General features: G+C 41.2%; 1 protein-coding gene across 1 annotated transcript; it reads left to right on the forward strand.

Annotated features, from left to right (window-relative positions):
• Positions 1 to 3,080: 3,080 nt before the first annotated feature.
• FEM1C (fem-1 homolog C) lies at positions 3,081 to 20,052 on the forward strand. Its single transcript, XM_021525003.3, has 3 exons — positions 3,081 to 3,213; positions 3,734 to 4,461; positions 13,925 to 20,052. Exons 2-3 carry the CDS (start codon positions 3,918 to 3,920, stop codon positions 15,232 to 15,234), a joined length of 1,854 nt encoding a protein of 617 aa, XP_021380678.1. The 5' UTR covers positions 3,081 to 3,213; positions 3,734 to 3,917; the 3' UTR covers positions 15,235 to 20,052.
• The last annotated feature ends 52,037 nt before the right edge of the window (positions 20,053 to 72,089 follow it).

Consider the following 72,089-nt stretch of genomic DNA (forward strand, 5'->3'; position numbering starts at 1 on the left):
AGTTAGGTCTTTTAATGCATCTCCAAAAATCAATACCACCACTTCCTTAAAAATGTTAATGGCTTTACTCTAATTTCCCATCAGTTTCTTCTGGTCTTTATTCTTCTGAGGCTTGCAGACAAAACAACCAGCAGCCTGTGCATCATAGTGCCAGCACCAAGTACAAAGGGACAAAGGGCCACCCTGACTCTGATACATTAATTTTGTACATAAAATTACAAATTGAACTTTTTCTCTCTCTCTCCCCCTTTTTCTTCCCTTTTTTTTTTCCTTTTTGGAAGTGCTTACAAGCCTTCTCTGTTTTTGGTTTTGTTTTTGTTTGGTTTTGGTTTTGGGTTTTTTTGTTGCTGTTGTTTTTTTGTTTTTGTTTTCGATTTTGTTTTTTTCTGCATGTGGCTCCTTTCTGAGGCTTCCAGGTAACACACTCGGTTGTGACAGAATTTACATTTTTCTTAGGAGTTTTCTCTCTGTTATCATAGAAACACAATAAATGTCACAGCCTAAGCCTGTAGCAAGCCATGTACAATCTCAGTCGAGAAAAGCAAATTTTGTTCCAGACAGCAACATTGTCCAGAGCCAGATCCTCCTCTATGCTGCAAATATTGGTCTTTTAATCCATTTTTAAAAAAAATTTGTGAAGCATATATGTAGAGAATCACAAAATAATTAGGGGTGGAAGTGATCTCTGGAAACTGAAATGAACAGGGCTTATGCCTTTATTAATATTCAGCTGTGTATTAAAAAGATCACCTGGGCAGGGGGGTCAACACAGAGCTCGCCCCGCTGTTGTAGCTTTTTCCAGGTAGCTGCAGGGGGAGAAGGCATGCAGAGTCTGTCCTTGAAGTCTTCATGGCACACTGGTAGCCGAAAGGTGAAGAGGTGTGCAGTCTGTATCTCAAATCCCGAAGAGTGAGGAGACATGTGGAGCCTGTGGCTGAAGTCTACTAGCAGCTGTCCCCTCTCCTTCCTTCTGGTAACACCAGGGAGAGCTGCTTGAGACTATGGTGACGGGTCAAACATCGACTAGGGATGTGGTTCCCTTTTCCCCAACCCGTGCACCCATCCAGCCCCCTCCACTGTGCCCAGCCTTCCATTTAGGGGTGTTTTCATCCCCAAAACCCCCTCCCATGATTCCACTGGTCTCCCTATTTTGCATCCTAGTCTTAGAATGGCAGTGTGGGTGGAGGGTGTAGGTGATCCTCAGGAGCAATTAGCTAATTAACATTTCAATATTAGTACTTAGCTCAAGCCAGCAGCGTCCTAGTATTGCCATGGGAACCAGGAGGGCTCTTTTGTTCATAACAGAGACCATCCAGTCCAATCACCCCACCAAAGCAGGGTCATCTCCAGCGGGTTACACAGGAATGCATCCAGGTGAGTTTTGAATTTCTCCAGAGCAGGAGACTCCAGAACCTCTTTGGGCAGCCTGTTCCAGTGCTCTGCTCTCATCAGTGTAAAGTTCTTCCTCATGTTGAGGTGGAGCTTCTCATGTTGTAGTTTATGGCCATTACTCCTCATACTACAGAGAAGCACTACTGAAAAGAATCTGGCGCCAGACTTTGGGATATTTGTATGCATTAATGAGGTCCCCTCTCAGTCTTTCCTGAACTACACAAGCCCAGCTCCCGCAGTCACTCCTCGCACGAGAGATGCTCCTGATCCCAAATCATCATTGTGGTCTCCACCGACTCGCTCCGCAGCTCCTTGTCTCCCTTGTGCTGCGGAGCACAGGACAGGACCCAGCAGTGCCAGTATAAGGCAGAGATGTGTACAAAGCCTACAGCGTGTCTATGAAGTGCATTCCCAAAGTACCTCTGTGGGAGCCTGTGGGACCCTGTGGGACCCTGTGGGGATCCTGTGGGGTCCTGAGAGACCCTGTGGGAGGCTGTGGGACCCTGTGGGGATCCTGTGGGATCCTGAGAGAGCCTGTGGGACCCTGTGGAACCCTGTGGGAGCCTGTGGGACCCTGTGGGGATCCTGTGGGATCCTGAGAGACCTTGTGGGATCCTGTGGGAGCCTGTGGGGATCCTGTGGGATCCTGTGGGGATCCTGAGAGAGCCTGTGGGATCCTGTGGGACCCTGTGGGACCCCGTGGGGATTCTGTGGGACCTTGTGGGGATCCTGAGAGAGCCTGTGGGATGCTGTGGGAGCCTGTGGGACCCTGTGGGAGCCTGTGGGATCCTGAGAGACCCTGTGGGATCCTGTGGGAGCCTGTAGGACCCTGTGGAACCCTGTGGGACCCCGTGGGGATCCTGTGGGACCCTGTGGGATCCTGTGGGAGCCTGTGGGACCCTGTGGGACCTTGTGGGAGCCTGTGGAAGCCTGTGGGACATTGTGGGATCCTGTGGGACCCTGTGGGGATCCTGTGGGAGCCTGTGGGACCCTGTGGGAGCCTGTGGGAGCCTGTAGGACCCTGTGGAACCCTGTGGGACCCCGTGGGGATCCTGTGGGACCCTGTGGGATCCTGTGGGAGCCTGTGGGACCCTGTGGGAGCCTGTGGGAGCCTGTAGGACCCTGTGGAACCCCGTGGGGATCCTGTGGGACCCTGTGGGATCCTGTGGGAGCCTGTGGGACCCTGTGGGACCTTGTGGAAGCCTGTGGGAGCCTGTGGGACCTTGTGGGATCCTGTGGGGATCCTGAGAGAGCCTGTGGAAGCCTGTGGGAGCCTGAGGGACCCTGTGGGACCCTGTGGGACCCTGTGGGATCCTGTGGGACCCTGAGGGACCCTGTGGGATCCTGTGGGACCCTGTGGGACCTTGTGGAAGCCTGTGGGAGCCTGTGGGACCCTGAGGGACCCTGTGGGACCTTGTGGAAGCCTGTGGGAGCCTGTGGGACCCTGTGGGACCCTGAGCGACCCTGTGGGAGCCTGTGGGACCCTGTGGGATCCTGTGGGACCCTGCGGGACCCTGAGGGACCCTGAGGGACCCCGCGGACCGTCACCGCCCTCGCGCGCCCCGGACCGCTCCGCGGCTGCCGGCGCCCCCTAGCGGCCGGCTGTGCCGCGCGGCGCCCTCGAGCGGCGGCGCAGTCCCGCCCCGGGGCGCGGGGCGTGGCTCTGATTGGCCGCGGCGGGGCCGCCCCGCCCCCTGCGCAGGGCCGGCCCTGGCGGCGGGGCCCGGCTGTCATGGAGGCGCCGGACGGAGCGCGGGCAGCGGCGGCGGGCGCGTCCCTCTGAGGGCGGCGGCGGGAGACGGCCCGGAGCGCCCCGGGAAGGTAGCGCGCAGCCTGGCGGGCCTTTCCGGCCGGCTCTGAGCACGGCGGCCGCGGGGGTTTGGTGCCGTGCGGGAAAGGAGGGAGGGGGATGGGTGCAGCGGGTCCTGTCGTGAGGCGAGCGGAGGGCTCGGGCTCTCCCCGCCGGCCGGGGCTTGGCCGGAACGCGGCCGTCGTTTCCCCGCCCGGCTGCCTTGGAGGTGCGTCTCTGGGGTCTTCTGGCGGGAGCCGGGGTCTCTGCTTGGGATCCGCCCCGGAGCGAGTCGGGGTGCAGCTGCCGGAGGAATGAGGGACAAGAGGATCCTTCTGTGTGTGGTGTGGATACCGCGCTGGTAGGAGCAGTCCCCTCCTCCCCGCAGCTTTCCTCAGGGGCCACCGCGCGGCTCGGGAGAGTCCCACGGAATGCTGCTGGACACCGGCGCGCCGCAACAGCCACTTGTTTGGGTGTAGCTGTAGGAAAATACAATGCGCTTGCTTGTTTGCGAAGTAGGAGGTGAAAACATCGAGAATTCTCCTTTTGCAGATTTGTGATAAGCATAGCCTGCGCTTCGTCAGGACCCTCTCCGGAGTCTCCATGTTTTCCTATCTGCATGAAACCGATCTGAGAAGAAGCTGGGGACATTCTGTTTGGGCTAAGCACTTCCAATAAACTCTTGCCTGGAAAATTCAGGTGTGTATCCATCAAGAAGCAGAGAGCTACAGGCTAAATGGATCTAAAGACAGCAGTCTTCAACGCAGCTCGTGATGGCAAGCTGCGGCTCCTTTCCAAGCTACTGGCAAGCAAAACAAGGGAAGAGGTGGCCCAACTGGTGTCAGAAAAAACAAATGGTGCCACACCACTTCTGATGGCAGCTCGCTATGGTCACCTCGACATGGTGGAATACTTGTTGGACCATTGCTCTGCCTCTATAGAGGTTGGTGGCTCGGTGAATTTTGACGGTGAGACCATCGAGGGAGCTCCGCCGTTGTGGGCAGCATCAGCTGCTGGCCACTTGAAGGTTGTTCAGTGTCTGTTGGATCATGGTGCGTCTGTCAACAACACAACGCTGACAAATTCAACGCCTCTTAGAGCCGCCTGTTTTGATGGTCACCTGGAAATAGTAAAATACCTTGTGGAGCACAAAGCAGACCTGGAAGTATCAAACCGTCATGGGCATACGTGCTTGATGATCTCATGTTACAAAGGCCACAAAGAAATAGCTCAGTATTTACTTGAAAAAGGAGCTGATGTGAACAGAAAAAGTGTTAAAGGTAAGTTCATTTTTTCACTTTCATTGTGGTAAATAGAGGTAAAGTTACTAATTTACTTCTTAAAGAGCCTGGCATAAAAAAACCCCTTTCTGTTCTTGTAAAACGTAATATATAAAGCGCTTATAGCTATGCTTTTACTTTTTATTTTACTGGTTTTTAACGTGGATTATAAAATTTTTGTTTAAATTGATACATTTTACTCTTAAATCCCTAATTCTTAAAATACTTAGTCATACGAAGTGTCACATTTATGAATGTATTAAAAGCTAATAAACTTGCTGAGAACCACTCTGTGTAGTAGGCTGGTCTAGCAACATACTCAAAAACATGAACATGTGTTCTTGGTTTTTGTAGTAGATCTTACCAAATCAAGTATGCTGTACATAAAACTGATCTGTGCCAGTAAGGGTGGTCTAATGAAGTACGCATAAAGGAGGAAAATTACTTTCTGTATTAGAAAATTAATAATCACTTTGCTCTTCACCTACTCTCTCCAAATTACTGAGTAATTTTATACCTTTTTCAGTGTTAATAAACAAAAATATATAGTAGGATTAAAGAAATGAAGATGCAGGTGACTGCGATCTCAGCAGAAGGACTTTCAGCAACACCCAGATCTGAAACACTTTTGCCCCTGTTTACAATTCTTCTAGTGTTACCATGCAAAGTAAATTTCTGTCTTTTTTTTCCTGTGATCATAATTAGTTGACTATATAAATTTTCTATTATAAATTAGACTTGTATGTTAGCCTTAAAAGCACAGCAGTTACTGCAATTTACAGCTATTTTTTTATCTCACTGAGCTAGGATTATGTTTCAACAGGTTTTGAACTTTTAAATATATATCAATATATATAAAAACAAATATGGTAACAGATCTTTTTGTAGCATAATACTACTGCCTTTTTCAGGCTAGTTACATTTGTAACTGTGTACTGTACCTTTCAGTTATTTGTGTTAAAATATCCTTTGTGTCTAGATTGCTGTATGATACTGGTAAATACCAAATGTGAGAGTAATCTTTAGAAAAGCTGCTTGGTTAAAGATGCCTTTTCTCAGCAAATCATGCAAATATGTGGGTTTAGTGTAAAGAAAGCTAAACTACAGATTTGTCATGGAGGTGGGCAGAGCAAAATAAATCTTCCTTTGTAAGTGTTTGAGGTTGCTTATGAGTTATCATGGACTTGTGGTAGGATAAAAATGTCAATTTTCTAAATAACATTCTGGGAATAGCAAGCTAAATATAAAGTGTGTGAAAACTTGGGGTTTAGTTTTAAACCTGTCTCTTTATATGATAGGTGTGAACCAAGCAATGCTCTTAAATATTTGAATTAATAGGGAAAAAGATGTAATTCTGCAGCTCTTTTTTTCCCTCATTTTGTGTTGGTGCGTAGGCTTTACCTTACTTATCCTTTTTATTCACTTTACTAGTGAATTAGCATTATTTGTTTTCGTTTAAATGACTGAGGATTTTCTCAGTGCTGTCAGTTATTATCTTAATTCCTTTCTACTTACTTTAGTTTCTGTGTGACTTGCATCTAGGCACACAAGCAAAGGTTATTAAAGTAGATAAATGACCCTTAATTAAAGAAGTTGGATTGGATAGGGTTCAGGTCATTAAAACTCATTTTATACTTCAAGCTGTCATGTGGGCAACTGGATGTGTGTACGTAATAGCTATCTGTTGGTAATTTGTGGAAATCCCCTCTGGTAGGACAGGAACATATATTTTGGTATCTTTAAGAAGTCTTATCTCTGAAGTTACTGAATAAGCATTGGTGAGGTAAAGCAAGCAAGCAAGAAAGTACTATAAACCCTGAAAGTTGTCTGTGGGAAAGCAGGAGAACTGAGGAAATTGGTAACAGTAAGTATTGTAACAGTGCTGAGGGTCAGCAGGTAACCTGCTCAGTTTTGTTTTGCAGAAATGCTATTGATTTTAAAATTAGTCCAACAGTGTTAATTCTACATTGTCATCCTCCCCCTCAAAGAATCTTGTGTATTACTTTCAGTTTCTACTCCTCCCTGCTATGTACTAAATAGCTGACAGTGTGTCCTGTGCTTATAACAGGAAGATAACAGAGCATCTGAGTGTTCTGCTCCTTAAAATTGAAATGCTCCTTATAAGAGCAGAACTATGTAACTTCAGTAGAGTTGCTATTGTGGGAGATTTCTGTAGATCCTTTTTCAGGTATTATTCTTAGAGCTTGTGTGAGGGTGGGGGGCAGAATTATTTGATCTATGTCTTGTTTTCACTGGATTTTCATATTGCAAAATAGAACTTAATACACATATTAAACCTCATGAATTTATAGATATGAAAATGTTTCAAAGTGTTTAACAGTTCCAGGGAAAAATCTTAATACTTTAATAGGAAAAAATAGGTACATTCACATGCATCTAAATTTATGAAAGAGTAGGTGAAAACATGTGGTGAAATCTTGCTTCTAAAATGCAGAATCCCAGAGCTGTGTTTTAGACATGGAAATTCAGAGTTCAGAGGTTCAGAAAAAGCTATGAAAGTATGGAAGTACAGCCAGGAAATTTAGATGTTCATAAAGATTTTGGAGCGTGTCAGGTGTCGCATGGTAGATGGTGCTGAAGAAGGATGTTTGGGTAGATGAGTCCTCAACTGTGAAAGATGGCCAATGGTTCTGAATTTAAAATATGAGCCTTTGATGGTATTTGTTTCTGCTGTTTTGCAAAGCTGAGCTTTCTCACAGCTCCACTGAACTTCTATGTAGGAGTTAGGCCACAGAACTGTAAGCAAAGGATATTTTAAAATATATTTTAGTTTATGTGAACAGTGTAAGTGATGGGGACAAACTGAAAGGTGGGCTAAGAAGGGTGGATAGGTTTTATTATTTTGTAATTGTGGAAAAGGTTTTATTATTTTGTAATTGTGGAAAACAGCGAAGATATCTGTAGATAGGAAGCAGCCTAAGCAATACTTCACAAAACAAATTATTTACCACTGTCTCTGATTCATGTCTTTCACCAGTGTTCTACTGTCATGGCTTAATGCCAGCCAGCAGCCAAGCCCCAGGCAGCCACTTGCTCTCTTCCCCATCAGTGAGACCAGGAACTGAATACTTGTGCCTTGAGACATAGACAGTTTAATAGGGAAAACAAAAACAATGCACACTAGCAAAGCAAAACAAGGAATTAATTCACCATTTCCCAGGAGTAGGCAGGTGTTCAGCCGTCTCCAGGAGGGCAGGGCCCTGGAATAACACTTACTTGTGAAGACAGACACCATCACTCCAAATGGTCCACCTTTTCTCTTCCCCTCAGCTTCATGTACTGACCGTGATGTCACATGGTCTGGAAATCCCTTTGGTCAGTTGGGGTCACCTGTCCCAGCTGTGTCTTCTCCCAGTCTCCATGTACCACCAACTTCTTTGCCAGCATGGAAGTACAAACAGCAGAAAAGATCTTGATTCTGTGTAAGCCCTGCAGAGCAACAACAAAAACATCTCTGTGTTATCAGCCCTGTGTTCAGCACAAATCCAAAACACAGCCTCATATCGAACACTATGAAGAAAATTAACTCTATCCCAGCTGAAACCAGCAGAACTCCTCATTTAAGAAGCTGAAAATTAAAAACCAAGCTTAATGAGCTTCACTTGCAGTCAATGATCTTTCAGATGGCAAGTTTTTATGCTGTTCCTAAAAGTAGGAAGAATGTGGATAATGTTAGGGTAGTAGAAACACATTTTTTTTCAGAAGGTGGAATCCTAGAACTAAAATCTCAAATGAAGCACAAATTTGTCTCTGTGCAAGATGAGGAGCATTTCTGTGTCAGCTGCATGCCATTTTCTGTTCTGCTGCATTATGAAGCCTGCCAGTGATTTGTTGTTAGGGTGGTGCTACCTTACTATTACCTTCAGAACAGACCACTGCATTCTCAAATACAGCATTTCGCTGATGTGTTTCTGTGCACAGTGTTCATTTGGTGATGTGTAGACAGGGAAATGCTTACTCTTTTAATACAAGTGTCAGTCATTTTAAGGATTCCAGATTCCAGATTTGGGATCTTTGGGACTGTCTTTGTTTGATTTTTTTATTTAAAGTACAATATTTCATGTAAGTTCCCCAATAGAAATATTTTTCATTCAGGCTGATTGTAAAGAAATCTTATACTTCTCCTTTGTTTCCAGACAGGACAATTAATATCTTGCTTTTTGAAAATTTGCAGTGCATATTTTAACAGTTTGTGTTATACTTTATTCTCCTCTGCCAGATTTGCAGAAAGGAAGGGGAAAAAATCCATTATTGCATCAATTAGTGACACAGATTACAGATAAAGTATGTATATGCTGGTAGCTAGGATGGGCCTAATGCGAGGGAATTGTAACCTTTGTTCAAAATACATGCTTGAAAGGCAGGTATTTTATGTGAACATTGCTGGTAAGTCTTTCCATTGCTCAGTGGTCTGGTAAAGCACTCTTCAGAGTGCTTTCTGTGATTTTGTTAGGGGCTTTCACCATCTCTGCCTGCCTTCTGTAGTTAACAGACTCATCAGCTATCTTAGGGACTGGTTTTTCCCCTACAGAATATTAAAAAAATCGGAATTTTGTTTCTAAGAAAAGCTGGATTAGGCATTCTATTAGCTGTGTCTTGAGATATGCACAGGAGTGTTTGTTTGCATTAAAAAAGAAAAAAAGAATACCGTGATTCCTTTATTCCATTGACACAGTACTTGACAGTTTCGTACAATAATATGGTAAACAAGGTTTGTTGAATTTCTTTCCTCATTTTGGGAAGTATAGAAGCATACAAGCCTCTGTCTCTATGGGTATTGTATCAAGGGCTGGTGCTATTTCAGTATTGTTGTTTATAAGGGGTACTGGAAGGTGTAACACTCAAACCTGCTGGTAGTAGAAAAAAAATCATTTACAGACATAGCAGACCCAGAAGTAGGGGGATTATGGAGAGTCATGCTATTTCCTTTATCCTAAGAGTGGTCTAGTGTTAAAAATTATTAATTTTCTTCGGCTGTAAACATTAGGGAGTCTTTACAGGTTTGTTTTCCTCTGAGGCTGTTTGTCTTCCCTGGTTGCCAAGGTTCATAGAAGCATTGAGGGGGCAGGGAGAGGGTGAAAAAAATCCCAAAACAAAGGTTTTGTTTCTCCTTGTTGTTGTTGCCTTTTTTGTTATTTTTTTTCATTCTCCCTGTTTATAAACACTTGCTCTAAAAATGTGCTTTTTTTTTTTTTTTTTTTTTTGGGAAGGGGTTACTTTTTTTCCTTGTTTGGTAGGTGTTACATTGTACAGGGCTCTGAAAATATCTGTAGATATTTTTTGTGTGACTGTGTGCAGAAACAACTTCTGGAGGAATGTCTGTAAGTTAAATAAGGAAGATAAAGATACAGTTTAAGTTTAATTCTAACTAAAAAGTTATTGTTTAAATCAAATCATTCACAACATGCTGTTATTGATGTAATAATTGATAATCTTGCTAATACCAGTTTTCATGAAATATTTCAGTGAGCAAGACAGCAATTATTCCCTTATATCCTATGGAAATTAGATGAAAATAAATCATTGAGATTAGCAGTTCTTTGCATTTATTAGTTAGTTTCTTGAAGGAAAGACATTTTGTTTTTATTTCCTATGCATACTAAATGTTAGGATGTATAACAGTTTTCTTGTGCACTGTCCATGTTTGTATCTATCAGGCAATACTTTTCTTTTAAATCAGTAAATACTCTTGGAAGATGGAATTGTTTCAAGTGCTGTGGTAGAAAACGAAACTAATGCTACATGAAAAATTTTACTTTATAAAAATGTTCAATTCATTTGTAAGGCTGCAAAAATATATACAGGTGGTTAATTTTACACATTGGTCAGTCATTTAAATAAAATACTTTTATTTCTTTTGTTTTTAATGATCTTTGATAGAAATTCAGGTTGGTGTTAAGTTTTAATGTAAGTCTTACAGCGTGGAAATTTTATAAAGCATTTTGGAAGTATTAGGAAGTGGATGCACTTAATTGGTTGCAAATCAAGTGCAAAATCTGTGTCATGGCTTCATTTTATTTCATTCCCTTGTCACAAGCTATCAGTCTGTTTTGGGAATTACTTGCTTCTGACATAGAAAGGCCTGTCCTCCTTAAGAATTTGAATACCCATTCCTGCTCCAGTAAGCTTTTGGAAACACTGGGTAGTTAGTTTTTTGATATGTGAAGTGCTTCTGAAATGTTCAGAACTCCTTTTAAAGGAGTCCTGTTAACAAAAGAGTGAAGTGTGAAGATACAATGCCAACTAGCCATAGCTTTTTTCATACTTCTGTACTTGGAAGGACTGGAGTTAGGGTTATTCTGTTTCTTTTTGCCATTTTTAATGAGGTAGTTATTAAGTAATATGAATAGTAAAGCTTTATACAGATAGAAGCAGTTTGTAAGCACTATAAGCAATATAATATGGTGACACTTAGTATTTAGCAGAGCAGTCTCAGGACTACCGGAATCATCTGTAGTCCAGTTTTTTGTCTGTGCAAGGAGGAACCTTTCATGTTACGGTAATAATAGCTGTCTTTGATATGTGATTTAATTCCTGCTGGTCATTTTCCAATTTAAAATTGATTTTAAAAAAATAGATGAAACCTACTTTTCAATAATTACTGCCATCTTTAAAAGATTACTTTATTTGACCAAACCCATCATATGTGCTTCTTCAAAAATTACTTGTCAAAGAGAATGACTTTCAAATTACTTTTGCTCTTTTTGACCTTTTTCCTTCTTAATACAGTAATAGATATAACACTGTTTTTTAAATTTGTTACTGAATAAATAATACAAAAATTGAATTAACTTCTGAATTGTGTTCAGCCACTGTTTATCACTACAGATGATATGTTCACTATAGTGACAATATAGATATTGTAATGTTTTGAAATTGATGAGTTAATTCGCAGAATAGCGGTTGATTTACTGTGCTTATTTGAATTCTTCAATTCCTGATCAATTTGTGGCCAATATGTAGCCTTTAATTTGCACATTAAGGCCAGTTGCATGTTTTCTTTCAAATTCTTCCTCTAATATAGCAATTGATACTTGCTAGGTATAGATGGCTGGCAGTGTTATTTCTTAAGGCTGGAGCTTATGTTCGGGTTTTTTTTTAAGTTGGCAACTCTCAACAATCTTTTTACTCCTAGGCACTTTTCTATGGAAACTTGTGTTTCTTATGAAGTATTCTTCCCACTGCTGTATCTGTACAATCCAATCCAACTTCGGTGAGGTGCAGCCACTGCATAAAAATTAGCGGTGATGGCCTTGCAATATTAGTTTATACATGGCATAATTTAAGTGGTAGTTATTTTAATTCTAAGGGCTACTGCAGTATAAACAACTGGAAAATTACACTACTTCTGATAAGCTGTTGAACTGAAAACAGTAATTGTAATACCAATAAAAAATCTAAATTGTTTCAAATTTAGAGTATCCAGTTGGAAAGAGCAGTGAAATTCCTTGGAGTCTTAAGCATATTTCCACATTTTCTACATAGCTGCATTGTAAATTAATGGCATACAGACTGCTGGATTTAGTTTACATGGCCAGTGGCCAAGCTTATTTTATGTGGATTTTTTTCAGTCATAGTGTGTATGCCTGTCAATTGATAAAAGAGTGTCAAAAGCAGCATTATGTGGTGATGGATCTGCAGTATGTAATATGCATAGCTGGCACTGTTGCAGTTGTCAAAAGCATCAAAATATAAATTAACAGTTGTGAAACAATAGTAAGAACTTTGACATTACTGATACCTTTTGGCTTATTTGTCTTTAATATGCTTTTATGTTACTATTTTTAAAATATATTAAAAATACTTATTGAAGGAAGAAATGGCTGCCAGTTGCAGAGCTCTGCTGTGAAGGATAGTGTACGGAGTTGAGTACACCCTGAAACAGCTGTGTTAACAGCCAATACCCATGTGCATCTGGTTTTGCCTTTATCAATAAATACAGAACTGAAGATGGTCTGAGGGACCAGCCATTCTTTAGTTCTGAATTAACTGCTGTAGTTTCATTTTAACTAGACTTTCAGCAGCATAGCAAGAAGAATAAGTGTATGTGTATTGGTAAGTTTGTATATAGGTCTGCATCTGACATCTTCCTCTCTTGGGAATGTCAAGGTCTTGTACTTTCTCAATTGGGATATTGGCATTTTTCTAGTCAGTGATGTCAGATAAAGACAGAAAGAATTATAGTTAATAAGCTATGTATGCCAAACTTGCCAACTTTCAATCCTCCTAAATTTGCTTAAATCTCTGCTTCTGAAATTAAAAATTTTGTTTGTCTAGGCAGAGATTGTAGTGTGCCCAGACCTGTAACTGATTTAGTGCTATTAAAGTTAAAAATTGTCTGAGGTATTAGAAAGATGAAAAATCACTTCCTTATGTATGAACTGGATATTACTTTATGAATCTTGATCTAACAGGTAGTTTCATGGGCCACTTTGTGTTGGGATGTCTTTCTCAGTTCACCTGTTAGTAAATGATTGTAAAATCACTGGCCACTATTTTGAAATTATTCAGGAAAGGACAATTTTGAAAGTTAAGTTCACTGTCAATAAATGAAGCAAACCAGTATTTTTATGGGGTTTTTCCTTAAAATGTTTGAGTTTTGCTCTTAAAATATGATTCGGGGGACAAAGTATGTTCATACCTCTGGTATCATTGCAAAAACCTGAGTTATAAGCTTTAGAAAATAACTTTTTACTCATGTTTTATATAAATTTGATTAATCTGTCAGCTAAATTTGGTTTCCCCATTCACTGTTCCTGAAGTCATCTTCTACATCCAGGGTAGATGGCAGTTTATCTGTATTATTAAAGACTGAGGCAAAGGAAAGCATTGAATGTCTCTGCACTTCTTCACCCTTAATAGTCAGATGACCACCTTCAATCAGACTGGTATTTTCTTTAGACCTCCTTTTACTACTAGTGTGCTTTAAAAAACCTTCTTATTGTCTACCACAACACCAGTCAGTTTCAACTCTAATTGAGCTTTGGCCTTTTGCATCTTGCCTTCAGTGTATGTGAACTACTGTCAAATTCCTGCAAAGCCTAACCTTGTTTCCAGACAGCATACAATTTCTTTTTCCTCCTGAGCTCCAAGAGGAGTTCTCTGTCCAGTCAAACTGGTCTCCTGTCCTGTTTACTTGACTTTTGATACAAATGAATTGCTGACTCTTGTGCTTTTATGTAGTGAAAAATTCCATTTTAAATCTGGTTTGGGGTTTTTTATTAAACCTATTTAATTTTTTTCAGATAAAAATACAAACATTTTGATTTTTATAACTTTCTGTCAGCCTTGCTTTCATAGTACAAAAATAGGGAAACAAAAGCTGTTTTAAAACCTTTACTATTTGGGGGAGTTTAACTTTTAATTTTTTTAACTATTAGCATGATGAGATTTTGACTCTTAATTTGTTATGATTTGTGTAATTGTATTTGTTTTCTTGCAGGAAATACAGCACTACATGACTGTGCAGAGTCTGGAAGTTTGGAGATCATGAAGATGCTTCTCAAATATTGTGCTAAAATGGAAAAGGATGGTTATGGAATGACTCCCCTTCTGTCAGCCAGTGTGACAGGCCACACAAATATAGTGGACTTTCTGACCCAGCATGTACAGACTAGTAAGGCTGAGCGAATAAATGCCCTGGAACTTCTAGGAGCAACATTTGTGGACAAAAAGAGAGATCTGCTTGGTGCTTTGAAATACTGGAAAAGAGCTATGGAAATGAGATACAGTGATAGGACTAATATCCTCAGCAAACCTGTGCCACAAACACTAATTATGGCTTATGATTATGCTAAAGAGGTAAACAGCTCAGAAGAGCTAGAAAATCTTATTGCAGACCCAGATGAAATGAGAATGCAAGCATTATTGATTAGAGAACGTATTCTTGGCCCTTCACACCCAGACACATCCTACTATATTAGATATAGAGGTGCTGTGTATGCAGACTCCGGAAACTTCAAGCGTTGCATCAATTTATGGAAGTATGCTTTGGACATGCAGCAGAGCAATCTTGATCCGCTAAGCCCTATGACAGCCAGCAGTTTGCTATCATTTGCTGAACTTTTCTCCTTTATGCTTCAGGATAGGGCGAAGGGCCTGCTAGGCACTACTGTCACTTTTGATGATCTAATGGGTATACTGTGCAAAAGCGTTCTTGAAATAGAACGGGCCATGAAACAAACCCAGTGTCTTCCTGATCCAATACAGCTAAACAAAGCTCTTTCCATCATTTTGCATTTAATTTGCTTGTTGGAGAAAGTACCTTGCAGCTCAGAACAGGAACATTTTAAGAAACAAACTATTTACAAGTTTCTTAAGCTTCAGCCTAGAGGAAAGAATAACTTCAGTCCACTTCACCTTGCTGTTGACAATAATACTACGTGTGTCGGTCGCTACCCAGTTTGTAAATTCCCCTCTCTACAAGTTACGGCTATCCTGGTGGAATGTGGTGCTGATGTAAATGTCAGAGACTCTGATAACAACAGTCCCTTACACATTGCTGCACTGAACAACCATCCAGACATCATGAATCTTCTTATCAAGTCAGGTTCACATTTCGATGCCACAAACTCATGTAAACAAACAGCTAGTGATTTGCTGGATGAGAAAGAAATAGCAAAGAATTTAATCCAGCCTATAAATCATACTACTTTGCAGTGTCTTGCTGCTCGTGTAATAGTGAATCATAACATATCCTATGCAGGGCATATCCCTGAAAAACTAGAGAAGTTTGTTTTGCTCCATAGATGATAGTGTGCTGTTCCAGAGTACTGTTTTTGAAGCACGACATGGTGATATTTTCCTTGAGCACTGTTGTGATACACGAGCGTTCCCTGGCTTGCTCCATTTTTCTCTCATTGGCTAGTGTTGTTAACATCAGATCTGCAGAGTTGGTTGCCCAGTATTTAATATGAATATGCCATATAATATATTTTGTGGATTATTTAGAAATGTAATGCCATATTTAGACTTTAAATTGTTTGCCAAAGGCTTGTCTTTCTTGTCTTATTTGCCTGTTGGGTGTTTGGACTGAGTTGAGTATTTTCCACTGATGTCTTTTTACTAATAATTGTTATGTGGATTTTATACGATTGGAAGGTCATCTTTTTTTGGTTTTGCTTGAGCATTCCTGCTCCTACTCTCTTCTTTTTCTATGGACTCATAGCTAAACTGTGCAAGTTGTATGGACTTGTTAACATTTGCAACTACCATAAGTGCTTTTATCTTCTCTATGCACTGGCTTAAACATGACTGTTGTGTGTGAGCATATTTCTATGCAGCACTTGGTCAATTTCAACTTAAATGCCAATCTTGTTTTGCAGTTTGTTTAGAGCTCTCGAGAATGCTGTCTTCATAGCATGATGAATTTTGGATTTATTTATCAGCTCTCCAAACTTGGGTTTGACTTTTTTGACTGCTGTATCTGAGGTTGCTTTCATTTGATCCTCTGGAATTTTTTCCTAAACTGGCGAGAAGAAAATATTGCTTTTTCTAATTGTAGTCCACTTTAAATCTGAAAATCGTTCTGTTGCATTGTGCAGCTTGGGAAGAGTCCTCATGATGTACAACTGATACCTTCCCCTCTGCACTAATGTCTTGCTTGTGCTGGTTATGTGACTAGATGTGAAGTTTGCTCAAAGTTTAACCTCAGACCTTAATGATACACTTCTATAAGAAATAGATCAAATATATGTTTAAAATCTGCAAATCAGCTTTAGCTACAAAAGAAAACTAAAGCATGTTGATGGCATGATGTTTATCAGTCCAGATCTAGACATCATATAGTATAGTGGCTGTCTGCCAGGGTATTGAAAGTTCTATAGCAGTGTCTTTTTTTTCTTCATTTTAAATATCTTTATAAATACTTGCATGGATTTTTCATCTCTACTATGTCAGTTGTACTTAACAAAAGCAGAAGTTCTGTTGTGTATATAGCTCCTATTAAAGTACCTATTTTTTATAATATTTGCACAACAGCTTAGCTTTTGCAAAAGAAAGGGCTCTTTTGACTTGATAAGAAATCTATAAATGGAGATCATAAATGTGAGTGCGATTCAGGTAATTAATATAATTCAGCACTTTACTGTTGATTAATAGTAGGATTTATTATGGCACATTAGCCCTACAAATATCTTAAAGTGAAATTAATTTCTGTTGGATAGGATACAGTTTAGTTGCAAATTTAGTCATCTAGCATTTTGGGTATTTTTGGCTTCATGTTTCATCTCAGTTGTGGGCAGAAGTGTACCTATGGGGTTCTTGCTCCAGAAATCCAAAAACTGGTTTTATAACTTTGTCAGAGATAAGAGATATTTAGACTCCACATTGGTTAGGTTAGGAGGGTCTTTGTAATACTTTAAGTTTTAAGTTGATGTTAGAACACTTTTGTCATTTGTGGTTGAACTTGAAGAAGAATATGTCTTGGGAGCACATAAGAATAGCCCTTCTTTGATTTTGTTCTGTTTTGGCATTCCTGCCAGCGTATGGCAGTGTACAGGTGCCTACTAGCTTAGCCATTTTTGCAAAAATTATGGGGATGTTTTTAAGCAAAGATATGTTGAAAGCAGTGCTGTTTGTGTATTGTCACTACCAGACTTGCTGTTTTGAAGCAATTTTCTCTGGTTTGTCCCTTGCTGTGTCTATGTTGTGTACTATTATGAGAATCATAGAATCATTTAGGTTGGAAAAGATCCTTAAGATCATTGAGTCCAACCAAGCACTGCCAAGTCCAGCACTAAACCATGTCCTTAAGTGCCACATCTACATGTGTTTCAAATACCTCCAGCCATGGTGACTCAACTGCTTCCTTTGGGCAGCCTGTTACATTGGTTAACCACTCTTTCCATTAAGTTTTTCCTAGTATCCAATCTGTATCTCCCCTTATTCTACTTGAGGCCATTTCTCCTTGTTGTATCACTTGTTACTTGGGAGAAGAGGCCAACCCCTGCCGTGTGAAATAATTGTAGAGAGTCCTAAGTTTCCCACTGAACCTCCTTCTCTCCAGGCTGAATAACCCCAGCTCCCTCAGCTGCTCCGCATCAGATGTGTGATCCAAACCCTTCCCCTGCCCTTCCCTGGACATGCTCTGGCACCTCAATATCTTTCATGTAATGAAGGACCCAAAACTGAGCACAGCACTTGAGGCATGGCTTCAATGGTACCCAGTACAGGGACAATCACTGCTTGATCCTGCTGGCCACACTATTGCTGATACAGGCCAGGATGCAGGTTTCTCTAGCATCACACAAGACTAAACTCGAGTCGATTGACTGCATTGCTGTGATTTGTAATGCTTAGGACACATGCCACTCAGCTTTTCATTTGTGAGGACGTGTGGTTTGGTTTTTGAATTTATACATTTTAATGCTTTTCTGCTGCTCTATAAATGGGGATAATCAGCAAATGATACCATACTAGAATTATACTTAGTCATAAAAGTAATTATTTTTGTATATCTCATAGAGAAAAGGGTTTTTAGAGTTTTTTACTTTGGAATTTGTCCTGCTCTTTGGTGGTTTTAGTTTAAATTTCTGTCTTTATAACTGACAATTGCCCTGTTTAAAATTAGTTGATTGGTTGTTCAGCCTGAGGAAGACAAGACTACAGGGAGACCCTATATAGGACCTTCCAGTACCTAAAGGAGGCTATAAAAGAGCTGGAGGGAGACTTTTTACAAAGTATGGGGTGAAAGGACAAGTGGGAATGGCTTTAAACTGAAAAGGGTGAGATTTAGCTTAGATATAAGGAAGAAATTGTTTACTATGAACATGGTGAGGCACTGGTGAAGGTTGTCCAGAGGAGTTGTGGATGCTCCATTTCTGGAAGTTTTCAAGGCCGGACTGGATGGGGCTCTGGTCCAGTGGAGGATGTCTTTGCGCATGACAGAGAGGTTGGAACTAGGTGATCTTTAAGGTCCCTTCTAACCTGAATCATTCTATGAGTTATGATTATTAGTCCAGAAATATAATGTACAAAATTTTAATTGTTAGTATTTTTTTTAATGGAAAGCATTCCCAAAAGTGAAAGCATATCACTGTTAGTTCTATGTAAATCTAGTGAATATTGCTACAAGAAAGGCTTACTGTGTTAGCTACTCTTTAGAAACAAACCAGGCTATTAGTACATGCTGACTTATTGCACGAATTTCTGTGTAAATATCTACTGATGTGCATCAGTCCAAAAGATTTACCATCTCCATGCTGAATTTAATTTTTCATGATGGTGAAGCTCTCTGCTGAAGAGAATACTTATCTTGCCAGATAACTTGGACCTAGGTGTCCTGGCAGATGAGTTCATGAATTTTTGGCCACTTTGCATTTAGACCTATGTGTTTACCCTGTTTTATTTTTCTTAATTTTAATTTTGTGATATCTTTAACTCATTCTTTTACCATTTTTCTCCCTATTTGGCCTTTTTTCTGATAAAACACACTGCTTCTGAGCTACTGACAAATGCTGAGAACTGCAGAAATAATTATATGCCCTTCAGGGATGAAGCAGGTTTTAAATTGATTAAACAGCTTACAGGTATCACTCCCCTAGAGACAAAGGAACTGATATCTCCTTGTTTGTTGAGACTCTAAGTTGCCTTTTTTGGCAAAAGGGATAAATGCATAGAGCAGCTTTTCTTCTGTTGTGGGTTTCAACTGAAGTATTTCAACAAGGAAGATGAAAAATATTCTCATTTTAAAAAATCTAAAATTATATTCCTATTTTTGTATCACTTAGGCTGGTAACAAGATTCCAGCTGTCTGCAGTGTCTCTGTTCTATTTGTTCAGTGCAGTGTTAAGACATTTTCTGAAATACAAGGCAACATTGTGGTTATTTTGCCATATATACTTCACAACACTCCCTGGATAAGGAGTAGTCTTGCGTTGTTCCTAAGTCCACAAAGAGCTGTCTTTTAACAACTGTTTTGCAACTGGTTAAAATCAACCTCTTTCTATTTTTACAAACACTACTTTAAAGAAAGTAATGCAGTGCTATAGCAAAATCCTTAAAGGAGGGTTTGTAATTAGATAAAAACCTTTTGAGGAAAAGCATGCCTCTCCTCAGTTTTGTATGAGCTGCAAGGTGACAGTGGCGGAATATGGCTGCTCTCTAAATAGCTTTGAAATGCTTTGAAATATAGAGTGGAATGACTGTTATACTCTAAAATGTTGAGAAGCATGAAAAAATAGACTAAACACTAATTTTACCTTCTGTGGCTAGAATGACAGCAACTGGTATTTAACACTTAAAAGTAGTTTTGGTAATTTTGATGAGAGACATACTAGACTGCTCATATTTCTTGGCTTTGAGTGTAAAAGTGACTGTTGAGCCCTCAGTGAGGGCAGAGCAAAAAGCTGTTGTTGGTTTGGTTTTAAATAATGTTGTATTTGTGTTCCATTCTATTGCAAAGACTTCCTATGCAGGGCTAGCTTCGTGTATGGAAATGTTGCAGTTTCTTTTTTACGTGAAGTAATTTAGCTTTAACAGTAATTAAAAAAAGAATAACAAGCATATTTCTCTGCTCCTACTCTCTTTAGGCTCCAAATGCAGATTACATTAAAAATATGTTTTGGAAAACACCTGTCTGAGTGTATATATGTGTTTTCTCTAGGGTATTGCAGTACTGGTTGGTGAACTACTTTTCCTGTTGAGTAACTAAATGTGAATGCTGCAGCTTCAACCTTTCTGTCATTAAGAATTGTACCTTAAGCAAAAGGTCATATTACATGCTCTTTCTTTAAAATTATGGTCTGGTAAAGCCTTTAAATTTCAGTGGTGGGTAGTAGTAAAGAAAGGGCTTAAACTAGATGATGCGGAAGATTCCACTCTCTAGAAAAAACATTTAGTCATACTGTTAACTAGAGGGAATACGTCCAGTTTGTAACCTAAAAGTAGATAGCAATGCCTTGTAAGAAGTAAGCAGCAGACAGTTTTCAAGAAAGCTGGACAAATTAATTTTCTTCTTGAAGCTTTTGAAGGATATTCCATATTGCATTAATTTGAAAAATAGAGGAATAGAGCATTTCAAGGGTGAGAGAAACAGAACTTCCTTGTTAGAGGCAGCTGGGGAATTGAAGACTTTAAAGAAAATTACCATTGTAATTTCAAAATGCCTTTATAGTTTGGCACAGTAGTCACAATCCTATCCTATAAGGAAGTGTACATTTCAGAGAGCTGTAACTTTAGATTAGTCCTGATTAGTAACAATAGGCTCAAAAAAGATGAGGCTCTGGATGAGGAAAACTGCTCCAGAACTTTCCGGTAGGATAAGTGTCACACAGATGGCTCTAGTGAATTGAATGTAGATTCACTTAATTAGGAGAGGGAAAAACTGGAAAGCATTATTTACATCATTATTCATCCTTCTGCAGTTGCAGATAATGAACGATGTCTGCTGTTACCTAAACTGTGTAATCATCCAAAGATGGCTTCTTGGCAGTAGCAAGTGCTGGCTGGTGCTTGAGGACAAAATTCATCATACGAAACAGTGCAGGATTAGGGCAAAAGAGACTAAGTGTGAAGTGTGTTGCTCTGGCAAAGGCAATACTTTTGTTTGTTTTGCACATAATATCCAGAGGTCCAAATGCCATCCACAGTGAACAGCAGAAGGCCCTTCGCCCCTACTCCAAAGTCTTACCTTGAAGTTGATTTCCAGCATTCAGAAAAAATGAGAAGCGGCTATACTCAGAAGTTATGGACAATTTTGAGCTGTGCACACAGGGGCAAAAAAGAATTAACTTTCTGATTCATCTAAGTGTCTGTCAGAGGCAAACACATCTCCCATCAGGTCATAAGATATAATCATGACACATGATCTGGGTTTCTCTGAAGTTCAAAGGGTTGCTTCTATCATATTTCTGAAGATTTATCAAGTCATAAGTTCCTTTCTAAAAATTCTCCTTAGAAAGTTATTTGGAATTCCCATCTATCAGTAATCAGAAACCTAATTCCCATTTGAAATACATGTTTTCCTAGCTTTGTATGTGTCGTGGTTTGACACGGAAAAAGGATTTTTCCGGAAGGAAGAGGTCAATTTGGATATTGACCAATTGAAGGTGGACACGCCTCTGAGAACACAGAGGGGTTAAAAGCAGAATTCCCAGGAGAACTGGCTCTCTTTGGTTCCGGTCAGCGTGCAATGCTGTGCTCTCCCCTGCCCGACCGTGGCTGGGTGGGGAGGGGGAGGCCCATGGCCTGACTGAGGACATCCTTGAAAGGCAAAATCCTAAAAGCAGTCGGTCCATCCAGGCATTGGTGGTGAGAGCACTGTGCATGGAAAGGAGAAGGGTCACCATGGCAAACTTTTCTCCGGGCAGTGCCATGTGTGACATGGAAACACAGGATGTGGCAGTGTGTTTCTTGGGGGGGTCTGTGGCACAGAGGAGACTCCTGTTCTCCCTTGATGGACTGAGTATCGGTTGTCTGCAGGGTGGAAACCTGGTTGGGGTCCAGATTGTGTCTCACTGTGGTTTGTTGGAGTTGGGTGGTGGGAGGAGGAATATTTTGCAAGGTTTTCATTTTGATCTGTGTGTGGTTTTTTTTTCCCTTCCTTTCTTTTATAGTAGTAGCTTAATAAATGTTTTGGGTTTTTTTTTCCTTGTTATTAAGCTTGGGCTTGCTTTGCTCTGTTCTCAATTCCATTTCACAGCATTCAGTTGAGAGATTACATTTTCATGGGGGCACTGGCATTGTGCCAGTGTCAAATCATGACAGTATGTATGATCTTCTCATAGTTTCAGTACTTCTTGGTCCTTCAGAGAGCATTGTCGTCTCTCAGCCTTTATGTGGTTAGGCTAAATCAACTAACCAAAAGAACTTCCAGGCTGGAGAATGAGAAAAAAACAGAATAATCTAGAGTTGAGTAAGCTGACAGATTGGTTTGGTTTTCCCTTTTCCCCTCTCTTGATTATGCACTACCAAAAAACCCCCAGGATCCACTGGTTCACTAAACACTTTTTGCTGCTGAACCTGCAATTGAAATTGCCAATTCGTTCCTTTTTACAATGGGAGGGATTTTTTTTACAGTAAGCAGCTGATTGCTTTCATTTCAGATTCTGTAGCTTGTGTTGTCCTCTTGAAATATTTTAGGTGCCTGGATCTCTCTTTGTTCCATTCACACACAGCATTATTCTAGCTGGAATGCGAGGCAAAACGTTCAGTGAATGAGCCAGACTTGGATTAGGTTTTTTCCATCCCATAGTTTAAATATAATCAACTTGCCTTTTTCTCCTTTCTCTTTGCATTTATGGCTACCAGGCATTTTATTGGCCAGACTATACTTTTTATTGGCTAGCCTGTAAGATGGGGGTCCTCCTGGGATGATGGTGCTCTTTCTGGTTTTCTGGCTAAGGGAGGCACATCTCCTGCTTTTTCAGGCTTTGTTTTCCCCTAAAGCATGACATTGAAACTTTGGGGAGTTAAAAACTAAAAGAAACAAGCAAAAAACCCCCTGAAAGAAAACCCAACAAATACCCAACCAAAACAAAAGCCCAAACAATCAAAAAAACAACAAACAAAAAATTGCCAACAAAATCCTCAAAACAAAACCAGAGAACAGGAGCTGCTGTAAATAAACAAAATATGCAGTGTGAGGCAGATATCCTGTGGGCTGCTATGAGGAGTGTGGAGCTTCTCCCCGCACAGCTAACAGCTCGTGCAGCGGTTTTTTTGCACTGCTCGTGGCTCTGTCGCTCACAGTGACGCAGGCGGCTTACTTCCAGTCTGTCCTGGTGGTACTTTAGGGCCAGATAGCAAGTAGTTCTGTGAGAAGACTTCTCTGGGCATGCTGCACACACGCCAGCACTGCTGTGCAGATCAGGGATGTGCTTTTCAAGTGACTGCCCCCATTGTCCATCCTTTGCTTGTTTGGGTTCATGTCACTGAATTGTCTTATTACACAACTTGTATTGATTTTGAATTCACCTGACCTTAAAGAAGTGTTCCAAAAGCTCACCTTACAGGCTTTAACCACTAATGGCTGTCAGTTCATGGGAGCAGACTATAAGTTGTTCTGTAAATCTTTTATCTTCTCCCATTCCTCCTCTACTCCCATGGAGTGTCACAGATTTTTGATGCTTGGCATCAACTCCTCCATTCTACAGATCTCCTTTCTAATGCAAGTGTAACTGTCACTCTTGGTTTGTCTTCTGATGTTAAACATAAGTTGACACGTACACTGGCTTGTTTTTCCTCTTGCTTGTAGGTGTTACTGCCTATTGTGTGTAACATCGCATAACCCATGTTCTGCTTTGAGCTGGGTCATGAAAATGAGATAATGTAGTTGATTGCTAAAGGTGGATCTACCACATCATTAACTGCTGGAAAATGAGTCAGCTGTGCCACATGAAATGCTGATACTTCCTTCTGACAGCATGACTGACCTTAGTACACAGTGCTGTTGATGTGTTGTAAAGAAGTATTTGCTCCATTATACAAAGGCAGAAACTATGGCACAGACTCAGTGACCTCTTAAAATGACCACAGGAAGTATAATCTGTAGCAAAAAACAGGGTTCAGATCATCTAGCTCCAGGGACTTTAATTTTGAGACTTTTTTGCTCCAGGTAGGTTTGACATCAGTAATTTCATAAATGAACACTCCAGATAAAAAACAATACCACAAAGGATTTCTTAGAGCAATCAGACTAATGTTATTGCACAGTTTTAATGTGTGCATCTATTTTTCCTCTCAGTTTTTCAGCATATTAAGCCAATTTAATAAACTCAATGGAAATAGAGCAGACTATGTGTGTCTGTAACTTCCTTGAGAACACCAGAATGAGCAGATGTCAGAGTCCATCCTAACAGTTCACACTGAAGGAGAGGATTTGGCAGGAGCTTGGCTCTTAGTAGGCATGAGAGAATCCACATAGGAATGAAAATACTTAGGACTGTGAAAAAGTCTTTGATCACAGCCCAGGCTTTACTAGAGAGCAGCAGATCTGGTCACTGTTCAGAATGTGCCATACTTGCACATACTTGTACAGTCAGTGCACCTGTTCATCAAGGTGGTAGCATCTGAGCATCAGATTATCTTGGTTTGTATAGTCAGTGTTCTGAGTTTTCTGTAATGGCACAGAATATAAATAAAAAATGGCCAAGCGGCACAAAATTGAGAAACTCTGGAACTTTCTATGGCTGTACACTGACTATATTATTAGACATGCCAAAATGATTTGAAGTTAATTTTGTTGAGTAGTTATTATTGCTTTCTAAGCAGGCTGGGTGAAACCATGACTCCCAGTTCATCTATGAGATTTTAGAACTTGTTAGTATCATGATTTTTATTGGTCTTTGTACAAGTAATGAGTAAGACCAGAGTGTGATCTTCCTTTTTCAAAATCCTTCATTTCAGTTATCAAGTCTGGAAACTGTTGTATTAGAAAGCTCAAAGTGACATGAAATATGTAAGAGGAAACCTGTATCTGGTGAAGAACTGTGGAAAAATGGATCTGGCACTTTTGATGTCTACTCTCTGCTGAGCCTCCCGTGGAAATTTTCCTGATATCCCTGCTTCTGTCCACACCTTGTCTTAATTTTCTGGCTCTTGTGAATTCTTTGTGCAGCAATGTTTCTCCAGCTGTAATGCCTTGCCCTCCTGCTCCTCTGAAAGCTGCAGGTCACGGTGACTGCCCTTGCCCTGGGCTGCCACTGAAAGCCAGCTGCTGAACTAGCCAGCCCTTCTCTGACAGTGATGTCTGGGAAAGTCCAGTGCAGGTGATATGCAATGGTAGCCATTTAAAAATAAAAATTAAAACTAAATGCTCAGATTTCCCTCCATCCTCTGTGTCCCTTTCTAAATGTACCATCATTGCTTCTTATCATCATCATCACCATCATGATCATGTTCTCTGCTGCCTGCCTTTATTGTTCCCAGTTGCTCTGTTGAGCTTCTTCCTTCTCATTGTTCCCCTGCTGTCATTGTAGCCAAGTCAAGCCTGCGCTGAAACGGGAAATGCTTGGGGAGATTTTGGTGCTGCTATGCCTTAGGCAGCTTGTTCTGTTTCTAAGTGGTGTCAGTTGGGAAGAGGAAAGGCTAGAAGAAATGCAGGATTCAGCTTGCTTGTTGTTTCTTCCTATGTCTGGTGAGGGTGATTAGCCTCCTGTCATGGTTTTGCCCCAGTGAGCAGCCAAAACCCACCAGTGGGAGACAATTGGAGGGTTAAAAGTCAGAAAACACATGGGTTGAGATAAAGACAGGTTAAGAGGGAAAGCAAAAACCACATATGCAAGCAAAACAAAGCAGGGAATTAATTCACTGCTTCCCATGGGCAGGCAGGTGTTTAGCCATCCCCAGGAGAGCAGGGCCCATCACATGCAATGGTGACTTGGAAGGACAAACGCCATTACCTCTATTGTCCACCCTCTTACTCCTTCCACCTCCACCCTCCTTCCACCCGGCTTTTTATAGTAGTCTTATAGAATATCCCTTTGGTCAGTTCAGGTCACCTCTCCCATCTGTGTCACTTCCCAGTCTCTCACACATCACCAACTCCTTCACCAGAGTGGCACTACAAAAAACAGAAAAGGCCTTGGCTATGTGTAAACCCTGCTCAGCAATAACAAACACAGCTCAGTATTTTATCAGTGCTGTGTTCGACACTGTACCCCAGCTGAAACCAGCACACCTCCTCATTAATGTGAAATGTGGGCTCTGTTAGACAGCTATGTAGACAACTTTGCCTAGAAGGTAAAGTGCTCAGTGGACACTGTGTCCACACTACGCAGTGGGTTTTGTTTCACATGATGTTACAGATACACTCTGCAGGTACTGCTGGTGTAAACTGTTGAAGGTTCCATAAGCAGATCTCATCCTGGAATCAGTAATACCTGGATTTCCTCACATGCAGAAGGTACTTGAAAAGCTTGGCACCTGTTTAAACCCCTGTTTTGTTTCCTAACTTGCTGATTTTTGCTCTTGAAAATCTGCCTTTAAAAAGCGTCATTCTCTCAGTATCTTCCAAGATCCCACTATTTTGTCCACTGGGTTCCTGCGTTCCTGCATTACCCTTCTCTGCCATAGAAATATATGGTAGTATTGGGAATGTGATATTTCATGTGTTTCTTCTGAAGATGCTTATTGACTTACCTGCAAAAGTGGAAAGTGCATTAAAGTTGCCTCTTACAGGGTGCTCTGTCTGGTTTTGTCTTCCCATTAATAAGGCAAATGTCATTTACCTCAGAGAATAAGTTCTAGTAGACTAAAAAATTAAATTGGTGATAATGAATTTGTAAATTCCTACTGTAGAAACATGTTTTAACATGTTTTTTCATGTTTTTGAATTGCATATGGAACTGCTTTCTTAAATCCAAAAAGGAGAAAATAAAAGGAAGCTGGACATACTTCTAGTAAATGAAAAACCACAGTGGAACTGGAGAAGCAAGTGAATTCACTTCTGACCCTGTTTGCAACAAGAATATTGATAACTCGGATAATGAGACCTTCCTGTACTTAGAGCAAATAATGTTAAATGCACAGACCTGGCTGAAGGCTTCTTGCCAAAGTAGGCAAAAGAAAATGTAATCTTGCACTGACAGCGAGTTGTGTTTTGCAGCACAAGAGGAAGAAAGGCCAGGAAGGGTCTTAGAGAAGGAGGAAGATGTAGTGGCCAGTTGGACTTTACCAGACTATATGTAACTTAATAGTATTACGGAGGGATGACTGTCAACCCCTGCATTTACTAGCTCCTCACAGCAGTCTTAGCTCTCCATCTTGCATGATGGTCAAAGGTTTGAGCTCGTGCCCATTGCAGCAAACGTGAGGGTTGGGGCTGAAGAGTGCACATCGTTCTCTTCTCTGGCAGCCAGCAGTGGTGCAACATGGATAGCAATGGCTGCTGCTCAAAGTCCCTTTCACTGACAAGTTCACTGAACACAGCAGCTGCCCCTCTGCTCTCCAGAACAGGGAGAAGTGAAGGAATTGATCTAGGCAGCCCGCTTCTTTGAATCATGCTGTGATCTGGAGCTGGATAACTGCCAATCAGTGTATCTGAACATATTGCTCTAAAAGCAGTATGAAGAAAAGCTGGGGCAGTACCTCTCTTTCCTAATAAATCCTCACACCCTTCTTCAGTCTTTGGCTGTGTGACATTGAAGAAGAAAAGTGAAAGAGGGATGTGCAGCTACTGCTAAGCCAGTCTGATTTAGCAGGCAATAGTACATGTTATTTGGGGGATGAGAAGGTGCTGGAACACTCAGTGAGAGAATGAAGTATTTCTACTGTACTAATAGTACAAGGTGCTAGACATAGAACACTACACAGAGAACAGAGGCTGTGCTCACATATTGTGAGCTGTCTGTCTTGAAATGTGAAATATCAGCTTAGTAATTTTAGCAAGGTTTGATCCCAGAAAAAGAAGCATAAGTAGAAATGTAGCTTTATGTCTTTTCTAAGCAGTTCAGATTTTGTGTGCAGTCATAGAACCATTCTCTGACATGATGCTAAAAATTCCTTAAGTTTCCACTGATTGATGCAAAGTGACTGCAGGATCTTCTGTAAAGGATTTCTCAGCAATGAGCAGTTTACCTTCTAGGGAAAGTTGTCTACATAGTCAACTGTTCAGCAATCTGCTCAGCTGAAAACACACTTTTTAGAGGAAATACTCTTTGAGACACAGAGACAGATATGTTCTCAGCATTGTGTAAAAGCATTCAAAACCTAAGAAGTCCTTCAGTCCTAAATAAGTTCTTGTTCAGAAGAAAAATTTCAGAAGGTGGGTAGAAATATAAAAATTTTTCTGTAATCTAGGAAATCAGTCTATTCACAGCTAAAACAACATCTGCTTTATGTGTAAATGTTGGATAAAGACCTCTAAAAGAAAAAAGATTAAGTAATGTTGTACAGATCTTTTATTATATGTTCTCTGGAAAATGGCTGATGATGCTTCTTCCAAGAAGAACTTACTTTTATTCAAATCAGTGAAATCATTTGCCTTTGTACAGAAGTAGGATTTTTAATCAAGGGTATCAGAAAGACTTACAAATCAAACAGTTCCCCCCAGTTTTTAGTCTCTTTCTGCAGAGTACTTGAACTACACACACTGCTGAAAGGTGTCTTGAAACTCCCAGACTTAGCACCTGAGACCGAGCACCTGTGTGATGAACAGGGTCAGACAGTCCATCCTTGTTAACCAGACAAGGCCCAGCAAGAATGCCTTCCTTGTGTCAGCATGTGTATGTGTAGTTTATGGCATAAATATGCATGTGCATGTGTAGCCAAAACACCTGAGTTCTTAGGCATGCACATACTTATAGACAGAGACCTGTGTACCTTCTTTAACCATTAATTGTCCTTTTAGCATGTGACTTCATTTGACCAAAGTAGAAAAGACAAAGCAGTGTGACTTGGTCTTGAGGTCAGTGAAGAGGTAGTGAATAGCAAAACTGAGGTGTTAAGAAAACCAGAAGTGTTAACAATTGTAGGTTTATGTGTGGCATGATGTGATACTGGCCTTGGGAAAAACATGCACCTGTAGAAAGCACTGAGCAGAGCACTGATTTTTATAGACACTACCACATTTTGTGTACTTGATGGTATATGATGTGACTGCATATATGGATAAGGAGACATTATTTTTCCTGGTATGGCATGGTTAGAAAAATGTGTGACAGCCTAGTGTAGAGGGGAAAAAAAATCCAAAACTGTCTTGCTTTCCTTTTGTGCTGTGAGTATTTTGCAATCAATTGCAATCCTCCACATACACTTTTTCCCTGATGCCCAAAAGCAGGTGTCTCTTGGATTAAATCTGGGAGGTATTCAGAGTACATCTTCATTGAGGCAGCTTATTGAATGGAAGAAAGAAGAATGGTGTTTTCCCCAAGATGTTTTTAAGAGGAACACCTACAGACTCAAGTTCTGTAGGATTTTTTTCTTACAATCTTTTGTCAGTTGTGTTTTTCTTTCTCTAAATGGAGTTACTGCATGTAGATGAGAGCTGCAATAAAACAACTGTGTTTTACCTCAAAATGGTCATACTATCTGCAAAGTGGAAATGCTGTTTGCTTAAGTATCTCACTTGCAAAACTTCTTAACTGGAAACTTGTCTGGTTCTACACAGAAATGAAGATTAGAAATACCTTTGTCCTGCACATGCCCAACACAGTTGCCACAGCAGTCTGCACTTGGCTTACATGCAACCCCTCTACAGTATTTCTTCAGACTTCTTCAACTTGCACCATTGAAGATGAGCTGTGAGGGTAACATCTCCCTTGGAAGCATAATATCTCCTATGGAAGGATACCTGGGCTGCTTTCTTCTTCCCTTCTGGTACTGAGGTCACTGGTTTGCTAGTGTCAGTCAGTGTGTTCTGATCATGCAGCTAAAACAGCCATTTTTCTGCCCTTTAAGGCTGAGAGACTTCTCTGGGAAGAAGTCTAAGTTTTGTTAAGGGCTTGCAAACACAGGACATTTGTGCCATCAAAACACTCAGGCAAGCAAAGTACTACAATGGCAGGCTTCTGGGACTCTCCCTGTCCTTCAGAAATTCAAGGTATTTTTTATTGTTTCAAGGCACTCTGGAATCAAATTCAGTAGGTTTTGCCAAATAGAATATGGACAGCATTCAAAACTATAATCACGTAGACTAACTGTTGTAGGGCTGAGGAGGAAAGAAATGCAGTGCCTTAGCTGAAGTGAATCTTTTTGTCTTCCATCAACGGGATTTAGGCTTCATAAATCAGAGAGGGACCTTTCAGGCAGCTGTTTGGCACAGGTCCCCAGGAAAGTTAAAATTTTCCCAAGTCAAAATGGGTGGAAAGCAGCAAAATTGGCTTTTTTTTTTCTGACTATATTGCACCTTGTGTATGAGGTGACAGTAATAGCATCACCATGGACATGGGAAGTGGGGGAAATATTTCTACAGGAGTCTTCCTCTTCTCAGCCCCAAAGGGTGTTCTTGTAACCTGCACAGGGGTGAGGCCATGTGATTGCTTTGCTCTCTTGTACCTGGAAAGCTTTTAAGTCTACTAGGTTCTGAATTATTTGTGTTCTCACATCCTATCAAACTACAATATGTTGAAATATGATTAAACTCTTTATACAGATACAAGAGTTCGCTGTATACACAGCTGTGCAAAGTGAAATTTTGCCAGGCATATTAAGCTATTTAATATTACAAACTTGCAGGAGACTTCTGATTAAGCTAACCAGTAGCTGTGTTTTCAAACATGTATTTTATGTTTCAAAACCTATCATGTGCTTTGGCAAATACCTGGTTTGATGGTCTCATGCTTTTCTGCCAATTTTCATTAGTGTTAAATTGTTGGAAGCTCACAAATCAGAATGGTTTTGGAGCAATGTATGTTAGGGAATCACAGCCCATCAAACCAGACAGATATCTAAGCATGAGTTCCTGCTCAGCTTCTTCCTGTGAGTAGCTTCACTGCTGTCAAGGAGATTTGAGATGTGCTTCATCCATGACTGTCAGCCAAATGCTAAGCATGCATAAGACACTGCATTTTTTTCTAGTTGCTAGTGCTGTTAGTCTTTCACAGAGTCATCCAGCTCAGGATGTCTCTAAACTAACCTCCATCTGAATGCATGGCCAACTATGAATCCAAGTCAAGTTGCCTCAGTACTTTATCCAGTTGGTCTTGAAAATCTTGATGGTGTTTCTCATAGAATCATATGTTTATTTGGAGAAAAAGAATCCTGTTTACAAGTCAGATCAGTCAGATTTCTGCTTTTTGTCTTGGCTGGCTCAATGCAGCCTCTGGAAAGTAAGCTTCATGAACATATAATCTGTAAATTGTATGTGTTGTTTGAGAGAATAGAATCATAGAATAGAATGGGTTGGGCTGGAAGGGACCCTAAGATCATCTAATTCCAAACTCCCTGCCATGGGCAGGGATGCCACCCCCTAGATCCTGTTGCCCAGGCCACATCATCTCTTTGGATTTGTGTCTTTTGTTCTCCTAGTATTAATTTAATAGATCAGCAAACTGCAGGTTTCCTTCCTCCCCATTTTCCAGTTGTTCATAGTGGTCTCATTTCTCTTTTTTGCTTCCCTGTTGCTGACTATCCTTCAGCCACTAGCTGTATTCCAGGTACCCTTGTCCTCACCTCTTTGATTTTACACTTCTCCCAGCATCTTCTAGTCCCTGATCCTAAACTTCTGTGTAATTTTTCCATGTGGATAGGCAAGGGTGTATACAACTATGCAGAAGAGCAAAGTTAACAGAAGAATACAATGACAAAGTCAAACAATTAAAAATTCAGTAAGGACTGGCAGCAGTCTCATTCTCTATTCCCACATGCACATGGCAGATCAAGCTGCTGGTAATTATATGATTAAGTTGTTTCATTCCCAAACTCCTTCCTTGTTCCTTCACAGGATGTGATTCTGGGTGTGAGTCAGGTCTGTGCATTGAAGGAAGCTGTTTGCTGTTGCAGGAGCTGACACATTTCTACCAAAAGGGCCCAACAATTGCAGGAAAAGCAAATGGATAACTGTGTGTTTAAGGGGACTGACCCCTGCCCTGGCCATTTGGATGACTCTGGTCCAGGATTTTGGTGATGCAAAGCAAGTGACATCCACCTTAATTCTCAAAGGCAGTTGCAGCAGGCATTTCACACTTTCCAGGTGCTTACCTGCTTAATACCTGGTGTTGAAAGCTCTCCCTCTTCACAGACATAATAGAAGTAAATGGGAAAGATTTGCTTTAAATATATAAAGAAATATGTTTCCCGTTAAAAATTTTCTGTAGTCCTAAAAAATTGTCTTCCTCGCATTTCAAATATGAAATTAAAAACTTAAAAGAAAGTGCTGCACAGCTAGTTTAAGATAGCATTAAGAATGTTTCTCAAGCTCTAAATTAAAACAAGGCCACAATCAGATATGATAGGCATGCTAATGGAAATCATAGGTTCTCTATTAATTTTCATTTTGTTAGGCTTGGGGCTTTTTATGTTTTGTGGGTGACAAGCCGAGGCAAGGACCAGATGTGAACATGGATGTTGGTGACTCTTAAGTTCCCATCTTTTTGGTGTAATTCACTCTGTTACAGATACTTGAAGCCTTATTACATAAATCTATTTCTCATTTAGTATTTACTAACACTTCAGGTAATTTTGGAATTGAGTGTAAGGAGAAATAAGCCAATATACTTGGACCCTTTGTCTACCCCAGAGCTTGCACTGTTTACCACGGACCTCCAACCTCCACTCCACTCACAAACCTTGAGTGCCCCATGTAATCTCCGGCCACAGAATGCGAAGTATGACCTTTTCAGGGCAGAGCCCTGCCAGTACATGAGAGGGACTCCAGTGCTCAGCCCCTGGTATGGATCTGTGGGTGATCTGACAATGCAGAGCAGCTTGCTGGTGAGAAGCACCTTCGTTCAGATACCCATGTCCTTGTTCACATGCAGCTGGGTGGTGTATTCTTATAGGAAGTGTGCGATATACTTTCAGCTTTCACCAGGGATGGATGAATAAGAAACAAATGTATCAGTTGCCACATGTCTGGGAAAGGCAGTGCTTTTTTCTTGACTCTTGCTTCTGCAGTTGGTCTGACGACTTGTACGTTGAAGTGTGATTTAACCAGTGCTTCTGTGAGATGAGTCAGAGAGGATTACACATATGTTGCAGGACTTCCTTACAGAAGAGTGTTAGCCAGCTGGAATACAACATCAAGCCTGTCATTTCAGGACAGAAGTTTCAGGCATGCAATGAACAGGTGCCCCACAAAATGCTGGACCCTTCAGGAAAGGCTGCTCTTTAAATATACAAGTGAATGCACTTGTTTTGGTGGCAGGTCACTAAGCAACCTGCACTGAACCAAGAAAATACAGTCTCAGCAGTGCTTCTCAGTACAGCTGGCATCTTTGGCGTTGAATCACCATACCACGAATTAGCACTGACAGTAGCTGCAGGGCCTTGTCCACAGCAAAATACTGAGGGCAGATACCCAGCTACACTAGTGATTTCAAGTACTAATTAAAAAATGGGTATGCTGCTTAGAGTAAAGTAGTGGTTGGTGTTTAAATGTTATATAGTATTGCCAGTTCTTCTAGGTAGTATGAAAGTAGATTAATAGTTACAAAAGTCCATAATCAAATATGGTGCTTTGAGCATAAAGATTACTCTTACCTGAACACTGTCAAAGAACAAATTTTTGTTGCAAAAATTGGGGGCAACTAAATAGGCTGAAAGAGTGTTGGAGAGAGAAGAAGGGACAAAATCCAGAGGTTGAGTGTATGTGAAATACAGTAGTGCATACCTCTGTGACTGAAACTCAGACTAACTACATGGCTCCACCCAGTTGTTCCTCAGAAAACTCATTATCCTCACCTGTCATACCTAACCATGGCAGTCAGTCACATGAAATTTAGCTTCATGAAGCAAACAAGTGCATTATTTGTCACTGAGAATAGACATCTTTTTTCAACTTCTTTATGAGGACTTTATGTGGCATGTCCCCTAAAATAAAAATCTCTAAAGCTTCTACCCTAGACATTAGAGAGGTCTGTCTGTAGATTGGGACAGAGGATATAATTACAGCTTGCCTATATCTTACAATCACGTTTATGATCAGTGAAACTTGTGAAGCTAATCTATAGCACAGCTTAGTGCCAGTCCACAGGAGGAGACACAGGAACTCTTTGCTGTCCACAGAGGAGCCATCTTCTTGGGAAATCAGCAGATACAGAGTGCCCTGGCATGCTGTAATCCAGACCAGGGCATGCCCTTATTTTTGTTGATACAAAACCTTTTGTTGATACAATGCTTCTAAAAAGCAAAGTAGTGAGAAGTTAAGGTCTGCATAATACAAATTTTCAGCTCTCCTGTGCTGATGGGAGTGAGCTACCTCAGGGTCTGATCTTGTTTGAGGCTATATGAGAGATGGATGGAGGGAGTAAACTACAACACTGAAAATTATCCTAGGAAATCAGGTGACAAAGCATTACACAGACACTAAATAGTACTTACACAGGAAAATGAACTGTCATGAGTGGGAAATCTGTGTGTTGGGACTGATGGTATGCCCAGTCATGGTCTCATGGTTTTCTTTTGTAACAGGAGGAGTGGCCTATATGTAATCCATGCTGAATTTTCTGTTTCACTTCCTACATGTCACCATTTCAGTGTTGCTGTAGCATTTTAGCATGTCTGCATGTACTAAAATGGAATTTGCTCAAGCATGAAGACATTTAAATGGGAAAGATCTATTTGATGCTCTCTGCTCCCTGTGCACAAGGGTGGGAGATGAGCACTCTGGGAATTGTTTAACTGATTAGCGTGTGCTAATCCTGTCCAAACGCTCATGAGGAAGCAATGCCAATTTCATTTCCAAAGAACTGTTTCATTTTAAAAGGAGGTTAAAATCAGATATTAATTGGAAATTACACTGCAGTTTTATAAGAAGACTCTAGAAGGATGAATTTGTTAGACAGTTTTTTATCTTGCATTCACTGCATTTCAATATTGTTTTACGACCAGTTCCTAAAATGTATTTCTTACTGCTCACTTTGTCTTCTAGCATCACAGTGACAATTTGATGAGAAGCAATAACATTTCTGGGATTATACAAGGGATCAACGATTATGAACTTTTTCTGACAGTGCAGCTGCTTGATTATGTTACCTGTCTCTCCCTCTTACCATGATTATATTTATATGAGCTCTCTGGTTTATGGCTCTATACATTTGTTAATATCAAATATCTTAATTGCCAACAGCCCACTTGATTCTAATCTCTGTGTTTTGTGCTGCAGATCATTTGTCTGGTCTGACTGAATCAATACTCATGCTCAGGAGAAGAGAACTGCAACTAATTGCAACAAGTACAGAACACAGAGAGGTTTTATCTTTGTCCCCTTCTCTTTTTCCCTGTCTCTCTCCCGTTTTTAAATTTCCTTTAAAAGTGTTTGGGTACAAGGATTCACCATGGGTAGGGAAGAAGCAGACCCTGCCTTTTGTTCTGTGGCAGGAATACACTCCTTATAACATGACATGTAAAGGAAACCTATGTCCCAGGCTTTCTAGCACTACAGACTGCTGGCCGAGCATCAGCAGTGACTGAAGTGACTTGGTGGAAGATCTGGATGCCTCTTGCCTGCCATCTGCTCAGCAGACAGGTCTGGTGGACCAGACTGCTCAGATGGGGCTATTTTGAAGGAGGTTGTTTATTATGGGGAGATGTCGATGGAAAGAACTGCTTTAGAACTGCTTTTCCTATAGAAACTAAAGGTTTTGTTTTTCAGGTTGAAATTTCCCACTCTCTTTGAAGGTGGAAACAAGTGATTTTAACCTAGAGGAAGGTGGCTTTGGTAGCAGACTCTTAATTTTAGACCAGGCACAGAAGTTAACTGATATATGAAAACAGATGAAATATTGCTAAGACTCGTTACACTTCTACCAATACACTACAGCCACTGAAGTGTGAAATAACAGCAGTTCAGCACACAGTCCTACTAAGTATGATGCTGCTTAGTCAACTTTTAGAAATTAAATTAACATCTTGGTGAAAGGAAAACAAACTGACAATCCAAACAATCTAACCAAGAACCCCCAAAGAAACTGTTATTTGGATTATTTTTTATTTTACTATTTAACACTAACTGATGGTAATCCAAAAGAATTACCTCAACTAAATTACGCAATTTATGTGTTTAGGGGCCTCAGAGCAAACAAATTAAATTGAGACTGAGGGCTACATTATTGAAAGATGTTTGTTTACATACATTGGTTCAGTGTGAAAAAAAGACTCATTTCCTAGCGTCGGAAACCCTCCAGGAAAGTATATGCTTCTGCTGTGTTGAAGAGCAGAATGCACCTGCTGAAAGTCAGATCAAATAACTGGAGCCCCTGCGCTGGCTAGGAGAGGGGATGCTAAAGCTGTGGCTGAAGCTGCACCATTGCTAGGAAGATACTAGTAAGGTCTCACCATAAGCAGTACCAGTGCTGGCTGCTGCCTAGCTGTGATATTTTGCCTACAATTTGCACTTTTTGCTGCAACTTTGCCACAAGAAGAAGTGACTGAAAGTACCGGTAGGTCTAAAAAGGGATTAGATTGTTAAACTGGCATTTCAAAGAAACACTGCATAGCCTGCATGCATCTGAACCCCGAAACTAGGGGGGAAATCCAGTATCTGGATTTCTGGTCTGGAAATCTGGTTGATTTCCAGACTGCATGCTAGGGGAAGGACTGCTAGATGTCTGACTGAAATGTGGGACTGGACTGATTTCATGCTAGTGAGCTGTTTCTGTTTTGCTTCATTGTATTGCTGAGTGCATGCTACCATTCTGCAGCTCTACCTTTTGCACACAAGATCCCAAGATCCCAAAAGGCTAAAATTCCTTACCCTGTCAGCAGGGATCTGGCATAGTCTGACGCGTGTCACTCTACATACTGCTTGCTTAAGTGCCAGAGAATGGGCTTTTTCACCCTATGTTCCTTTTTGTAAAACCAGGAGCAGCAAAATCCCTGTCTGGGTTTGTGCATTTTGTTCCTGCTATACCTCTAGCAACACAGTTTGCAGCTGTCTGGGTTGGCACTGAAAAGTGCCAATAACATCTGTGGATAATGAGCCTGAGAAGAGCAGTTAATGAAGATCTTGTTTCAGAAACTGTGCTTCTCTCAACCCTAAAATAGCCAGAGACATGTAGTACATGAGCACGATGTTCATTGCACAGTGCTATTTTTGTCCCTTTCCCTTCTAAACACCTTTCAACAGCTTGCTGTGTGGAACCCCCAGCCCATCTTGGTCTGGTAGGGTGCAGCATTGGTCTCCAAAGTGGAGAGGTATGAACCCTAGGTGATGTGCAAGACAACCCACTAGTGTTCAGGAAGAAAATACATTTTGTACCATTAATAAATAAGACAAAATTATAGTTTTAAAGCAGTGTTTATTTCATCCTTTTTTAATTTCTAGTTTTTGTAGTTTTATAATGTATGTACTATTCAGCTAAAAGATTTTTTTTACTGAGAGGGGTGAGCAACCAAAAAATTTGGAGCCCACAGGCTTTTAAAGATATCTCAGAAAGCTGAGATCTGCAGACTCTTCTGTTCCACAAAGATCTGGTTTACCTCTCCAAATCATTCAGCCCCACCAGGGCTGTCATTTTCATGATTGTCATCTACACAGGTATTTCAAGACTTCCTGCCATATAATTTTCAGTCTGTACAAACGGTGGTGTAATCACCAGTTTGGCTGGGATGATTTTGTTGCATGTCAACAGCAGAGCAGGAAGTCAAACCAACTAATCTGTCAAATTTATGAGGGCCTGCAAAAGCCTGTATGGAGAAATGTGATAATTCTGCAGAGAAATAGCAACTAAATTTCAAGTACCAATTTGCCAGCTGGAGATTTGCTGGGAAGTCGAAATCTTTGTTAGAAAATTATACTGACAGCTAAATCATAAACCAATACAGTGCTAGAGCAGACCTAGTACTCTAGTGTTTGTCCTCAGCCACAGGCTTGGGAAGGATGCATTCTCTCCTTCTCATTTTGTGCAATGCAGATCACCTTTCTTTTACATGCTGTTTGTGGCTGCCTTAAGGCTTTTCTGACAGTGGCTGTAGCTTGCTGAGAAGTCAGTGAGATTGATCTCACCCTCCTTAGGTTGACAGTGATCTTGGGTGGAAGGTTTAGACCCTACAGCAGTTCTTTCCTGGTGAGTGCAGCTCAGTGTAGCCACTGACACTTAGCAAGGTTGGGTTTGTACAGAAGGAGGTCAGTAACTAAATTCAGAATGACCTACTTAGACTATGTGTATTGAGTTAGTAGGTACTGATGAAATTCAGTGTAAGAGCTAGCAAGCAGTAAGAGAATTATGGTGACCTGTGTAGGGTCACCTTCAGCTGTACTCTTTCAGAGCAAGCAAGTTAATGGGTAAAGGTTTGGAAATTGACAATGTGTGTGAAATTTCAAGTTGACACATGCAGCGATTATGCCTACCTTTAAAAATATGACTGTAAAAGTGCAGAAGAAAATCATCCTCTACTGGTAACAATAAAAAAGTTCTTCCCTGCCCCTCATTTTAAAGTGTTTGTCTCTGCCAACTCATGTACCACTGGGAATCATGAAGGAGGAATCTGTGAGGAAATAGAGGGGGTTAATGTGCTCCCTTTAGTAATGTGTGTGGGGGTTTTTCCGAGAATCATTTGGCATTTGATGCATTTTGATATGGCAGTCACACTGGGACATAAGCACATCCCCTTGGAAGGAAATGCAAAATTTGTGTGCTGTTCTCAGAAGTTTCTTCTCCAGCCTTTGAGAACAGAAACTTAGATGTGGATGTTTAGTATGAACTGTGGCTGGCAAGGGCTGCTATGAAGAGATGAACTGTAGCTCAAGTAGTATACTGTGTCTTAATCCCCTACGAGCTTTGCAGTTGAAGACTTTGATTGATTTTATGAAATGGATTAGTAGGTTATAGGACCCTGCAGACCAGAGGTGATTTACAGTGATGGAACCGTTTCCACATGTGAAACCGGAATGATGCAGAGTCCAGCTAGAAGGTTAGTTGCTGTAAAAAAGATGAAAGTATGAAAACTGAAAAATAACAGGGTGATGTGTGTGAATATGGAAGGGTTTTATGTAGCAAGTAACAATGTGATCAACACATTGACACCTTTTGATTTCAAGGAACTCTACTACTTCTGTGTTTCTAAGTTTGAAATCAACAGCTTCTGTTGTGGATAGAGCCTGGTTCTCACATTGCACACATCCTTAGACCAGCAGTATATGCACTTCAGAATCTGAGGCCTGCTGTAAATACTTAGAACATCCCAAACAAAAATCATTAGCCTAATCAAAATTAATTAAACTATCATTAGCAGGCAGAAAATTATTTGTTATCAAAGATTTCCATGCTCCCTAGTCTATTCTCAGATTCTTGGTTCTTATCTATGACATCTAAGCTAACTAGAAAGACCTCTCAAACTGAAGCATGGCTTTCTCTGCACTATGTGCCTTTGCTATTCTTGAAAAAAACATTCTTTCTTGGGGAAATAACCAGGCGTTCTTTTTATGTAACCCAGAATTTGATGGGGCTGTCTTTGAAGGGAGGTCACTGTGGGAAACTGGTCATTCCTTCCTAATCTCACACATAATCATCGCCCTAGGGGAGGGGCACTGGAGCAGCAGGCAGCCAGAACACGAGCTGTTCTTGGCCATCCAGTCTGCGTGGCCTGTTTGCTGGTCTGGGGATAAAACTGCTGAACTCAACCCTTTTTTTCTTATTTTTTTCATCAAGTCAGCAGTGAAGCCAATAAATGCCATATGAGTCACTGCGGCCATGGATTTGCCATGAGCCAAGAGCCCCTCCTTGCCCCCACACTAGTGCCAGGCTGTGCAATATGTAAAAGGTGCATCACAGGATGTGATGTGAACACAGCTTTGCCCTGGACTGAGACCAGTGCTGCACATTATCAGAGTCTTCTGAGTTATAATTCTAGAGGAACTTATACAGAAAAACATATTTAGGACCATATATATAATACTGAGCACAGAACTATTCAAGGCATTTATTTTAACCTTTGCAACTTGGGTGTAATATCTTCTTAAATCAAAAGCAGTGTGGCCAGCAGATGGAGTGAAGCTTTTGTGCCCCTCTGCTCTGGTCCACCTGAAATGGGCCCACCTGCAGTTCTGCATCCAGTTCTGAGGTCTGCATCACAAGAAATACATGGATTTGTTGGAGCAAGCTGGGAGGAGGACCATGGAGGATGGAACACCTCTCCTAGGAAGACAACCTAAGAGAGTTGGTAATTACTCAGCCTGAAGAGGAGAAGGCTCCAGGGAGGCATGATTGCATCAGTACTTAAGGTGGACCTACAAGAGCATTGGAGTAGACCTTTTTATCAGGGCATGTAGCAATAGGACAAGGGATGGTGGCTTTAAACTGAAAGAGGAAAGTTTAGATTGGATACTAGAATTCTTTACTGGAGCGCTGGAGCAGATTACCCAGAGGTGCTGTAGATGCCCTATCACTGGAAATGTCCAAGGCCAAGTTGGGGGGAGACCTGGTCTAGTGGAAGGTGTCCCTGCCCATAGCGGGAAGACTGAAACTAGGCAATCTCTAAGGTGCCTTCCAAGCTATCCCAAACAATTCTGTGATTCTGTGTTTCTCCTTTCTGTCCCTATGATGCACACTTTTCTCCATGACTAGATTACATTTTAAAGGAGGTGGTTTAAATGCATCTTTCCATATGCTGAATAACAAGACGAATAACAATCTATTCCAAAGTAGGCATCAGTAGGTTTGGGGGCTTTTTTGGTTTGTGTCAATATCTTTTTTATAAAGCCACAGGTCTGAGGAAAATAATTCACACAGCTGTTAAGTACAGCTATTATGGATTTCTTTCCAACAGGGGATGTAAGAGGAGACTGAAATCTGAAGAAAATTTCCCAGGAGCACAAAATCTTGCTAACTTATTGACAGAGAAATTTCAATAAGACTGCAAAGAACATCTGGCAGCTTCTGGTTTATATTTATTCTTCCTAAATGTTTCCCTAAATAATTGGAGGACTTTAATTAAATTGCAATTTTGACCAGTCTCTTATGGAACTAGTCATCCTAGGGCCTAGAGCAAATGATTTAAGTCACAAAACACTTCCAAGAGATGCACTTTCATGTTACTACTAGGCAAAGAAATAGAGAAAACAGAAATAGTCCACTGACAAGACAACACAGGAAACTTGTGGCAGAGGGAGAAAGGAGGCTTGGGGTCTCTTGGGGTCTCAGGCAGTGTGCTGTAAACCAAGCTTGACCAAAGCACAATATTTCTGCTTTTTATTACTTCAAACCCCTTTTACAGGAAAAGATTACTTATAATATAGGAACTAATGGCTAAAATATGCACTTACATTTCCAAGGGCCAAAATAATTCCCTAACCTTCTGCAAATGTGGTGCTTTTGTGAGGCAAGGTCACTGCACAGTTTCTTCTGCTGAGCTTAAAAATATCTGACAGTTATCAAGTAAATATATTGCCAGATCCCAGAATGAGCCTCTTGAGTGCTCTTGACATCACAAATAAAATTGCCTCTAAATAAATAAACAAGAAAGTAGTCATGTTGACCCTCCTGAATATTAAAAGCTTGCATTTCCCACATCTCTCTCATTGAAATTACCATAATTTTATTTCAGCAGTTTTCAGACAAATGTGCTCTGTGTAAGACCTACTCTAACAAGGCCTCTAGTGAAGCTACCTCCATGAGAAACTCTAAAAATCACCCTAGCCTTCTTATGAGCCTCCCCCAATGCTGACTGTGCTACCCTTTTCAACTCCTCTGAGCTAATTGCTTCCTTTTGTGACTAGCATTTTTCTGCCCTAGAATTACTTCATGCAGAAAACCAACTGCACTTCATGTTGGTGGTGCTTAAAACAGGCTAGTCCTTATCCAACGTGAAACTTTCTCAAAGTGCAAGGTCAACAGCTTCATCAGAGCCATCTCCAAAATGCCTTTCCTAATAAAAAGAGAGAAATATGTCCCTTTCCTACCTAAAATTCAATTATATTTTGGATAAAAAGAAAAGGAAAAAAACATTCCTCACCTGCCTATCCATGAGATGTTAATAATCCCTATAGTATGCAAAATACTCCTGAGCAGAGAATTGCATCTGTTATTGAGCCTCATGTATCATTTCATAAAAAGCATGATTATAGTTGCAGGGAGGGGGTCAAGTACAGATAACACACATACATGCAAGAGCTATTCCAGCAGGTACTGCTGGAACTTGTTATGTTTTGATTAACTTAACTCTCCCCTATCCACTGTTCCTCTCTCAGAGACTGTTGAAAATCAAAAGAGAATCTCTTTAAACTAACCAGAGAGGAGCCAGCTTGAGAATGTCATTCCTTCAAAGTGCCATACTTCTGTGTATTAGTTGTGGTGCCACAGGCTCTAGCAAGAATGTCCCCAAGGGATATTACCCCTGGACTACAGCTGGAGCAGTGGTGTATTGCTGTGACCATACTGTCACCTTCAGAGCACTGGTGCTGGAGGCAGTTGTTCCTTCCTTCAGAGGAGAGTCTAGGCCTTCTGTGAGGATCAAAATTTCCTCCAGCAATGGTCAGTGATTTTGCCACACCATCCTATGCCCAAGAAAGCCATTTAAAAATCTCTTGTCCCTTTTAAACTCCAACTTCTAAAGCAAGGGATGCAAGTCTGGAAGTGTCTTGTTTCCTCCCTGCTCTCCCACTAGGGACTAGAGGGACATTTCTATATCTGTTGTTGCTTTATAGTTGATTTTTCCTCTGGTTCCTCATCACCTGAAGCCAATTTATGTTGTATGTGTTTTAGCAGTTTTTGCTGGGAGAGGAGACTGACTGTCCCCTCTGTTTTGCTGTCCAGGGGACAGATGATGTGTTGAATCCATAAGGTGGCTTTGGTCTATATAATTCATGGGCTACAGAGTACTGGGTGCATGCAGTCTCTCTTCTGATCATGGTCTGAACGAAGCACTCATCTCAGATGTATGGAATGGGAAATCTGAGCTGTAGTGTACTCATGTTGAGAGTATGTGGGTATATATGGAACATATCTATACAGACAGATATGCATGCACACGTACGCACAGCGCTTCATCTGTGTGGAAGAAAAAACCTTTAGCATTAGGAAAGTCACTGAATGTGCAAAAGGTGAACTTACCATTGTGTATAACATCAGGTGTGCTGGGAACTGCAGCTCAGAAAGGTTGGTTGTGCTGCTGGGAGCTGCCACAGAAAGTGACCTACCCTAGTAAGTCTTACTTACAACATGACATTACTTACTAGAAGGAATGACATTCTCAAGAAAGAGGCTTTATTTTTTATAAAGGAGCTTGTAAGCAAGGAGACAAAAAAAAAGTAAAAAGTTTAGAAAGGAACATGTTTCACTCTGTCATTTCACATAATAGCATGGCAACAGGTTCTTCTTGGCAAGCAGTGGTATAGGACTTCAATTAAAAAAACTAAGGCCATGATTGAAATGTAATTTTTGGTCATAAATTAATCCCAAATGACAAAACTCTGCATGCTTTAGAGAGGAAAAAGAAATGGAATAATACGTGGATGGAGGAAAAAGACTGGTATTGTTAAGCTAGCATCAAACATGTTTTTTTCCTATTCCTTTTAATTTTTCCAAGCCAGTGTCAAAAACCTAAATAATCAAAACTGAGAAGAATTTCAGTAATAGGGTCCAGAACTGAATAAGTATAACTTGCACTGTGACTGTCCCAGGATTATTTAAAATAACTTGATGAATAGATGTTAAGGACCACCAGTGAGGAGCATAAATGTTAAATGGCTCTGTCTCCTGTGCTGGATGTGGGGGCAGAGGCAGTGCCAGGCCACAACTTGCACCTCTACACCACTACTTGAGTCCTGCTACATTAACAATAATCACTGCTTTATCCCTTTCAAAGTATATCTGGGGACATATGTGAAATCATTTAGTTCCTAAAGAAGGGTAATTTAATGACTGGTTAATTTAATGCAGTGGAGCACTTGCATTTCCTGTCACATGCTGTCACCAGTGGCTGGTGGCCTCAGCAGAAAGGCTGCTCACTGAGCAGGGACAGTTGACTTAGGCTCTGAGCACTTCTCTACCACTCCTGATCAGCACAGAGCAAGAAGGAGCAGAGGTTTCCCCTGCTGTGTTATTGTTCCTGTCTGCCCGTCCTATAACAGAGTAGGATCTCACAGTCCCCTCCAGTGATCTGCTGGCATCACTTCTTCCAGCCACTTGTCACCTCTCCTGCAGTGCCTGGCTGGACAGCCCAGCTCATCCCGATATAGAGGTGGCTGGGCAGCAGCAGCCAGTCCTGGCATCCAGAGGAACCTGCTGGTGATGGGTGAGGAGACAAAGCTGTCTCTGTTCCCTCCGGGGAGCCTGCCATGCTCTGTGCAGAGCTGTTGCTGACAGCTGGGTGCCAGAGAGTGACTGTGGTGCTGGGGAGGGGACAGTGTGTCCCAGGACACAGCATGCCAGGCTTGCAGAGCTGCCTTTGAGGAGTATCCCTTCTCTCACTTAAGCTGATGGGGTCTAAAACCTCACTGGCACAGAAACAAATGCAGAACCAGCCCTTTGTTCACATCCACATTATCAAGAAAGTGTTCATCTAGAGGAACCTTGAGAGGCTTGAAGAGAAGCTCTGTATCAATACAGGCTGGGGGATGAAGGGGTTGAGAGCAGAGAACGTTTTGGGGGTACTGGTGTGTAGAAAGCTGAGCATGTCTCAGAAATGTGCACTGGCAGCCCAAAAGGCCAAGCCATATCCTGGGCTACATCAAAAACAACATGTTTTGATATGTCTTACCTCCCTCAACAGCAGGTTGAGAGAGGTAATTTTGCCCCTCTGCTCCTCTCTGGTGACACCCCACCTGGAGAGCTGTGTCCTCAGCACAGAAAGATCCCCAGCACAGAAAGGATGTGATTCTTCTGCAGAGACTTCAGAAGAGGGACACAAAGATGATCTGAGGACTGGAACACCCCTCCTAAGAGGAAAGTCTGACAGAGTTGGGGTTTCTCTGTGTAGAGAAGAGAAGGCTCTGGGGAGACATTAAAGCACTTTCCAGTACATAAAGGAGGCCTTTTCTTATGAAAGCTGGAGAGGTGTGTTTTACAAGGGCATGTGATAGGACAAGGAGAGCTGGCTTTAAATTGAGAGAGGGTAGATGTAGATTAACTATTAGGAAGCAATTATTTACTCTGAGGATGGTGAGGGAAACAGGCTGCCCAGAGAAGCTGTGGATGCCCCATCCCTGGAAGTGTTCCACACCAGGTGGGACAGGGCTTGGAGCAACCTGGTCTAGTAGGAAGCATCCCTGACTATGACAGGTGAGTTGCAACTAGATGATCTTTAAGGCCCCTTCCTACCCAAACCATTCTGTTATTCAGGTTGAAGCTTTAAGTTCTAATTCTTTCTTGGTGCTATTCAATTTATGATTTTGAAGTGCATAGATGGACTTTTTTCTCCCACTGGTGCCTACACAGCAGCTTCCTTCTGCTGATGCATGTGGACACTACAGCCAGATCACACAAATCACCCCATCAGCTTGCACTGGACTTGTGTCTGGTCAAATCTCATTTTTCCATGGCTGGCACTGACTGTGCTGATGTCATGAGCAAACTGACAGGCTGGGGAAGTTTGGCCTGACATAGCCTGTGGAAAAGCCCAGCCAGCAGTGGACCTCTGCCTGAGCTGCTGATAATCCCTTTCATTTAGCTCTCTTTAATCAATTTAAAGTATTAGAAACAAATTTACAAATTGCAAAAAGGCAGTGTCTCATAAGATACTCCGTTACTATGCTGAAACAGCAACAATAGTAATAGTTATTTGAGCAAGCAATGGAAGCATCAGTGACCGTGGTTTGCCCATTAAGAGCTCAGCTGAATTTCTAGTCAGTGCAGAATAGTGTGTTCTTCTTCCTGGGATAGTGGCTGATTGCTGCAGTTGATTCCAGCTTTCCCAGATTGCTGAACTGCCAGTGTAGACCACATGATGTTTCAATGCTTCTCACTGCCTGTGATAGCAGAGGTGAAGTTCTGCATGGAAATGCAGCAATGACACAGCAAAGACTCAGTGGATGATTGGTGGGGAAACTGAGTGCCTGGGACTCGTGTGGGTGGGTGTCAGGGGCCTGAGATGCCCCTTGCACTGGCCAGGTAGTGCTGGCATGTGGATGGAGTGCAGCTAATGCTGCGCTTGTTTACTGCATGCATGCTGCTATTTCCAGCTCTGTGACTCTGTCTGTGTTCCTCAGGGAGATTAAGGCTGCCCTGATTTCTGCGAATCCTCAGCTGAGATCATACACAGCTTTAGTATCTGGGCTTTAGTAGGGCCAAATCCCATCTTGCAAACAGGTTTATAGTCATCATTGCCATGATGGCAATGTTCTATGGCAAGGGCACCCAAGGATATGCTGGGGACTAACATTGACAAAACCATTTTTCTTCCCCAATCCCTCTGCAGAGCAGGAGCATTCACTAGACAGTTTGCATGTTGTTTCCTCTCCAGGCAGTCATCAATGGGACCTCTGCCTATCCATCCCGGAGGACAAATTCCAGGAGGACTCACAGAGGGATAATAACTGTGCTATCTGCTAGCAGCCCTGGCTTGGCTGGAGCTTCCAGCTAAGGATCCCCAGTGTGGTGGGATTGATCTCCCGTGCAAAAGACTTGATGGCCTCCTTGGTGGTGCTGTCATGGACATGGAAGCAGATGGTGCTAATCCAGCTGGAAAGTCAAACATAGATATTAAACCTTCTATTTACTTATGTAAGCAGAGAGGATGGCCTTCAGGAGGCTTCAGTAAATGGGGCTGCAATGCCTGAGATCTTGCGTGAACAGCTGTTCAGTGTGTGATGGCCATGTCAGCCCATGGAGCCACCTGGATCTGGCTGTTGGTGCTCCTCATGGTGTTCAGACCACAGCATCTGCCTGGAGTGCCAGAGGCCTCTCCAGCAGGCACACATGGAAAGGGAAGCTGGTGTTCCCTGGTTAACATTCCTGCGGGGCAAAATAATGAAGGCAGCATGTGTCTCTGCTCTTTTCCACTAGCCTTTAATAGGGCATTTTCCTTGTACTTTCAAAACCATAATATGCAATACTCTGATAGTACTGTCTCCTGTACTGTCAAATAAATGCATTTATAGAATATGAAATTGTTATAGTCTACACATTTTTGTCTCATTGTACTCCAGTTTTTTTTCCTCTTGTAGAAACCTCTCAAAACTTGTATTTAGGTCTATCAATAGGTGTTGAATATTCAAGGATAAAAGCAGGAACTGTGTCAGCTTGACCCAGGATGATGACTCTCCTGCTCCTAAGTTTTGCATTATGGTGGAAGAACAGGCTGAAACTGAACTAAAACACATCTGTGTTTTCTGGGGTTTTTTAAAGTGAAACTTTCTTTGTCTTCCTAAATTTTGACTTGAAATGTAATTTTTGGCAAACAGTTTTAGTACTACACTTTGGCAGACCTCCTGTGCCTTTTGCAAAAGAGCAAAACTAGCATAATCCTGAGTGTTTGGAGAAGTACATTTGCTAACCCAGATTGCTTTTGACCTAGATGGCAAGCTCCTGCCTGCCTGTCTGGCTTGCTTTCTAACAAGTCAGCTCCCACAGTTTGGGCAGTTGCCATAACCCCCTTTCTCCAGAAAGACAATAGGAACTTAGGTGAAATCTAGGTCAGCCAAACTGGGGGGAGAAAAAACTCAAAACTTGTGTCTGAATAAAAATGTAGAAACACTGCATTTGAAAATGAAATTTCTCTATTTAAGAAGTCTCTGTTGTGACAATTCTGTTAAAGCAGGACTGGCATTATTTCCTGAGTTTTCAAGTTGTTCAAATGTCTTTATTTTTTTGTTGATAATTGACGAAGGAGTTTGCCAAATGTTATGCCATCTAGGGTTGCTAAGTGTTGCTTGTGTCTATAAAACTTTATATTCCCATTTCCAGTGGATCACATTTTGAGATTTCAAGAAGAGAAGTTGTTTGTGGAGAGTAACAAAGGTACTTTCTTTGATGACTTCTGGGATTTATTTTTTAATTGCCCTACACAGACTACACAAAAATAATTTTCCATTAGTATTTTATTTTCCCTAGTGTAGAAAAGTACTATCATCAGATCTTCACATAGGCTATGTTTGCTTTTGCTCTGAGTGTTGTTCTCTGAATAATAATCCTACACTTATAAAACCACAGGACAAGTCTTCTGTCCATGAAGTATGTTTCAGTGATGCTAAAACAGAAGACAATGAAGATTTCAATGGACTCACTGTCTCAACATCTTAACGTAATTTAACCAACAGGATATGACAGGAAGATGCAGCTGACTTCTTTCAATGTGTAATATCTTTATGCCTGCAGCTGATTTGTGTAAACGGTTATTTATTCAACAATATCTTATATGAGAAGGCTTCCTGTGAATTGTGTAATTTGAGGCAGAAAAAACACAGTGAGCAAAAATATCACTGGGAGAGCCTAGAACATGAAAGGAAAACAATAGGTGCTTTTCTCACCTCTGATCACCAGCAGCAATGTGTGTTGAGAATATTCATCACAGAAGTTTGATCTCCTAGGGCTATGGCTGCAAATTCAGGTGCTTCCCCCCTGATTCCTTCAAGCTTAGTGCCTCCCCTGACCACTAATTGAGCGTAAGATGTACACAGAAACTGGGACAGGTGATTGGGAAAAACAGCAGTGACAAGTGACAGGGATGGAGCTGTTAACTCTGCACATGCTGAGCAGTGGAGAAAGAGCTTGAAAGCAAAGGTGGGAGGAAAAGGGGAAGAGAAAACAAGAAAGTACCAGAAAAAGAAAACTGGCTGAGGAGTCAATAGCAAAGATTGACAAGATTGGGAGTATGGCACTCCCATAAGGGGCAAAGTACCTAGTTACAGGGAAATGAGGTGTGTTGTCTTCGTAATGTGGAGAAAATCTTTATACTTCCTTTAAGGGCACACATTCATTTGATATCTGTGAATAAAGATGTTTCTCTGTCATATTATGACCCAAATTCTGTAATTTTTGTAAAGGGAATAAATCAGAGTATGTGTTAATAGTTGGTAGCATCATCACTACAATTCCTGCAAATTGAACTTTAAATTTCACAGTACCAAACAATGTTCACAAAAATTATCTCTAATCTAGAATAAAGCTACCAGATAGGAAAAAAAAAGCCCACAGATAAACCCAGCAAATTAAAGGGTGCAGGAGGGGCTCTCCACCTCTCCTCTGTAATGTCCCTGTAAGAAGGGCTGGTACTGGGGGTGCGTACCCACGCCTCCCACCCCACCACAGCATCAGGGGCAGGTACATTCCCAAGTGATGCAGCAAGCCTGGTGAATCATAGAAACACAACATGATAACTTAAAAGATATATTAGTAAGAATGGCTGCAGGTTTAATATCGGTCTGTAATTTTGATTTGCCAGCTTGTTTGGGAGATGCTGCCTGTCTCCACTCTGAAGCCTTGCAGCACTGAGCAGCACACTGCACTCTGGTGATGCTCAGCTCAGCTCAACTCAACACAGGCTCTGCTGCAGTCAGTTTAACAGCAGCTGAAGTGGTTTTACAGGTTCCTGACCTTGTCTGACACACAGCTGAGACAATGATTTTTCTTTAAGGACTTGTATGTCTGTTTCCAATGACTCCTCTCTGCCTGCAGTCCTATGTCCTACAAGTGTGTGCTCTGCCAAAGCCAGTGGTTTCAGCCCAGATACAACACCCTTGGAGAAGTGACTGAACTGGATCTGTTTTGGCTTTTTTTGTTTTAGTTTTCTACTCCTACCCATATCCTGTGTGCTTGCTTCCAGCTTGCTAAACCTTCATAGTGGTTGCAAGGAACTTAATATGCTGAGGGGATCCATTTCTCCACACTCCTACACAATTTTAAAGATGAACTTTTTATGGGACATTCCAAATAATATGAAATCCCCACAATGACTGTATGTGCTGACTTCTGTTTTAGAGTTGTGCTATCAAAATTACCTTAGCTACTTGTCAGCACAAACAGAGTTGTGCATTTCTTGGAACTAGTAAGTTAGGCTGTGTTTAAGAGGAAGACGTGTGTTTTGCCAGTAGCCTGTTCTGTGGGGGGTGTTGCCCATAACATTTTCTTGTTTTCTTCCAAGGGCCTCTTTTACTACACTGGCAACTCTTCTCTTGAATAAGGCAAGCATTAAGACACAAAAACTTAAGTTTGTGTCCATATTCCACTTTGGCTTCTCTTACATGCCCTATAGTAAATCCTTTTGGCATTTGTGGCTGGCACTGCAGCCCAGCTTATAACAGACTCTAAAATTATTATATTTAATTGAATAAAAGGTGAGCTAGTATAGAAATGTGTGGATAAACAGAAAGAGATGCACCATACAGATGTTAATGGACAATTATTTACAGTCAGCAAATGTCTTTATGTGAACATCACAGTGACAAAATGAAAAATGTTTCATCAAGCTGATGCTGTGGCAAGGCCATGTGTAGCTCAAACATATCAGGAAAGTATACTAAGAATATATTAGTGCATTAATCTTAGAAGATATTAGTCACCAGACTTTTGAGAACAGCCTGCAGGTTTTCTGTCAGTATGAAGCCCCTGGCCATTGTATTTATTTTATAGACCATGGTTTTGAAATTATGATCTTCTGAGGGGAGTGGTAGATAAGCAATTAGCAGATACTCTGCACAGAGCAACCTACTTGTTCTGCAGTAGTGCTCAGAGGGACAGAGAGTATCACCATTTTTCCAGAGTCTCTGTGTTTAACTGATAATTCCCTAAAGGTGACAGCGCCTTTTCCTTCTTGCTCACTCTTTTATTTGATTCTTCGAATTTTCCACTGTAATCCCCCAAAACTGCTAAAGAGGAGGGAGTTTTCTCTGCCCATAGCTTGCCTGTTTCTGCCATAGGTCTCCTGGGTTTAATCGAATGTGTGACTGAGGTGTGAAACTGTGATACTCATTAACTGATATTGTCTTATATCTGAAGTGTCCTAAATGAAAAAGGTTGGTTTTTATGGAGACTGTCGTCACATTTTATACTTCTTCTAAGAATAGTCAGGAACTTCAGGAAGAACAGTCTGAGCTCCGCCTTTCAAACCCTCTCCATGCCATAAGAGTTCCTTGTGCTGTTTGCTCTGATAGTGTGGCCCACATGTGCAGCCACATGTGGGCAAGGGAGTGAAGGCAGATCAACTGTATTGCAGAAGGCCTGTTTTAAGCAGTGTATTTCCTTAATCAGATTCTGCTTTACTACAGTGTTGGAAACTGTTTTGTGCTACTCAACATCTTTTTCACTCTGTCTCATAGATGCTGAGGAAGCAAGGAAAGTTCCCATGCTGCATCAATGCACAATGCAAGCTCAATTAGGCAACCTGCTTCTAGCTACTGCCTCCAAACTCCTGCTTTGGGGCAGGTTATTTCTGTGCCTAGAAAGGGCTCTGTCATGATGCCCTTGCTCTGCTTCTGACTGGAGGGGCTGGATTGCCAGCCACATTTGGAGACAACAGGACAGACAGAGCCCTGATTTGGGCTCATTAATCTCTTTTCTGTGCCATAAGGAGTGCAGAGAGCTGCCAAGTTCCCTATGAGGGAAAATTAAGTGGAAGAGAGGTAAAATAATTTCAGATCACTGTTCTGTCTCAGACATACCCCTCTCTTACAAAATCTTCTGCTTTGATTCACAGTCCATGTTCTTTTTCTTTGCCTCCCAGATAAAGATTCAGGCAAGACAGAATGATTACTTTGATTTTTGTGGAAGCTTTTGTCAGACACCACATGGCTGTGTCCTAGTTGCCCCAAATCATTCTAGTTTCTGGCAAGGTTGTGTGAGTCACCTTATGTGCTTTTCAGCAGTTCTGTACAGGGACCTGCATTTTGGCTGTATTGGCCTTGAAAAAAATCCTCACTTTTATAAATATTTTGACCTGCTGCTGGGCTATAGAAATCTATTCTTAGAGCAAATGATACTATGGCAACTGTCCCTGCAATATGACACAGTAGCGAGAATTCTGTCTTCTTTTAATCTATAGTTCCCAAAATACCTTCTGCACATCCCAAGCCACCTGGCTTTCCCCACACTCTTCCGAGCCAGGAAAGCATCTCCTTCCCAATTTATTTTTCTAGTTCAGTCTGAGGCAAAACCATCTTAAGCCAATTTAAGTAGATCTGAAATAACATACTCATTCCCAGCTGTCATAACCTATATTACAGGATATTCCCCTTACTTTTCTATGACACTTTCCCAGTTGCTTTTATGATCTGTTTCCCCACAGGACTTCTTACAAAATCTTGTGACATGGGCTCTATCATACCCTATATTCCTCTTTGCATATCCCACCAAAGATGAGTTGTCAACTTGAAAATATCTGTTAGCACTTTTTTTTTTTTCAATCAATATGACATATTTATTCACAGGGTAATATTTTCACATATAGTCTTTTCTGACAAGACTTGCCTGTGTTTTATTGATTTATGTCCATTACAACAGCTAGATTTTTTGGAGCCCATATATGTCAAGAGCTTGCTTTAGTTGGAATGTACCTATGCCCATCCTAAGATATGGGCTCTTCCTTAAAAAGCTGAAGACCTGGTGTTATAAACATGCCCAGAAATAACCATTACACATTCAGAACTGTTAGCAACAGACCTATAGAAAAATACGAAAATTTTCTCCTCTCGTGATCCACACTTATTACCAATTTCCCAAGTACACTGTGGGCTTGTACATGGCATCCTGCTAGTAATTAGGAGCTGCAAGTGCTGTTTGATTGATTATTGAGCCACCTACAAGCTTCATGGCATTTGGTGAATAACCAGAGGATTTGTGTGTTCAGTACATCCCATATGCCATGGTTGTCTTCAAGTGGCAATACAGTGATAGCAGCAATGTGGCTATTGACAAGTTCTGCAGATAACAGATAACTCCACCCGTGGTGTAATCGCATTGACAAATGACCCACAGGAGGAAAAGTAGCACACAAGGCTGTAGAATGTTAAGGGGTTCTTCCTGCTATCCTGCTTGGGCTGTCTTTGTTCTGCTCCCCTGCCAGGATGCCACTTGTGTGTGTGCGGCATGGATGTGCTGAGGCATGGCTGACAATATCATTTGCAACTCTTCAGAGGGGTCCCATGGGCATTAGAAAAGTAAATTGTCATGCTAAAATGTGGGCACGAACATAAATAATTGCCCTGATTTCTCTGCCATAGTAATCATAGTTTCTAGCATAAATTATATTAACTTTCTTCCTCTCACAAAAATGTTTTAACCCTTTAGGGAGAAAGTATAGGATAACAGACTAAATATGACATACTGTGTTTTAAATTTATCACTGTGCCTCAAATTCCTTCTTACATTATTTTACTGAAAGCCTTTAAAGGTCACTATCCTTTTACGCAATGCAATATACTGATACTTTTGTATCAAGTTTTCCTTATGTAAAAGGAAATGTAGAGGAATGTAGATCCTCTAAAACGCATGCTGTTCACATTATGCCTGTTTCTTCCAGCTCTCCAGTTGTCTTCCTGCACTACAGGAGGATGGGCCACCAAACATTAGAGTCTGAAGGGGAAAAGGAAGGAAGGGTGAGCAGATGACAGTACGGAGTCCTCCTCTGCCCCACCTGCAGAATGAGGGATCTAGAGCGGAGCAGTTTCACTCTCTCTTGGCACCTGTTAATTGGGGTGCAGCTTTGAACTCATTGCTTGTGCCTCAGGTGAACACCCAGAGCCATCTGTCTCCCCAACCTGCCATGCTGCCACCCAGCAGGTACTGAATCATCCAGGCAGTGGGAAGCATCTCCAGGAGGAAAGGAAGCAATAGCCTAACATGTTCACTGCAAGAATTTGGACCTTCAGCCCCCAAAGCCAGCAGCCTGTCTGCTAGGGTCTGAGCAAACCTCCTTGCTCCAAGAGCTTTGGTGTTAATCAAACTACACTGTTTTTTTCCTCCCCCAAAGACGAAGCTACATCCCTGGTAACAAACACCCTATTTCTTTACCATGGCCTAAGCCCATATTTTACCAAAATCCCCATGGGCAGGCTGAAGCTCTCCTAGATGTGATGTGGCTGTGCCCTGGCAGCTCTGACTCTGACACCAGAGCTCATATCATTGCAAAAAGTTATCTTCTGTTGTGCCTGCATAAATAATTCCTTGTTGTGCTTTATATTGATTGATTGTGTGTTTATATTGATTTATGTGTCTTTATTTGTATGCATGTGTTGTAGTCAAGAGTTTTCTGAAGTTTCTAGGGGTGCAGGAGGGGGAAGAACTGTAAGCCCCACTGGGATTAAGCCCATCCGTCTGTGCACAGCTCTGCCTTGGTGTGTTTTTCCAGTTCAGTCTTCCCCTCCCTGCTCTCACACCCACTGGCAGAAATGAGCTGCCCCAGCAGTGACTAAGTGTACCAGGTCAATGGCAGGGCAGCAGCTCCCTCCTCTCCCCTGCAGCACCTTTCCCTTCCCTCTCCATCTGAGGTGTTTTCTGGAGGAGGCAGCCAAAGCTGCATGGCTTTGAGGTTTTTTTGGCTGGGGTCCTGCATGCCTACCAGAGATGCAAGGAACAAGCTGCTTGGGCATGGGGCACTGGTGTCCTGCCACATGTGAATAATCTGCAGCACTTGGATTTTGGTGAAGGAAGTAAATGCCATGGAGGCAGTCTACATAATTGTCTCCCCAGGACTTGGGTTTAATCAGTCCCTGATGCTTGGCATAATGTCTTTTTGTTGTTACCATCTATCAAGCATTTAGCAAGTGTTTTTAACCAGGTAATTATTCTATCCTTAGGTGGAGCATGTACTCCGGCACCTGTCATTAGCAGCACCATGTGTTCAGTTTATGCTGTAGATCTTCAAGTGCTATATTTGGATGTCTTTGTCATACAATACCTCAGGTGCTCTGTGGAGGCCTCAGACAACCCTTTGATGAACTCCAGGCATCCTTCTCATTGGCCCATTATCTAGCTGTTTACCAGTTGCACTCTTAATCACCTATTATATTAATTGCAACGCTCCAATAATTAGATTTCCTGTTTTTCAGGCCTATGTGCTATTATTTCAGCCTTCCATAACACATCGACCTGGAATGAGTGCTGCCAATTTGCATTCATACTAACCAAGTACAAACTTCGTGAGAGCAGGGAAGGGCACTGCTGTCTGCAAGGAAACCAGGCACTGTGTGGCAGCTTCACCTTCTCTGCACAGACTTCCCCACTGAAGAGAAAATATGACCCCCACTTCAACCTGCAAGAACTGAGATTTCCCAAGCCACAAGCCAACTGCATCATGACTAGGAGCAGTGGTGGTTTCATCTCCTCTTTAGCATCTGTTTTCTAAATACAGTGTTACTCAATCTTTCTCACACAAGATCTCATGGAAACTTCCTTTTTTCCCCTTTAATAAATCTTGCCATTCAAAATCTGTTGCTTTGTATGTGATTTGCCATAGAAAATATTTGCAGTACCATTTTATTTCTGTAGAAATGCATTTATTTCCTATAGGAATAATATGCAGTAAACACATTTTTTTCCACTGCATCTGTCACATTGAAAAGACTGTGTTTGGTTTAGGCATTTTCCTGTCCTTCTGTGAAAATGCATGAACTTATTCAGGTTATGAAAACTTTGAAGGATGTGCTTGACTCTTTACTTCCAGACCACACCCCTATCCCAGCCTTTCACCCTGCCTTCCTCACCCTCTCCATTACAAGGCTTCCCACACCTTCAGTGTTTATGCCATTGAAGTCAGTGGAGGAATCCTTTCTGCCAAATTAAGTCTTACTCATTAGGCAGCAATTTGTTATATTTATCACAGGTTTCCTCACTAGGCAGACTCTACAATGTATCCCATAAAGTACCTTTGATTTCTGTAGCAGCTTTGTGTTAGTTGCTTATGAAATTCTACCTGTTGTGCATCTTCTCCACTGAGGACTGAGCTGGAGCAGAAATACTTTAGTGAAGCTTTTGACTCAGCTAGGACTGAAATTATTCCATCGCTGGCAAATAAATAGCAGCATGGTAAGCAGTCTGGGAAATCCAGCACAGCTGACACTAGAAAACACCAAGGAAACTGCAATGGGAGTGGGAGATAGGGACCACGGCACTGACTGGGCATGCTGGAAGAGACAGCGTGCTATGGTCTGCACAGGACTGTAAGAGGCATTGATATGTCCAGGACCCTCCACGCCTAGGCAGTTCAGCTGGGGCTAATCATTACACTGCCCCGGAAAGTATTTTTCCTGGCCCAGTGGGGCTAGTGTCTCAATGAAACGCCGTGTTTTGGTGTAAGAAAATGTGTGAACAACACATGCTGGGAGTCAGAGGGCTGGGGTTAGAACAGAGCAACATGTGAAGGACAGAAGGTTGTGCTTGCACATTGAAGTCATTCCTCATAGGAGATAACAGTTTTATAGTTATTTCACAGTCTTTAGAAATACATATCTACTCAGTAATAACAAGAGTTAAAAAAAAAAAAAACTATTAAAATAATAATGCCTGCTTTAGTCCTTCTTCTGGGAAAATAAAATATTTGAATTTTTTTCAGGCTAAATACATCATTCCCTGTTCTTATCTTCCCTGTTCCTCATACCTTCTACAGTGTCTTTTAGTTCCTTTTAATACTCCTCTAGCTAAGAGCAGAGAGATACACCTGATAATTGTATCATAGTAATATTCCTCAAGGGCTACATTAATAATTCCTTTTTCTTCTTCTCCTCCTCTTCTTCCTCCTCCTCCTCCTCCTTCTCCACCTCCTACTTTCCCAGCTTAAGTGGCATCTACTTTAATGCATTGCTGGATTTGGGACCCAAGTACTATTGAGGGCTCAGCTGAGACCTATTTCCACATTTGCCCTCTTCTGAGAAACTGGGAGTGAGAATTTCATGTTTCTTCTTTGTTCCACAGTGGACAACACGAAATGGAAGGGAGCTGCCAGCCATAAACTACTCCTTGTCTGCAATATGAGTCATGTTTCTGAGCAGGTATTTTTTCCTGGTAAAAAATAATAAAGCAAAGTCTTCAATGGCAGTAGAAAATATCATGCATTTCCACTCTTCTTAACCAAAACAAGTATTTATCTTTTTCCTGTGGTGCAGGTTGGATCAAATATACTCATACTGCTGAGGGAAGACTCAGTTGGTGGAGCAACAGAAAGATCCCAGCAGAAAACAGAGAATTATCACAGCTCATTGGGAACCAGTCACTAAACCCTTTTCTGAAAAAAAAGGAACATATAAGTACATCAGCACTGAATGCAGAGCAATTCCTTTATTTTTCAAAAAGATATTGCTGTATAAATGCCCAGAATAAACATTTTATTAATGCATTTCTTTTAATATAACAATTTTACAGGCTAATTGCATTCCAGAAGCAATTATGTCTTGCAATATGTGCTCTGGATGTAATGGAGACAGAAAAAAATGTTTCTGTAATTAATGACAACTTAAAATCTTCTGCATCAAGAGCCCATTGCCCACCAGACTTCTCACACACAGCTATGTCTGCGAGGCTGGTTTGTGCATGGCTGCTGGCTTCCAGGGCTGAGTATGGCAGAACCTTGCTGCAGATCAGGTGGCTTACAAATCTGAGCAATGCTACATGGTTTTCCACCAGGACCTGAATGCTCACACAAAGCCTTTGTCCCCAGATGCTCTTGACCAGGAAAGCTATGACTTCAAGCCCCACTTCCACCCTTTCAGGACAGAAGCCATCAAAATTATGTTTTTTAACATGATCTTGTTATCAAATCCTTGTCCAATTGAGTTCTAAACTTGCCATATAATTGCATTTTGTATTTTAATCACCATGTAGCCACATTCCTCAGGGCAGAGGCGATGGTTATGCTGTGGTAGAAAGCTGGTGGCTAAAAGTTTCTGTTCTTTTCTAGACACTCCAATCTGTGTGTGGAGTCTGATTTACCATGTACTTAGCTAGACAAGGTAAAGGGTATGGGCAAATCTAGATCCTTTATGGCCAGCTTAACCTGGTTTCAAGAATCCCAGCTTTCTTACAAGCTTTTGTCAAGTGTTAGGACTGCCTCTGCTGTAATTCACAAAGCCAGCCTAGCATGGCTGAAAAAATACAAAGCCCTTTTTGGCTATCTTGGGAATACATCTAGTGAACCACTGAATACTAGAATCATAGTTTGGGTTGGAAGTGATCTTAAAGGTCATCTAGTTCCAAACCCCAACAGACCGAGTTACTCAAAGCCCCATCCACCTGGCTTTGAACGCTTTCAAGGGATGGAGCAACCACAGCTTCTCTGGGCAGCCTGTGCCAGTGTCTCACCACTCCCTCAGTAAAGAATTTGTTCTTAGCATCCACTCTAAATCTCTTCTCTTTTAGTTTAAAAATGTTCCTCCCTTGTCCTATTATTACTTGCCCTTGCAAAAAGTCTGTCTCCCTCTTTTTTCATAAGTCCCCTTTAACTATTGAAAGGCTGCAAGGAGAACTTAAAATCAACTGAAAATATATATTGTTTTGAAGACTGTGGTTCTATATACACTGAAAGTGCTCTCTATTCCTACACATCAGCTAAGAAACAGTTGGGTTTTTTTTCTCTGCTGCAAAACAAAAGGCATTAATTTTTCCTAGGTGACATAGATAGGGTTCCTAATCTGCTGATCACCACTAACAGCTTGCTAGCTAACACATTTATTCATCCTATTTTGAAAACTCCACCCATTTCTACTACATTTCACACATGTCCACCAGAGTTCAAAGCCAAATGCCTGCTTGAACATCCTTCAAAACCTCTAGGAAATTCAGGTTGAGGAATTACACCCAGCCAACTTTACACTTAATTCACAATTTCATGTCTGTGTAGATTATATCTAGTGTAGAACATATTAGAGAATATCTAAATAGGTGTGCTAAATTTGGGGACTGCACAGAGACTGTGTGTCCCACACGTACCTGCCACACAACAGGAACAGAGTCCTCCACTAATTTGGGCAATTGTTACACAGGCATATAGAAACTTTCTTTTCAGAAGGGATTAAGAAGACCTGGTCATTTTTGTTGTGTTCTGCTAAAGCTGTTAATTGGGAAGTCGTTCTACACAAAACCGAGTATTAAGCCCCCTGCCTTTGCAAAAGCACAATGTTACTCTTCAGGCTATTTTATATCAGAGTATATCTTATTAACCAAAGTAGTGGCTGCAAGCACAAAAGAGGAATGCAATTGGCTCTGAGGTAGCAAAAGTCCACTAGAGGTGGAACAACCTGCTTTGGTCTATAATACTCCTACAGGAAATCTGTAAAAGTTGCAAAATTCTCAGAGCTACTTAGTGAAGTAAATATTGGGTCACCATATATTTAGCAGTGGTAACATAACACCTCAGAAAAATAGTGTATGAAAGAAAGTGCCTACAAGTAACTATAGAGGGAGAAACAGGAAAGGGTTTGCCTGAATCTATTCTCAGTTTCTTCTCTTCATATAGATAAATAAGTGAATGTTCTGTTGTATTTTCTCCATTCTAGGAGGCAAAAATGCTTAGAGAAGGTCTGTAATTATTTTTGTCAGTCTTCCCTCTATGGAGGAGCTGAGAAACAATCACAGCATTCACATCTGAAAGCTGAACTTTGAGGTCTTCTGTCTTCTTCTGTCTCACTCTCTTTCTGTGTTCTGCTTAGCTGGTGCAATAGTATTGTGTTGCTTATAGGCATCTGCAAAATAATAAGGTGGTATCCTAAAAATAGATCAATTGGGCATTTACCTGGTAGCTGTGGATCATACTGTAATGATGAGGTTAAAACAGATCAGATGCCTCTTGGAAGTTTCCTGAGGTTTTCTGTGATGATGGCACAGTCTCACTTCACAGGGAAGGAAGGTCCAGGCCAGGCACTTCCTCGAAGGCAAACAAATGGTTCTATTATTCTGCCTGCTCTGTACCACACAGCTGTGAGCCCTAGTTACATGCACAGAACAGTTCATGGCTGATGTCTCTGTAGATATTTTCTCATGGTAAACAGGGCTCCAAGACCTTGGGTAGCCCAGGAGTAAAAAGCCTCAGGCACTTCCATTACATGCTCACATAACTGGGGGTGATTTCTAGTTTCTTGACAGCTTGCCTTCTGGGTGCTTTGGAAAGGTGCGGGGCTTGTTTCCTTTTTTTTTTTTTTCTTTCTTTTTTTTATTTTTTCCCAAGAAATTGCCTGCGCCACACAGTGTTTAGGCTGCAAATTTTTCTTATGTATTTGCCATACTGCAGCAGGGCTTATATGTCAGGTGTGTTTTTTTATTAGTGATGCCTTTTCTTGATAACAGTGAAGCCTTTTCCTGATGGCATTCAACACTTCATGAAAGTCATCTGGTACTAGTACTGCAACCAAAAACAATGGACAACCAGTGAGATGAAATATGCAGATCTAATACATCATTATGTACATCTTGACACACAAAGCACTGGAATATCCATGTCCTGAACGGTCCCTGCTGAACAGAGAAGATGACCTCTAAACAGAGGTAAGTATTTCCATACTGTGCTGGTTTTGCATGAGATGGAGTTAAATTTCTTCCCAGTAGGGCTATGTTTTGGATTTGTTCTGAACACAGGGTTGATAACACAGGGATGTTTTTATAATTGCCAAGCAGGTCTCACACAGAGCCAAGGCCCTTTCTGCTTCTCAAACAGCCATATCAGCAACCAGGCTGGGAGTGCACAGAGATGGGAGAGCACTCATCTGGGACAGCTGATCCCAACTGATATTCCAGACCACCATGCTGAGTAGAGAAAGTGAGGTGGAAGCAGGAGGAAGGGGGGGATGTTTGGAGTGATGGTGTTTGTCTTCCCAAGTCACCATTATGCAAGATGTGGCCCTGCTCTCCTGGAGATGGCTGAACACCTGCTGCCATGGGAAGCAGGGAATTGATTCCTTGTCTTGCTTTGCTTTCATTTTGCTCTGCTTTGCTGAAATTATTCAATCTCTGGCAAATAAATAGCAGCATAAATGGGCAGCTTTTGCTTTTTCTATTAACCTGTCTTTATATTAATCCCCAGGTTTTCTAGCTTTTAACCATCCAGTTCTCTCTCCAGTCCCACTGGTGGGGAGTGAGCAAGCAGCAGTGTGGGGTTTCTGTGTTGACTGGAGTGAAGCTATAACACATACTTCTGGATAGTGTATTTCCACTTCTCTTTGAAATAGCTGGCCTTTCTTAACTGCATCACATGGTTAGAAGTGCAGTGCACAATCTTTTTTTTTTTTCTTCTCTTAGGTATTAACAGCTTCTGTGACTTGTACATTGTGTAGATTTATCTTTCTCTGGATCTATTAAATTCCCTCTAATTACTGGGAGTTTGGGGTTGTTGTTTTGTTTGGAGTTTTTGTGTGTTGCAGAGGGAGGGTTTGCTTGTTTTTCTATTGTTGTGATGTGTCATTCTTCTCTGCCAGTCCTCCACACATTATTCCTATGTGGTTTATTCCCTCAGAAACTCTAGCACCTTTCACTGTTTTGGCACTTCAGCTCTATTCTTGTTCAATCTGTTTGTTTGATTGTTAATATAGCCAAGCATGACATTACAGCAATGAAAGCTCTTCCACCTCTCACATTCTACTCAGTTGTGACACTAGCTGTTTGAGTTTTAGAGGGCAGTTGTTTTCTTTATTCATTGCACTGTACTTAATAAATTGATCTTCTATCACTGGTATGTCAAAACATGTCTTAAAGCTCATACAATGGAAATCTTTTCATTTTATTATTTTGAAACAGTTTTTTCCATTTTTTTTAAGAAGTGAATCACTAGAATAGTAGTTCTGCTTCCTATATCTATCATAACTTCAGCATTTTTCCCCCTTTTTCTGATCAGTGATTTCACTACTTTCTGCATCATTAAAGGCACACTCTGCAGGAAGCTAGAGGTAATGCTTGCAGTCTCTTCATCTAATCACATACTCAAAACTGCATCTGATAACTAACATGTGTCAGCTTGCTCTAACTTTCTGTGATATTGCCCTAGTCTAGTTATGTAATGAAACTCCACTGAGTAAACACCTCCTGTAAATGTGCCCTTCTATCTTGGGTAAAACTCTATCTGTACACACACATATATATATGATTTTGTATCTTGTCAGCATTGCACAGTTTGTGCCAGTGTGCAGTTTCATTCCAAGCAGAACTAACAACCATTAAAATCTGGAAGCTGACCACTTCACAGATCATCCTAAGCACAGCAATGATTTAAGGAATTGAAATAAGGGTGAAGGTTCCTTCCACCTGGAAAGACTCACTCTCCAGCTGTCTAGTTCAACCTTGCTGTGATGCTCACGCTGGCCACTCCTCAAGTGGTTACTCAGTGAATATGTTCTGTTTTGTGCAGTTTTGCTTCCTTTAGTCTAAAGATGGATTCCTTTTGCAAGATAGGCTGATTTCTAGATGAACTGTAGACTAGAGAGCTGCTGAATTTAAACACTGACCTTTAGCTTTCCTATCACCTCCATTGATGCACAATTTCATTTTATTCATAGTGAGATTTGAAAAACTACTTTTGGTAAAAACAGAAAAAATTTTCTTAAGTCAGTAATGTAGCAAACAGCCCTATTTGATCAGTTTTGCTTGATTTATTTTAATAGAAATAAACCTCACTGCAGCCAGTTTGGGGGAAATTTGTCAGCTACTCTTTTTTTTTAAATATAGAAATTACTGCCCAAGAAGATTGATGAGTTTGACTTACATGATGTATTTTCTGAAGTTCACATTATTTTTTCTTGTTATGGAAAATATAAATGACAAGCATGTTGTGACCAAATGTCTTGATCTAACTTTCTATGGTTCACAAGAAAAGACATATTTAGCCTGTATTTAAGCTTAATCTATTTTATGTGGTATAGAGGAAAGAGGGTAAATTGCAGTTGAGGTAAACATTTGAATAATTAAAATAATGCTCCAAAGATTAAGTGATACTTTAGTGCTGTGGTATTACTCTGATAATATGGGTATGAATGATAACTACAGTTTCAGCTCTGACTCCAAAAATCCTTAATAATAGTGCAAGTAGCTGCACAAATCTTTAGCATGTGGCAGCACACTAAGTTACTAATGCTTTGTGAAGAAGTGTGATCAGTTATAAAAGCTATAAAAGCTGATATCTTTATTAAATTGAACTCATCTGCCTTTTGACCATCCTTTCTTTCTAATGCCAGTATTTGTGCATCAGAGGAAGCATGGAAACTGTGCAGTTGTTCATTTGCAACATGATGATCAACCAGTGCTGTTGGCTTGCTGCCATTCATTTCTTCCCTACAGTGTGGGTGTCAAGCTGGCAATCCCTGAGCACAAGTCATAGCGGGCCTTGGGATGTGGTGCCATGGGAAAAGGGATAGCCAAAGGGATAGCCAAAGACACTGCTTAAGAGCAACGCACAGGATAACTCAGCTTTAGTGGGTGCACTAAGAGAAGAGTAGAACTAATTTCTACATCTTGAATCTGAATAACATGTTAATTCATTACACAGGATATGAACAAATTAGGAGCTGTCTATTAGTGGGGAAAAAAATCTAGTAGTGTTTCTGTGGCTGAGCAGTGCAGACAAGATTGCTGAAATTCATTGTGCAGATCTCCTGAACTTCCCTGAAACTTGTAATTTTTATACTTGTTAATATTTTGGCAACTTCCTCCACATGCAATTAACCCTAACATTATTTGTTATCTGAACTCCTTATAGTATTGTACCATTGTTTCATCAACTGTTTACTATAAGGATGAGTTATTATTTTTAAGTAAATCTCTTAGAACTTGACACTGCTTTGAAGTGTTTTTAGTCTTGTAGATCAAAGACTTATGGCTGGATCTGACTTTTATTTTGTCTTTCTTATGGCAAATCTTAAACTGACATCACATATTGTCCCTCTCAATTCCTTATAGACACAGTGAACACATAAATCTCAAAGTTGTGGAAGCACTGCTTTTCATGTTACAGCAAACTAGAAGTTGTCTCCCTTTCCTCCAGATGCACAGCTATGCCACAGAGGTCCACACTGAGTGTCCCACAGGCTTGCAGTGCCTTGCACCTGGACATGAGCCTGCTGGATGGTGTGCTGTGAAGCACACTTTCATTTCAGCCACTGGGAGCAACTCGGGAATGTCAGCTAGGTACTCAGCCTGCTCTCAGGCTGTTTAAAACTAAAGCCAAAATGTAGATTCCCAAGGCCCATGAGGTTTGTCTTGAGATGTTGAGAGGGCTGATATTGATAATGGCAGTGCCCAGTCTCCTGGGTCTGGAGAACAACTTCTAGCTCTTGGCCAGCAGGCACACTTTACTTTTTTATGGAAGAATATTCCCATAACAGAGTTTCTGATTCCTGCTTGCTTAGGAGAGCCAAATTATCTGAGTAATCGGATGACTGGTTGTGAGATAGCATTGACATCTTGGGATTTGCCACATGATACAACCTGGCTGTGGCTGCAGTGTCCCTTGTGCTGGGACAGATTGAAAAGCAAGTGGATCTGAATCTCCCAAATGCACTGATTCCCTCCCAGATACTGCAAGACACATCCTGCTAGACCTCTCTGCTGTATGGTTAGCAGACTGAGACTTTTTTTTGGCTAACTATGTAATGAATTTCAGAAAAAAACTGGCAGCCTAGAAGCACTGTATATCAATCAATCAATCAATCAATCAATCATAAATAAATAAATAAATAAATATGCATGCAAGTCTTTGTTACTACTTTAGAAGAGCTCTGGGCCCATATCAGCCTCGGTGAAATAGGAAAGAATTGACAATAAAGGTGAAAAGCAAGGTGGTGTATGTAGGTGGCTAAATGGAATTAAATGTGTAATTATGTGACAGGGGGATATGGCTGTGAATCACAAAGAGTGCTACCATTTTTTAAATGAGTGCAGTGGTGAAATAGACCACTCTGTTTTAAATCATATACGTGGGACTGAACCTTATTTGCTTCTATCAATCTTGGTTGACTATAAATATTTTTTTAAGAAGTATGTAACTGTTAGGAATGCATTATGCTCTGTTTGTCAGAGGATTCTACTACTGAAGCATATCATGAGTCACCTAATTGAACAGGGATGTGTGTCATCACATAAGTAGAAAAATAGATTAAAAGTACCACTCAAATGCCAATGTGTACTCTGATTTTGGTTGCAGTAAATAGATTTGGAAATAGTTTATTTTATTTATTTTTTTAAAAATGTTGAAAATTGCTAAGGGCTGGAAGTTTAGGGGACATTAGTTTAAAAATAAAATAAAATAATATCCTTGCATCTACTGATCAACTGAAAATTTCAACTTCTTCTGACATTTAAGATGAAGAAGAAAATTCTATCCTTACTCAGCCACAAAAGAATCTGTTATTTTCATAACACCCATTAGGAAGGTGCCTAGAGAGCAGGTGATATTTCCAGTACAAGTTAGAGAAACAAGAGCTGAGGATTATTTTAAAAAAGTGGACTATAGCCCTAAGGTAAAGATGGAGGCTGTGTAATTGCTTCCATTATATGACTGGGTGTGCCCATTAACACCGTGGGGTTAATGGCAGTGACAAACAACAGCCCATTATCCTTTTGGTAAATCCATGACTGATAATGATGTCAGAGCTATTAAAAATAATGAGCTCCTCATGTCTCACAAAAAACTTCTGGTACATGTAAATCCCTTATGCAATATTACCAGTAGGGATGGGAAGGGCAAGAAAACCTTTCTCCATGGGGGAATGGTGACCATGCTGGCACAGGGACTCAGCCCTGCCAGCCCCCACTTCTCCAAGCATGGCCTAACAGCTTCACCACTGTCTGTTAGGAAGGCCACCACCACCAACAATTAACAATTGTTAACAATTGTTAACAAAGGTTAACAATTCCTTCAATTAAGCTGTCCCAGCAGAAAGCTCAGCCTGACATTACTTAAAGCCTGAATTTTCCATGCTGGACCACAGTGCTATGGCATTGCCCAGATGCTGCATGCCTGATGCAGATGGAAAGCATCCAGAGGTTTAGGACAGACAGCCTATGGATAGCTCAGCTTGGAGCTAGGTCTGTGTGTGGTGGGCCCAAACCACTGCTCATGGTCACCTTCCTAACCATTCCTTGCTTGGGATGGGTCTCAGGATAAAAAACTTTGTAAACCCCACAGTTTTTAGCCTAAAATAGATTATCCCTGCTTCCCACTCCTCAAAACAGTATTAGTGGCTTCTAAGGATGCTGTACACCCTGGTGGCACTGGAAACCCCAAAGCCATTTCAGGACCCAGCTGGAACACAGCTGAGTAAGCAGTGGCACATCACCCTGACAGCAGACTGGAGTATGTGTGTCACATGGGGTGAGCAGGTAGGGCACACGTGAGGGTAGGCAGGCAAGACGAGGTTACCGAGAAAGGAAATTACTCTATTTCTCAGCTGCCATTCTTCTCTGACTGATCTTTGGGCTCTGGAGGAGAGCCTGCCCCAGCCTTCCAGCACCACTGAGCACTTCGCAAGTGACAGGTGCCTCCCTCCCGTGGTGATATGGACCATTTCCCTCAGCCTCAGGAGACATCTGCACTGCAAAAGGCCAGAGAAAATGAAAGAAAATGGTAGACAGGGCTGGTGTGTGACTCTAGTTTTTGCTTCATATGCCTGTTTCTCTAGAATTAATTTTCCTTACAGTGAAGGAACCGGTGCTCCTCCTCTAACTGTTCTTTCCTGCACAGGAATAAATCCCCAAAACATTTTCACTTGCTGGGTTTCAGGTGGACTTTATCTTGACTAATATAGCTTGGCTGCTGTAGACCCCTCCACTATTAATAACTCTTCAGTTGCTCGAGGACATAAGGTCTCTCATACTTCTCAGTAAGTTATATTTATATTGTACTTATATGACGCAGCAAGTTTGTAAAACGCCACAGCTGCAAAAACAGAGTGTTGGGATCAGCCGTTTGAATTCAATCAAGAGCCTCACTCTGCTTTCAAATCAGACTGCACCTGTTGACATAGATTACTGCTCATGCACCATAAAGCAAACCTTACTTTAATTTCACATTTAAAAAACATGAAGGAGAACATACAGACATTCCTGGGCATAACTACAGACATTAGATTGATTTATAGCTAACATAGGTACTGAACCACATGAAAGAAACATTCAGAAAATACATGAGCTGAAAACCATACTGAAAAATACATGTATGAGCCTGTGTGTGTGTGTTGTGTGCAGGTCAGCACGTGCCAGCGTGAGGGCAATTGCACACAAACACTTGCATGCAAACACAAATGGATGGTCTGCTGTGCACAGGCTTCATACGGCTCTGGAAGGCTTGCCTTTTATGTTAGTTGTGCTAACATATGAATTTCAGGATCTAACTTTTATATTAATGACAGAGTTGGATGTTTCAGAATAAGCCTTGGTGAATGATTTAATTAAAAATAATAATAGTTTGCCAGCTGCTAATGAGGAAATTAATTAGTCATACAGTAGAGTGTTACTTTTGCATGTGAACAAGCTGACTTCAAGTTGTCTCAGAGGAAACTGGCTTTCAACCAGCATCATTAAGTATATTCACAGAAAAAATAAAAGCTCATTATTGATGAGTATTTTCATTTGAATAAGAGGAGATCTGTTCCCTCCACAAAATAAAATCCCTTTATAGAAGAGATGTATGTTACCTCTTTTGGCAAAAAAGATCTTCTAATCATCAAAATGGAAAGGAAATGCATTTATGTAAGGTTAGTTTAATCTGCTTGGTACTGTGGTGTAAAAAGCAGTTTCATGAAACGACTGCTCTTTGAATGGTAAATGAAACATTAAAACTGGAGATTCTATCCGTAACTTCTTGCCTTTAGCAGCACAACAGCAAGCTGTATTTAATATCAACACTCTTAGAGCCTCCTCCTTTGAAGTCTTTGCTGTTCTCTAAGTCCACCAGGGTACTCATAGCGTAATAAGGCAAGTGAACACTGCTTGTACGTTACAAAATCTGTCTGTAGATGTAATAATTGGGAAGAGACTTCCTCTATAACAGTACCATTCCTGGCAGTCCCAATTGAATTTCCTACATAAGAGTCAACACAATCTCATAAAAAGCCACGCTACCATGAAAATAACAATTGACAGCTGTGAGGTGCAAGATACGAAGTACAGCTTGTGTGTGAGGATAGGTATGTTAATTATAATACCAAGAACAAAAATAAAGAGATCAGCATGATGAAGGCCCAGGAAATAAAAGTGTCCCATATATCCAGAACTAAAATTATTTTAGATTTATGAGATCTGATGCCAGTGAACCTAGATGGGCAAGCATAAATGCATTGTGCAAGGGAATACCTCAGAGGAGCTGCTGTGCCTGCACGCTGCTCATGTGTCCTTTGATTTCCAAGGGGAAATGCTGCAACTCTGTCCCTGTGGACACTGGACCCAGCTTAACTACTGGGACAGGAGAAGCAATATCATATGTAACTAGAACTGTGGAGGCCAGGATTTAGGCAAAATGTAACCCTTCGGTCCAGGACTACGGATAACAGTGAGAGTCCCAAAGGGAAGTGGTGTGGCCAGCATCTCCACACCAGCTCTCAGGGTAAGCTCGTGCTGCTGGGTGACGTGGTGGCTGCAGAGTTGGGACTGTCAGGGAGGGGAAATACAGTTTGCCACAGCTCCAGACTGTCCTTGAAGCACATGTGCTTAAAGCAAACACTCCTGGCCTTAGACGGCATATGTTGAGCGAGACTATCAATCCATGCAGGCATCAAAACAGGTCTCTCCTTGGCAATAAATGTGTTTAAAAGTAATGTTTAATAAATATGAAGAGCCTATACTTACCACAGTGATTACTGTTATTATTAGAATAATGTGGCTTTTAAAATCAAATTTAAAAACATAAACTGTGACCAAGTTTCAAATAACCATCCTACTGGATATTTCAATTAAAAATCCTACTGATGGTGCAGGGACTCCAAAATTCTGGCCATAAGGGAACAAAATGTTTATCTTACCAACATTTTGATACCTGGCATTGGTGTATTCCTGTCTTCTGAAGATGTGTGTACTGTGAAAGCACTAGCCAATGCCACTTGCCATTCTCCTCTACTCCTGGCACTTGAGCAGTGGCAGGGGATTTTCCAAGTATTTTAGTCACTAGGATGATAACAGAAAATATTACATAATGGCATTTCAATTGGACAAGGTAAAAGGATGTATCCTCTAATTTTAATGTAAGAAGAGAGATACTGTCAAACAAAATAAAATGAAACACTCAAGAAATTGTGTTTCACGTAATAACTTCTGTAAGGCAATCTTTGTGGACAAAAACATATCCACATGTGTTATTGCAGCTGAAAGGAAATATTTCATTTGCAAGGTCTTACCCAGTGCTGACACCAGATAATTAGGAGATCTCTCGCCCTTAATATTTAAGTTGTCCTACCTTTTATGCTCTAGTAAAAGAGGAAGAGTACCTGTATTAAAAAGGAAAGGAGATCAGATTTCCAGCTATCACAGGCCAGAAACAGCAGCAGTGGATTGCTGAGGAATCACGGACACTTTGCCAGGACAGGTGTGCCTTTGTACTAGCCTGGCACATTGTTGCTATATGAGGTTCACCCCTCCCGCAGTGGCAGGCAGACAGCAGCTTCTGCTTATTTAGTAAGTTTATTTTATTGGTTATTTTAGGATGAGCAGTTTTATGTCCCTGTACTGATAAACATTCAGATCATCATACTTGTCTGTGGGATGGCAGCAGTTTCTTGTTTGCACCTATCAAGCAAAATGGCAAAATTATGTGTCAGAGTCCCTTCGTAGAAATGGAACCTTTTGTGACAGCTTTGCCAAGCATACACTGCATAAACTGCTCTAGTAACATGGCAACAAGAGAAAGCATGTCTGAAAGTTGATGATGGAAGATGGAAATGAGGAAACATGAGGTAATAGCAATCTCATGTTTTGTAATTTGTAATTTTTTCATTTTCAGTTGTGACTGAATCCTGGGCGGCTGTAGAACAGAGCTCAGAGAGGTTTCCTCCATGAACAGACCTCATCTTCCTTATGGACAGCATGGAGTCTTCATGAGTATATCTGATTTGGAGGGTATACTAATTTTGGATCAACAAAATTGTTGCTAAGGGTCTTCTAAATCCTTGCCAAAGCAGAGACAGAAATTGTATTGGCCTCATTAATAATGTCAGGTTTACATGGCAGCTTATGTGGGTAAAGTCTTGAAATATTTATTTTCTAGTCCATCCTCATAGGTAAAACTTCACCTGACCAATCCCGACTCCACAGCATTTTATAGCCCTGTGAGTTCTCTGCCCAGGCCCAAGAGGAAAAGGAAGGGCCTGTGTACTTTGCACTGGAGCCTTGGGAGTGGGCAATGGAAAATGCAGTGTCTTTCTGTTGATTTTGTGATCCCTTTGGGGTTACAATATCTTAGCAATTACTCCTTTAACCATGTAGCTCTCCAGTGCTGTCCCAAACAAGGGAGCCCCAACTAAAACTGCTGCCCAAAGCCAGGTGTAGAACAACAAAGACATCCCAAGGCAGAGTTTTGTGTCAGTACTGGGACTCCAGGGAAATTAGCAGCACTATTTTCAGCTGAAACATGGTTTCAAACAACTTTGAGTGGTATGCTGACTTTTTGTTTTCACTGTATGCAAACAAATTTTTCTCTAAAATCACATGATAGCTAGACAAAGACAACTTTATTCTAATGTGCTTCCAGTGCCTTATGTGCAGGTTCATAGGAGATTATGCTGAATAGGTGATTTCTGCTTATGCAAAATCTCCTACCATGCAGGAACCCAGGGTAATTTCCTTGTCATTTCCTTTGTAACAAAGAAATAGTGACAAAAGACAAGAACATCTCCCACATATTATTAAAAAAAAAAAAAAGAAAAGAAAAGAAAAAGAAAAAAAAGGAAAGAAAATTAATATGTAGTGGAACTAAGAGAGATAGATAAGATCTTCTCAGACAGCAATAGCTTCAAGAACCCCGGGCCCCTGCTGCAATGGAGGTGCAGGCAGGAACTGTTCCCAGTGGAAGAGCAAGGGCAGCCTCTGCAAAAAGTAAAGGATGAAAGCTATTGACTTCTGCTCTATCCAAAGGCCTGTAACTATGCCATAAGTTCATAAAATCATGGAACTGTAGTGTGATAGAATGATATACTGAGAAGAGATCTTGAAAACTGTCTTGTTCAAACTCCCCTGCCATGGGCAGGGACACTTCCACTAGACCAGGTTCTTCTGAGCCCTATGCAAAGTGGACTTTGAACAGTTCCAGGGATGGGGCATCCACAAGTTCCCTGCCCTCACGGCTGAGGAGACTGGCTGTGCTTTCAAGAGAAGTTTGGGCCAACTGACCCTAACCTCCTTAAGGCCAGCCTGAGGCAGCAGTGGCAGCAGCAGGTGACTCCCTGTTGCAGGGGACAGCAGCACTGCTGCCAACCTGGCCGGCTGGCTGCAGAAGTTTGCAGCGTGCTGGGAACCTGGATCTGGGTGGGGGAGACTGCCAGAGCTTGCCTGACTATTACTCTGTCATGTTCTTAAATGCAGACACCAATGACAGTGCTGGGAAAGCTGGAGGGTATCCAAAATGACTACAGAGATCTGGGGTGGCAGTCAGGGACCCAGGTGATGCTCTAATTCCTGTCAGGGGGGGTTGAAAGTGTAAGAAGGGGAAGGGTAACTGGTTCTGCCTGTCAAGAAATGTTCGAGCAGCAGGGTGTAGTTTTGGATCTTGGGATCCTGTTTGAAGGTCATCACCTTCCTGGGAAAGACACAATCCATCCCACCAAATGGAACAAATGCATCTTTACAAGGAGGATGATTTCCTTAGTAAGGAGAATATATATATATATATGCACATATAAAAATACAATTAAAATCTTTGTTCAAAGGCATAAATATCTATTTAAATTCACACACATTTCAGAGAAAGAAGAGGAATACTTTTTGCAGTACGGAGGGCTGAATGCTAAACTAAAGACCAAGAAAAACAAAGTTCAATCTTAATAAATCTGTCTTCCCAGACACACCAAAGTATATTCCACGGTGTGACATGGGAGGACTGATTTGATCTTGAGGGCTGGAATTGGTGTGTATGCAGCTGCTGGTTCCACCCCTGGTCAGTGAGTGAGGCAGTGACCTTCTCTCCAGGCATAAGACACCTCACTGCCTGAGATGAGGCACCAGCGGGTTCCAAAACAGGTCTGTTTCTGGGTCTTTCTCCATTGCACACATCCTGCATGGGGAGCTTCCAACTTGGCAAAAAACAAGAGG

The sequence above is a fragment of the Lonchura striata genome, chromosome Z, assembly GCF_050655825.1.
Source record: "Lonchura striata isolate lonStrDom1 chromosome Z, ASM5065582v1, whole genome shotgun sequence".
Classification (NCBI taxonomy): Eukaryota; Metazoa; Chordata; class Aves; order Passeriformes; family Estrildidae; genus Lonchura; species Lonchura striata.

Coding starts and splice junctions, on each gene's coding strand:
- FEM1C (XM_021525003.3), top strand. CDS start 3,918: ATGGATCTAAAGACAGCAGTCTTCAACGCAGCTCGTGATGGCAAGCTG. Junction 4,462..13,924: donor GAACAGAAAAAGTGTTAAAG/GTAAGTTCATTT, acceptor GTTTTCTTGCAG/GAAATACAGCACTACATGAC.